General features: G+C 28.3%; 2 protein-coding genes and 1 long non-coding RNA gene across 6 annotated transcripts in view; 1 reads left to right on the plus strand and 2 right to left on the minus strand.

Annotated features, from left to right (window-relative positions):
- Positions 1-3823: 3823 nt before the first annotated feature.
- Positions 3824-37889, minus strand: LOC105848775 (uncharacterized). 3 transcript variants are annotated; one of them, XM_065791937.1, is made up of 7 exons: positions 37731-37889; positions 15680-15708; positions 15331-15563; positions 15070-15098; positions 8864-8903; positions 8567-8759; positions 3824-4096 (listed from the first exon to the last, which is right to left on the minus strand). In XM_065791937.1, the coding sequence occupies exons 3-7, from the start codon at positions 15551-15553 to the stop codon at positions 3880-3882; spliced, it is 702 nt and encodes a 233-aa protein (XP_065648009.1). In that variant the 5' UTR covers positions 15554-15563; positions 15680-15708; positions 37731-37889; the 3' UTR covers positions 3824-3879. The 3 variants fall into 3 exon arrangements, with proteins under 3 accessions (XP_065648009.1, XP_065648007.1, XP_065648008.1); XM_065791935.1 differs by lacking the exon at positions 37731-37889 and adding an exon at positions 23907-24059; XM_065791936.1 differs by lacking the exon at positions 37731-37889 and adding an exon at positions 23862-23883.
- Positions 37890-66247: 28358 nt separating this feature from the next.
- LOC136078160 (tetratricopeptide repeat protein 1-like) overlaps positions 66248-72089 on the minus strand; it is a 65407-nt gene continuing 59565 nt past the window's right edge. For both annotated transcript variants that reach the window (XM_065793244.1, XM_065793243.1), the window contains exons 7-9: positions 69660-69718; positions 68214-68268; positions 66248-66544 (exon numbers count right to left, since the gene is read on the minus strand). In XM_065793244.1, coding sequence (XP_065649316.1) covers positions 66429-66544; positions 68214-68268; positions 69660-69718 — 230 coding nt within the window. In that variant the 3' untranslated portion in view covers positions 66248-66428. The remainder of the gene's footprint in view (positions 66545-68213; positions 68269-69659; positions 69719-72089) is intronic.
- The window catches only part of LOC136078158 (uncharacterized), a 2937-nt gene continuing 2006 nt past the window's right edge, over positions 71159-72089 (plus strand). The window contains exons 1-2 of the long non-coding RNA XR_010637577.1: positions 71159-71187; positions 71545-72089. The exon at positions 71545-72089 is cut by the window's right edge and continues 581 nt beyond it. This is a non-coding gene — a long non-coding RNA (uncharacterized LOC136078158). The remainder of the gene's footprint in view (positions 71188-71544) is intronic.

The raw sequence follows: 72089 nt of genomic DNA on the forward strand, positions 1-72089 counted from the left end.
AATAATAGGGATAATTAAAAAGGAGTCGGACAACATCACTCTCCAAGATGACGTTGGCAGTGAAATGGTCACACATTTGGCTCTTGCATTTCAACGTTGAGAAATGCAAAGTAATGCATGTTGGGCGCGGATGTAACAAGTCAACGTACAAATACTCAATGTCAAACGTCGACGGCACCTGTCGTCCTCTCGAAGAAACCGCAGTCGAAAGAGACCTTGGTGTGATGGTCTCGAATGACCTTAACGTTAGACCGCAAATAGAGTCAGCCGCAAAAAATATTTCGCAGTCGCAGTTTTTATTTATGGCGCACTCTGTATCTCACTTACATTCGCCCCCATCTTGAGTTTGCTGTACAAGCCTGATCACCGCATTTAAAATCAGACATTGCTCTTCTCGAGCAAGTCCAACATCGAGCAACAAAAACAATATCGACTATTAAACACATGACCTATGAAGATCGACTCCAACGGCTCGGTTTAACAACTCTTGAAGAACGCCGCAAAAGAGCAGATCTTATCGAGCAATTCAAAATCACTCGTAAACTCGAGCTTTTTAGTTTTGATTTTCCGCAAAAAATTTCAAAAAGTAAAGATAAGTATATTCTAAGAGGCCATAACCATAAACTAGAACGTCAGATGGTAAAAAACTGCGAGGAGCGCAGTTTTTTACCATCTGACGTAACTTTTTTTCAAATGGAATTGTAACTTTTTTTCAAATGGAATTGTCGCCCCATGGAATGCGCTTTCGCAAGAAGCAGTGAACGCTCAATCCATCAACGCTTTCAAAAACAACATAAGAAAGTAACTTTATAGATACAATTGCTGCTTTGTCTGTAGCTTCTGTATCTCCATGTTCGTCAGCATAGGGGGGCCTGATGTAGCACCTCTTCATCAAATTATAAATAGATTATTATGTTTGTATTTGATCACTGAATAATAATAATAATAATAATAATAATAATAATAATAATAATAATAATAATAATATCAAAATTTGTGATATATATATGTTTTACACATAGTTAAAGTTGTCTGACTTAAAAGTAGTTTTTATGACTTAAAACGTTTTTGTATACATCGATACATAGTTAATGTAACAATATCAGTCTCTGTTCCAAAACAAAAAATTATGTTTCACATAGTAAATTGGGTTTTCTTACTCTTTTGCAGTTCATTCGCTTTTCTTTTTTTTTTTATCTCTCTAATATAATATGAGAGTACAGACAATATTTTTTATCTCTCTAATATAATATGAGAGTACAGACAATATTTTTTCTCTCTCTAATATAATATGAGAGTACAGACAATATTTTTTAATTCGCATTTTATATTTGCTTTTATTTTTAAAATATTTTAAATTTTTATAAATGATAGAGCTTTAAAATATATTTATTGATAATTATATTAACGGGTGATGCGGAAGTTATCGGACAAATCCTAATTTCATTATTTGAGCATAATAATTAGTTTTTGTAGTTTTATGCGTAGGTATAAACGTTCTATAAATTATAAACTTTATTATTTGAAACACAATTATTTAAAATGAGGTTAAATGCAGCTGAAAGAGAATCTTTTCGAAAGCAATTAAAAATGTTTTTTGTAAAAAAAACCTAATATAAAAAAAAAATAATCGTAAATCATTTTGAAAAGGAAGGATTTGCTCGAAGTACAATATATGATAACCTAAAAAGACTTGAAACTGTTCAATCGTTTTCTGATAGAAAGCACCCTGGTCGTCCGACATCCTGGACTAGGGAAAAAAAAACCGAATTAACGAGACTTGTCAACAATCGAAAAGAGGTCAGTCAGAGAAAAATAGGTAATAAATTCGGTGTAAATCAATCGACAATTGGTCGTCAGTTAAAAAAAATGAATATTAAATATAGAAAACGTGAAAAGACTCCAAAATACACTATAGAACAACAAATAAAGGCAAAGAAAAGAAGCAGGAAACTAGTTAACTAACTCTATAACACAAAATCGATTCTAGTCATCGATGACGAAAAATATTTTTGTTTTGCAGGAGACAACATGCCTGGAAATTCTAGATACTACACAAACAACAAAAAGACATGCCCAGAAAGTGTTCATTTTATAGGAAAAGAGAAATTTCCAAAAAAAATTATTAATGGGGATAGCCATAACTCACCGTGGTATCTCCGAGCCATTGTTTCGCTCTTCCAAAGCTGTAGCGATCAATTAATCAATCTATATTAATGAATGTTTAGAAAAACGACTTCTTCCATTTATTCACAAGTATCATGGAGACTTTAACTATTTATTTTGGCCAGAATTAGCAAGTTCTCATTATTCTAAAGATTCTCTAAATTGGATGGACTAGTATGTCTATTACGTTGATAAAGAATCCAATCCCCCAAATGTGCCTCAAGCACGACCAATTGAAAATTTTTCGGAACATTTGGCACAGAAGGTTTACGAGGGAGATTGGCAAGCTTCAACAGAGCAAGTTTTGATTGATGGCATTAAACTAAAACTACAAGAAATTGATTTAAACTTTTTACAGTCGCATATAAAAGGCGTCAGAGCAAAATTGAGATCAATTGCAGATGGTGGTGTTTTTTTATATAAAAAATAATATATTTTTATATAAAAAATATCTAATAGTAGTTTTTTTTTTTATTTATAAATAAGTTATTGACGTTTTTATTTTGTCCGATAACTTCCGCATCACTTGTTGTTTAATAACTTAATTGTTTTACTTTTTTTCCGTTGGTCCTGTCCTCACCACTACATAAAATAAGAGGCTACATAGAAACAAATTTATGGTTTTAGTAATCCCTGGCGTGGCAGTATAACTCTTACTAGTTTTAGGTTGATTGAGCAAGGAGTTGTCCCGAGAAAATCACCTAAACATGGTAAAAATGCATATTTTCTAGTTACAAAAGATCAAGAAATTGATATCTAAATATTAATTCAGAAAAAAGCTCGATATATTAGGAAACCCAATAATATTTGTTAGCATATCATCAGGAAACCTTATAATATTTGTTAGCATATCATCTAAAAATGATAACATTTTTTATCATTTTTAGGCAAAATGAAAATAAATTTTTATGAAAAGTGGCTTTTAATAAACAGCAGCAGTGATAAGAATTGTGACTCAGAACCAGGAGGTTTCATGCCGGCTTTAGCTCAATAACCGTCATTGGAAGGGAAGAGAACTTTCTGGATAAATAGTCTTCCGCTGTGTTCTGTGATAAGACCTTTAGGGCTTTTATAAGAAACTAAGCTAAGTAATAATAACTTAAAAAAAACTTTTAAGTCACTGGCAACTTAAAAGGAAGGTCGTCCTGACAAAATTTTCAATGTAGAATGTTGATAAATTAGAAAAACGATCGTTACTAATTACTTTTTTTTAATTTGTGCGTACGTACTTTTAAATTGAACCCTCCCCTCCCGTCCCATATGCTTTCGTACGCTATTTGAAGACCCTCTTCCCCGTACTTTATAAACGACACCTTAGAATGTCGTAATAAAGTTGTGTCTATGCGGTTGCGTGCGTAACATTTCTGAACTATTAACGTCAACGGTTGAACGGGCTATTTTTCGTTAGAAGTTAAACAATAGTTTTAGTAAAAAATAGTTTAGAGGGCACTCTGTTAATTGATAAGAACACATTGTCCATACTATAGGGTTTTTGAAACAGGTTTACGTATTTATAGAACTATATTTATTTACTTTAACAAAAATGCAAAGATTTATTATTATAAAAACAGAGTTAAAGTAAAACGATAGCTTTTATTAGAAGAAGCGTGTTTCTATGGGGAACCAATTTTTTAGCGATAAACAACGGTTTTACGAATAATTCCAAGTCTTGTCTTTAATAAAAAAAAAACATACAAGCTACACGATGATAGTTTATACAATGAAGTCAGAAAAAATTGAATCATGTAAGATATCGCATGAACAAGACTGCCCAATAGTAATGTAAATCTGGCCACTAGGATTAATGTTAGTGTCAACACTAATTGTTTTGGTCGCCAAATTTGTAATACATGCTCCTTCACCCATTAAACAGGAAGTAGAATAATCAGTATCTTGACAGGTAACGTGAAAATGGTTTTGAGGTGTATACCTAAATATAGAAAATATGTATATATTCTTGATATTATTAAAATGAGTATATATTTGTATATATCGGTTATATTTGGTAAGCTGCTCATTTCATTTAAATTTACTTTAAAAAAAGTTATTCTATCATAAATTTTTAAAACTTTGCTCTTCATGTTATAACTTATAAAATCAACTCGAGTTATAATAAAAATTTAATATTTAATATATAAAAGGTTTATTATTATGGCACATAAATTTTGAGAAAAACTAAATAAATAAAAAAGTATAAACAAAATGAGAACTCTATCTGCAAAACATCACTAGAATAAAAATTTTGAGTTGATTCCATTTCAACATTCTCAATACTGGTATCAATCATCTATTTAAATATTAGACCTATCTGTTGAAAGTTTCTTTATTATAAAAAAAGCCACAAAAAAATGAATTTATGTTGATGTGCAACTATGAGTAGTTCAGATTTTCGCTGTTTTCTCAAAATAAGTTTACTCAGTATAAATCGATGGACGTTTAAAGAATTGTTTTAGTTTGAAGGCGCCGCCAATTCTATACGGGTTAAAATTTTTAGCGTCATTTTTAAAAATAGTTTTATAAAATAAACCGACATTAAGTCCACATTTTTGCTTTGCAAACTTTCATTAGTAAACATTCTATTACCCGTTAAACACTAACTTTTGGAATTTATAAATGCATTTTATGTAACTAAGAATGTCTCCTATGATTGTAAATATTTTAATTGATAAACAAGCTTTGTTTAATTATAACTTATAATTAACAGGGACACCTTCCATGTGAAACATGGCACTGTTAATACTCTGATATTTTGCAGCTGTTGATGAAATCAGCCTCTCTGAGAGCAACCAAAGCGTTGGAGAAACCTTATTACCAGCTGGCCTCAGAACAATTAATCTGAGTTTTAGAGCTGTACCCTCATTAAGAGATTAAAGGAAGAGTTGCATAGCCACTATCAAGGAGGCACAAGCAAAAACCCATGAGAAGACAAGAAGATACAGCATTAATCATTCTAGACAGGAAACAATGTAACACATGTTTACATCAGTTGTTATTTTGATGTATAATCATATAAATGTTTTTTCACGTGACTTGGAGCCTAAAATATAGCATTCATAAAGCAAACTCTGGAGACTAAAATCTGCTGGTCTTGATCTAAATAGTTAATAACTGAAGAACAAGTTTATGAACAAATTTGGTACACGTCTTCGCCACCAAGTACAGTTGATGTGTTCGAGAATTAACTATGAAATTATGTCATCAAACTTTTAAAACTGGAAGATGCATCAGAAGTAGATAAAAAAAAGGTATAATTTTTTCAAACTAGTAATTTTCCTTTGGTTATTGACACCCATTTCTTGTAAATTTTCACATATTTTGATAATATTTTATCACCTCCTATAATATAGTTTTTAAAAGCACAGGACTCCCAGGTATTCACTATTTTTCAAAAAAGACACAATTCTCCCTTTCCTTGATAACACGTCATTCGTCCTATGGATTTAATGTTAAAGCTTGTTCCCATAGGACAAGAAAAATTATCGTAAATACTTCTATTTCGTTTTGATCTACTGCAAATTAAATACAAACAATGTTTTAGAAGTAATCCATGTTTTGTAAATTTTTTCTGAGCAATAAAAGAACTTTCTTAGAGAGACATTCAGTTAATTAACATATTTTTTTTTTTCTTGAATGAATCTTTGTGTCAAAATGTCGCTTTACTTGATGACACATTATGAGAACTTAGTACTAACAATGTATGAGAGTTAGGTTTCACTTAATCAAATGCAAAACTTCCGACATCATACTAAAAAGAATGGATTTTATCAGATCTAAATTATGCAGAACCTTAAATTACTCAAAAAGACATGAAAACTTTCATTCTTTCATTTAGTATCAGAATCACTGTTCTAATATCACTGCGTTAGGGTCTTTTTGATAACGTTGACATAATTCACAACAAAGTTTATTCACTAACAGCTCAACAAGAAGCCTAAATACAGTTTTACTTCATAACGGAAACTATTTTCCTTAAAAATTCAAACTTCCAGCTAATGCAGCATTCCGACATATTTGGCAGATGTTCCCAACGGTATCAGGTCAAAAAATTCAACGGTATCAGGTGCAAAAAATTTAGAAGGTATATTCTATGGCACAGATTGCGTAAACATTTAAAACACAAGAAATTGAGTGCGGGCAAAAGTTGAAATATTCAGCTCATTGAGTTTGCTTCTGTTAACATGTATGCAAAACAAATCCAAAATTTTTTATTGGGAAATCTAAGATTTGTATTTAAATAAGATAAGAAATTGTCAAAAAGAGATTTAAAAAAAAATGCTAAAAAAAATATAAAAACTTGCTGGTTGTAAAAGAATGCTCAAAGCAAGAACTATAAATGAATTTTTGCTTTGAGCATCATCAAATGCCAATTTTTTAAATTAGGAAATCAACTAAACTATTTGCTTTAAGGAAATTAGAAGAACTCCACCCTATTATTATTATTATTTATACTCAAAAATAAATAAACTGGGAGGGTTTTAAACTATTTGAAGAATGGGTCAGAAAACACACCAGAAAGTTTCCATTAGAAAGTCATAAGATAGAATTGGTTATTGATAACTTCACCTCTATAATAAATATTGAGAACAAACTTTTTTTAAGGCTTTATTTTTTAAGTTGTATTTTTAACCCACTTCTCAAAGTATATATATATACATATATATATACATACATATATATATATATATATATATATATATATATATACACATATATATACATATAAAACATAAGGAATATTAATTGAAATAATAAAAAAAAAGATTGCTGCCCCATGACAAAGCCTCAGTGGATGTAGCAGCTCACTTCCTTGTAGCAGCAGGCTATAAGATAGTCGATGATGTACTAAATCCAATTGTATTTACTTATATTATATGGATGCATTGTAACTATTACTATTTGGTGTTACATTACTTTTATTAGATGAATGTCTTTAATTATGTATAATATACTATGTGTTATTATTGTTACCATTATTTTCATTTTTATCTATTATTATATTATTGTCATTAACATCAGGTGTTTACTCCAGATACAATTTATTAATGACCTTGAATTGTAATAACTTTTGTATTCAGTTGTCTGTGACTGTTCGTTATGTAAACAAAGGTGAACTAATTGACGTTTTTTTGACATTCATTACATTTTAAATTGGATTATAAAATGCATTACTGGAGTTCTTAGAGAAAAATAATATTGACATTGACAACTGTCAATATTATTTTTCTATTATATATATATATATTATTTTTCTAATATATATACATATATATATATATATATATATATATATATATATATATATATATATATATATATATATATATATATATATATTGAAAACAATAGTTTTTCTTGCAGACTGTCTCTATCTGCAGGCTGTGTATTGTAATTGTACAATGTCTGGAAGAAAGTATGAGATTGGGACAGTAAAACGAAAAAAAGACCTGGATAAAGAGGCCTGGAAAAAGAGATGTAGCGTGCTCATCTGAAATGAAAACTTTTTTCCATTTTACAACAGCTCATAAGCAGAAAAGTAAAAGCCCAGAAATTCATAGTGAATTTGAAATCAAAGAAGTTCAAAATCATGAACTAGTTGGTCTTAAACCGGTCACAGCTGAAACAAATGTTGACACTAAACATGAACAAGAAAAAACTGTGGTAGACCTGCCAATTGTTTATGAAACTGATCTGGATTTATGGAAAACAGTTTTATTATACATCTAATCTCATTTTATCAGCACCGGTATTGAATATCAACATAAGGATAAAGGATTTTTGCAATCAAAACTCTCGGACAGTAGTTTAAAGTGAAAGCGGTATTGTACTCCTTCATTATGTACTCGATATCATAAATTAGTTGGTGAGAATTCTAAACGTACCTGGCTAAGCTACTCACCATCAAATAAACATGTTTGTTGTCTCAAGTGTAAGATTTTATTATCGGATATGAAAAATAGTTCTCTTTTTGCACAAAGGTTTAATCATTGAAAAAATGGACAACGTGATGTCAAGCTACATAAAAATAGTCAAAGTCATATATCGGCTTGTATAGCGTTTGCACAGCAACGTAGTGTGATTAGTTGTTTATTGATAAAGAACCAAAGAAAGCAATCTTAAATAAATCTAAGCATTGGTTATCTGATCTTTGGCGGACGGTGGATGTGGTAAGTTTTTGTCACTTTGCGGACGTAAAGAGAAATTTGGTTCATAACACAATGGTATATATATATATATATATATATATATATATATATATATATATATATATATATATATATATATATATATATATATATATATATATATATATTGCATATTTAGATAAGCAGTCTCTGTGGGTGGGTAAGTGTATCACAAGGAGCATTTAAGAACTATAAAGAAAAATAAAGAAAAAGTTTACCCTGTTGGTAGAGTGATCAGATGGACACATTCCCTACAAAGATTATAGTACATATAAGAAGGCGATTTTAAAGTCCTTTTATTGGTACAACAAGAAGGATTGCTGCAATAAGCAATTGTTGAACCACTTGGTAGATTAGATGGAATGCTATATGACCCATCACGTCTTGATCTTCTCTTTGGTTTATCGGCTACTACATCATACATGTTAAGGAAAAAAATTTAAATTTTATTACATAGCTATGATTTTTGAAAAATTAATGAATTAAGAAAAACAATCGATTGTTATCTAACTTACATTCTTTTAAAAGATCTTTTACAATTGCTCTTCTTTTTTTCTAAAATATTCAATTAAAATAAAATAATTAAAACATAATGCTTCACCTTTTTAAATCCCAACTAACCTAACTAACCAAAACCAACCAACTTAAACTTTTTAAATCCCAACACCAAACCAACCTATTAAAACTTGCAACGTTCACCGTGGATTTTAAAAGAAATTTTGGGCTTAGGATAAAGTCGGATGTTTTGGCTTATGTTACAAACTTGGTTTTGATTGTAAAAAACCCTTGTTCGACAAACAATCCTGATCCATTGTTGATCGTAAACATACGCTTTTAAAGTAAAGTTTTGTAAAATTTCTTTTTTAGAATGGATTTTCATATAAAATATATATATTTTCAACAGCTTAAAAAACAATAATGAGAAAAAAAAAAAATTTCTGTTTTTTTTGGATCCAGCCTTTAAAAGGTTTGGATTCAGCCTTTAAAAGGAACATACTCAGACAAAAAATGTATATTATCACTCTAATTTATTTAAAACAAATAGACAATTCTTAATTAGTTGATAAAAGTTAATTACGAAATATTTACGTGTGTCTATGTTTGGAAATGTATGAGATTTGCAAAGAACAAAAAATACCGGCTAAAAATATTCAATAACATGTAGGCTATTAAGTACTCCTATATTATATGTTTTAAGTAAAATTTTAAGTATTTTAAGCAACTAAACTAGAATTCCATTTTCTCCTCATTTTATCTTCTTCTTTATCAATTTTACTAGAAAACTAGCGATTATTAACATATCGGAAAGTTATTGGTTGACCATTTAAAGAGCTGCCACTAATTGCCCACTGTCCGATGAGCAAAACTCAAACAAACCGCTCAAAATGATCGAGGTTTCTTATGCAAGGTTTTTGGGCTTAGTTAAGACTGGATCATATATTCATACATTCATACATGCATACATAAATGCATACACGCACATACATACATACATGCATACATACATACATACATACATACATACATACATACATACATACATACATACATACACACACATACATACATACATACATACATACATACATACATACATACATACATACATACATACATACATACATACATACATACATACATACATACATACATACATACATACATACATACATACATACATACATACATACATACATACATACATACATACATACATACATACATACATACATACATACATACATACATACATACATACATACATACATACATACATACATACATACATACATACATACATTCATACATACATACATACATACATACATACATACATACATACATATATATATATATATATATATAAATATATATATATATATATATATATATATATATATATATATATATATATATATATATATATATATATATATATATAAATATATATATATATATATATATATATATATACTACTGTGATCAAAAAGTAAGGTGAATTTTTAATTTAAACTTCCCGCCTTATTCGAATCGTCCAATCTTTTTTATTTTTAAGTTGGTAGGAATGTCATTAACATTTGCGCCAAATTACATGTCAAACTCATAACTATTCTTTTTTGTTAAATTTTGTTTGCGGAATGATATTTCTGCTGCAGAAACGTATCGAATGTTGCAAAAGGCCTTTGGTGAAGAGACTATGTCTCAAAAAAATGTTTACAAGTGGTACAAAGACTTCAAAGAAGGCCGAGAACGTGTTGATGATTTGGAATGCTCCGGGCGACCATCGACTTCGATTGATGATCGCCACATCAACATAATCAAAGAATTGGAGCTTGCAAATCGTCGGTTAACCATTCGAGACCTTGTTGACATGGTTGGAATATCATTTGGGTCGGTGCAAGCGATTTTGAAGGATCATTTGGGCCTCAGAAGACTCAAATCACGTTTGGTGCCGAAATTTCTCAATTTCTTTGAAAAAGAGCGTCGCGTTAAAACGTGTGAAGCAATGCTTTCTGACTATCAAGACGTCTACAAACAAATTATTACTGGCGATGAGACTTGGGTCTACGCATACGACCCTGAAACAACCGACCAATCGAGTGAATACCGTGAAAAGGCGAGCCGAGACCAAAGCAACCACGTCAAAGTCGCTCAAAAATCAAGGTCATGTTGACTGTTTTCTTTGATTATTGTGGTGTCGTGCACTACGAATTCCTTCCAACTGGCCAAACTGTCAACAAGGAATATTATTTAAGCGTTATGCGACGTTTGCGTGAAGCTATTCGCAAAAAGAGACCGGAATTATGGGCCAATAACTCTTGGATTTTGCATCACGATAATGCGCCTTCGCACACAGCACTGGTTCTTCGTGAGTTTTTCGCCAAAAACTCTACCCATGTTGCTCCACAACCACCGTATTCGCCCGACTTAGCACCGTGTGACTTCTGGCTGTTCCCAAATCTCAAGAGACCACTCCGGGGAAATCGTTTTGAGTCCATTGAAGAGATCCAACGTAAATCGGCACGCGCATTGAAGGCTATCCCTACCGAGGACTTTTCGGTATGCTTCGAAAACTGGAAAAAACGTTGGCAAAAGTGCATCGAGGCCGGGGGGGGGGATTATTTTGAGGGGGACGATACAGATTTGGAAGAATAAATAAAGATTTTTCATTTTATAAAAAAATTCACCTTACTTTTTAATCACAGTAATATATATATATATATATATATATATATATATATATATATATATATATATATATATATATATATATATATATATATATATATATATGCATATATATATATATATGTATATATATATATATATGCATATATATATATATATATATATATATATATATATATATATATATATATATATATATATATATATATAATGGTAATTATTATATTAGAAATAATAACAAAAATAAAAAAGTATTAAAAAAAGTAAAAACATTAAAAGAAAAATTTAAGTTACAAAAAGAAACGTATTAAAATTTTTATTAAACGTGTTAAACACGTTTTGCGCTTGCTCGGAATGCACAGTGGGAGAGACAAACAAAAGGGTGGCCAAAATTGTTATATCAATATTTCTTAAATTTAAATAAAATGTATATAGCTTACAATGTATATTCAAAGTTTCACATAATTTTAATCTATAGTTTCCGAAAGCCTTAACTTTGTAGCATTAGCGCAAGTAAGATTTATCCCAGGGGAGGGGGTTTGGTCCAAACACCAAATTAAAACTATATAATTTAGATACTATATCAAAACTTACTTTAAAACTATTATAGTTTATCCTTAAAAGAAAAAAAAAATATGCCTTTAAAAAAATTTGAGTTGAGGGGGGGAGGGGGTGAGGAAGAAAGTTATTTCTGCCCTCGCCCTCACACCCTCCCAAAGTTACTTTAAAAGGTCAACTAAGTAAAGAAATAAGAACATTTTGAGAAAAAACGACATTAAATAAACTTTTTTTTTTTTTTTTAGTAATATTTTTGAAGTTATTTATAATTTTTAAATCAAAGTTTTCCTTTATTGTTATTTTTATTCTAATCATCATCAATTTCTACATCTATATTAACGTCTACTTCTTCTAGTACTAAAAGGTCTGAAACTTCTTTTGAAACAAAATAAGTTTTATTTTTAGATCTTGTACTTAAAGATTATGTGCTTATAATTGGATCTGATGAGTTCATTGCACGTGTAAATGCATCAAATAAATTTTCTTCTCTTGAGCACTTGCGAGCATGTTGTAGCCAATTTTTTTTAGTGATTTTATTGAGACAATCTAGTGCTTCTTTGCCCAAAGCTCCTACCTGAACAGGATGTTCAGATAGGAGCTTTAGGCAAACCTGAATTTAAAATAATTTCTTCTCCATGCGCCAATATTTTATGAACTGTTGCAGGAATTTTGAACCAGCTCACATAAATTTTTAAGAAAATTAAATATGTTTCCTCGCAATAGTTGCTGAATTCTTTAGGATGAACCGTATAGTTACTATTAATGGTTATTAAAATAGTACAAAACCTTATTATGAGTTCCTTGCTGATTCCCAGGATTTCACCTAAAATGTTAGGATTTTTGAAGCAAACGTTTCCTGTAGTACTGTTACCAGGTCCTTCTGCTCTTGACTTGTCGATTCTCAATCCCAAATGCCTTAACATTAAAAGGTGTATACGTTTTTTTGCTTCAGCATACATTTGTTTATATCCCTTGGTTACGCGCCAATCTTAAAATCAACACGATAGGCAATATGTAGTAAACATTCAAAAAATCGAATCCAACAGTGTAAAGGTGACAGACCATGTACAAGAGCATCTTTTCTTGCATTAAATTTTTTAGGTTTTTTATATCACTCATCTAATTAGATGTTGCTCCACAAATTGGACAGCATTACATAGATGACGTGTCTGTGATGAACGCCATAACTTTGCCATCTATCATACTCAAGATGAATGAAAAAAGCACAAAAACAATTTTGCCATTTGGCAAATCAACTCAAATAGGGTTCAAAAGTGATATTTCTTTTTCTATATCTTGTTTGATTTTAGGGGAAGTCTCATTATTTTCTTTTGTAAACTCCATGTAGATAGGTTGACAGAATCTTATACTTTGAGGTGTAAGATTTAGTCACATTAAATTTTTTGTGTTATTGTATAATGTTGTTATTAAATAAAAGTTTTAAGGTATTACATTCACGAATACTTACTACTGAAGAAATATACTCAAAAGCCTTTGAGAATTTTTTGTGACGGTATTAGAGCGACTAAAGTGCTTGATGATTTCCCTTCTTGATAAATTTGAATTTATTTGATCGCATTTGCTTCGGATTCCATTTCTTAAAGTACTTTTTTACGACAGAAATGAGTAGTTTTCTTTCAGTAATAACAACAAAGAAATAAGCTGTTTTTATCTTTACTAAATCAAAATCTTATTACAAAAGTTTACTTAAATTGATATTGGATAACGGCCCACAAATGATCCTAAAAATTTATAATTTAAAAACAACTTAATTATTATAAATTAAGAGTTATTATAATCATAAACTACATAGTCGTAATCAAATCTTCTGTAGCTTTCCACAATAGAATTAAGAATAGTATTTAGTTATAACAATACATTAAGTAATAAACATATGTATTAAACGAGAACGCTTAGCAAAAAATCGCAATGATTGGAGTATGGAAAAAATACCCTTAAAAGTTTTACCCCCTAGCCCAAATGTGAGGGCAATGAGTCATTAAAATATTTTAATTTATTATCTAAAACTTAATTCAAATTCATCTATAAATTTCAAGTTTCTCAAAATTATCTTTTATTGTTCATATGTTATGACAATTCTGGATCCAACACTCATAAAAGATGCAGAAAAAAAAACATTTTGAAAAGACCTAGCGTCACTACAAAACAATTAATTCATAAAAGAGCAAAAGGATGCAGCTACATTTTTCACTAAACTTTTCTTGAGCAAATTTAGCATCAATAAATGCTGAGACCATCTTGTAAAGAATTGTAAATCAGTTTTCCTGATCCCCTAAAGTTAAAGTACCCAAATATTTTGCAATATTTTGGCCCTACTTTCACGACTACATTCGATACATTTTTTTTTAACTTAAATTATTTAAGACTAACTTTAATTGACTTTCAATCAATGTTTATTGATGCCTGAGAAAATATAACAATTTTTTCTACATAAATCGGTCGGAACATTATCCACAAAATTTCTCTTGGATCGCCGTTTTTACAAAAAGTTTTATTTGTAGCTAAATATCTCGTTATTGGTTTTTTTAAAAAATTTGATATTTCTACATTTTCATTTTGAATGTCCTAGTAAATGAACCCACTATATAAAAAATTGTAAAAAAGCTTAAAAAATTTAAATTTTGGCCACCCTACGTCCCACTGTGGAATGTGATCACTAATTAAGCTACAGAAGCAAAGGAAAATCTTCTAATTTAAAAAAAAATAATATATTTTGTTTTTCGCTAAACCTAGTCAACTAATGAGGAAAGTTATGTTTAAATCAGTTTGGCGCCAATTTTTAAAAGAACCAGGAATTTTTGTATTTATTAAAAAAGGAGATTCGCAGTTCTTACAATTCTTTGAGAATTGGAGGAATTGGCGGTGTTGAATTTGGAATTAACCTAACTCTACTTTTTTAAACAATATGTTAAAATATATAAAATATATTTAAAAAATATGTGAAAATACTTACTTTTTTTAAAGAATTCGTTCTCGGTGTTGCTAAATTAAACAAAATGCAGAATATATATATATATATATATATATATATATATATATATATATATATATATATATATATATATATATATATATATATATATATATATATATATATATATATAAACCTGAAGATATTTATAGTACTAATTTATGACAATAATTATGAAAATATTTATAGCACTAATTTATGACAATTTATTAAAACTTTATAAAATTTATTAAAACTACTTACTAAAGCAGGAGATTGGGTTTGAAACCAAAAGGCTATTTAATTGAGATGACACATTTTTTAAACCATCGTTGTAAGTTCGGTAACAAAGGTTGTCAGGAAAAAATTTATCAACTTTAGCATCGCCAGTAAAAGTAGAATTTATGTATGTCATTGTCATTTCGCAATCACAAAAAAAGAAGCCAAACATTATGGTAAAAGTGAAACACACAAGTCGTCGCCACATTTTTTTAATACTAAATATTTCAAAAATTTTTTTATTTATAAACTATTTTTCAAATGTTATTTTGAATTTTTAAACAATATGTTAAAATATATAAAATATATTTAAAAAATATGTGAAAATACTTACTTTTTTTAAAGAATTCGTTCTCGGTGTTGCTAAATTAAACAAAATATATAAAATATATAAAAGATATCACCTGAAGGATAATATAAGTTTGAAAAAAAAATGTAAAGAACAATTTAGTTCATTGTAGTTCATTCACCGTAGATTTCCCTAATTCCGAACAAAATCGTACTTAAAGCAACAAGTATACTTATTATAAAGATATTGTTAATTTTTAAATTTAAAAAGTCAAGTTTTTTTCGGAATTAGGAACACGTGTTCCTAATTCCGAATGTACATATTAAATCCCGAAAAATGGCATTCAATTTGAAAAAGTAAATAATTTATACTAGTTAGACCTCTAGCTTAGAGTTAGGTATAAAGATTTTTAAAATTTAAAATTACTTTTATTTTAATGTAAGGGTATAACATTGTGTTGGTGCAGAGTGTTGGTGCAGAGCTTCCATTATTTTTTTAAAATCAGTTTAAAAAAAACCTACACAGTTACTGCCTATTTCTGTCAGTTAACCGTCGTTAGTCAGAAAAAATCTTAATTATTAGTAGGGTAGGGTGGGGTAATCTGAGCCTATTTTTACCTATTTCTGACTTTGAGTTAAAATAAAACAATGTTTAGGTATCGGATTTCTGACAAAAGATGTCACACGAATTCAATTGTTTCGTGATAATTGATAATACAAGGAATACACGACCAGTTAGAACACTTTTCACATGCAACCCATTTGCTGCTTGTAGTTTCGTCCCAAAAGGCTTCTGCAGGAAATACAAAGACGATTGATTTGGTAGGGATTACAGCCGGCGGCAGGAAGACACTCAATATTTTGAGTAGACATCTTTGTTGTTTTGTTATATTTCTGAGACCGTTATGGGATTTTTTCTTAAATTTTAAAAGGTTTTTTTCTTCTTTTTTTTTAAACTTTTGATTTTTGAGAATTGCTGAGTCCAATTTTTTTTCTTTAATAACTTTTCTGGCTTCTTTTTCATCTAGTTTTCATTTTTTAGCAGCTTGTGTTTCTTCGTCCTGAGCCATAGCAGATAGTTTAGTCATGTTATAACTTGTTGTTCTTTTAATTATTTTTCCCTTTTCTTTACTACTGGAAAGAGGCTTTAATCTATCTTATTAATATCAAAAGATGCTTTTTAATATCAAAAGATGCTTGTTTGACGGCGTTTCGGATGCTATCTAACTCTTTGAGCAATACTTCTTTTGTTGAAAGTCTATTCATAGAGTTTTTTGAGTTTACTTTATTAGTTTTATCGAGTGAAACTTGTGAATCCGGTAGACTTTTCAGAAAAACAAGTCTCAATTTTGTCATTTGTTACATGTTGAAAAATAGCGCTGATTGCAGTTTTATTTGGAGTTATTTTTGAACGATTGAGTGAAAATATGCCTGCATTTTCAAAACCTCTAAGTGCATTTTCCGCTTTAAAGCATTTATTTGCAATAAGGTCTTTTAGCGTGGCTGGAAACTGCTTAGACTTACTTAAACTTAAATAAGAATTTCTTATTTACCAAATAAACTTCTACAATTCGCTTCCATTCCGCCTTATTAGTTTTAAAAACTCCAACATCTAGTGGTTGCAAAAAAATGACTAGTGTGAGCTGGCAAACGGAATAAAATTATGTTATTTGATTCAAATAATCTTTTTAATTCAAAATTAATGTGAGATGCATGGCCGTCTAAAAATAGAATTTTAAATCCTTGAAGTTTGTTTGCGTGAACTAAAAAAATTGAACAAAACCATTCTATGAAATTTTCGCTTTCCATCCAACCTGATTTGCTGGTAGAATAATAAACATCAGAAGCACCACCTTGAACCCAAGCTTTCATCAAATTTCGACCTTTGTAAACAACTTGATGAGGTAGGAAATTTCCAAAAGCATCGCAACAGGTTAAAATTGTAGTCATATGTTTTTCATTTGTTGGGAAATTTTGTTTTTGATTTTTTATTCCTTTTTGACAAACAATGTTGACTTTACCTTGATCAAATTTCAATCCACTTTCATCACAGTTGAACACATGAAACGGCTTTTCATTTAAATTATGCTCTCGATAAACAGCGTCAACTTGGCTGAACCATTCATTAACTATTAATGGTTGTGAAGACACCGCTCTTACAGCTTGCATGCTAGTACCTTTTCTTTCACAGATATTTTTCGCATACTTTTTAATGAATTTATTGTACCACTTTTAAGTAGGTTTACCGTTCTTGAATAAATAAGTTTTTTTAGATTCCTTTAAATAGTTTTCGACCACAGTTAAAATATCATTTCTTTTTAAGCTGTTACTCATAAACTGTACAAGTTAAACTATAAGCCTCTCCGTTACTTGGCTTATTGCTCTGGGCCTACCAACACTAGCAGTTCCATTTATTCCTTTTAGTCTGTAAAAAATAGTTGTTTTAGGAATGTTATAACATAAAGCGGCTTCTGAATGTGACATCTTCTTATTATTGATAGCCTCAATACAGAGTTTAATTTTTCTTTTGCGATTTTCATTTTTTTCAAACTTTGACATTTTTTCATTAACAAACGTTAAGATAAACAAGACGTTTAGAAACTCAATAAAAAAGTTAAAAGCGTTTATGAGTTTCTAAGTTAATGACGTTAAAGTACTATCGTTAAATATTGTTATTAATTACTGGCGCGTAAAAACGCTAACTTATGCAAAAAAAAGTGCACTCCAAAATCTGTTCGGAATTTGCGAGACGTTTTAATTAAGCAAAAAAGTACTGTTTTTAAGATATCTTATAAAGTATTGCTAATTTTCGACTTTTTTTTTCAGATAAATAATCACCATCAAATTCTACATCGAACAGTACACAATTTAAGTTGTCTTTTTTTTTTCTTAAGTCGGTTTTATATTGTTGGTTTTTCAAGGTTTAAAAAGTGTTTTGCTTGCAATTAAAAAATTTAATGGTATTAATATATATTTTGAAAATATTTTTTCATGATACAATTTTAAACATAAACCATTTTGATATAAACGAAATTTTTACATTCGAAAATAGATTAAAAATACCGAAGATTTCCCTAATTCCGAACAGTCCCTAATTCCGAATAGCTTTATTTCACTTATTGTTACATCTTTTATTTTTGTGGGATTTTTAAAAGGAAAACTGATTAATAAATTGGAAGACTAAGGTAATGAGAATATGTCAGAAAATACTGATTTAACAATTATTAAAAACCTTATTAATTAATTTAATAAATCAATTATTAAAAACCTATTTTTAAATGCAAAAAGTTTTGTTTATACTAAATGTCATGTCTTTTTATTAAAATTGTTTGTTTACATTTAATTTTATATGATATGAGAAAATACTAGTTCTTCAAATAAAGTACAATGTTTGATACGCTTCAAAACTTTTCTTTTTATTCAAATTTAACTAAAAATGGTAGAGACGAAACAAAACAAAGTTGTATGTTTGAATGCAGTCTTAACTCATTGGGTATACCTCTAGTAACATCACTATGATCTTCAGATAAAACATATTACCCTTTGGTAAACGAGAAAACTTTCTTAAACTATTATTTATATAAAAAACAGAGGATTTTTTGTTAACAAGAAAAAGCGTTACAAAAAAACCTAAACCCGGCCCGGTCAAAAAATATAAAAGCCGGCCAGCATAAAAAAGTTTTTTTCTTTTAATCTTAGGTGGGATAGACAACAGTTATATAAAATATAAAAGAATTAATAATATTTGTTTTTTAAAATTTTTTTACAAAAAAAACAATAAAACAAAGTATTAAGACAAAATAAAGCAGCAGCTTCATCATTTATTATCAAACGCATTGGCTACATGAAGCTGTGATATGAAAAGGCTAAAACGGTGACAGGCATTATGACATTAAAAGTTGCACGGGGTTTAACACAAAACAGGATATCACATATATCTTCGCACATGCGTTGTACAAGCGCACATGCATGTGCAAGCGCACATGTCTAAGTCAAGTGAACTTTTAAGTTTACTGGTAGTTAATTTTGCTTCCAAGAGTTGTATGTCCATATTTCAATAAAAAAAAAGAAAAGAAAAAAAAGATTATTACGCAGCTAAAATTTAAATATAAACACTCAGTTCAATGATTTGCAACAACATCTATAATATAAACACTCAGGTCAATGATTTGCTACAATATCTATAATATAAACATTCAGGTCAATGATTCCCTGATTTCGTAATGCTGTAAAGATGTAAAGGGGCTGAGCGCCTTTATTTTAATTTATCTCACAGGGCTGAGCGCCCTGTGAGATAAATTAAAATAAAGGCTAAATGCATTTACAATTACTATGTTATTTCTTTAAAAGCATTTATTTATTACTATTATTGTAATGAATACAAACTCTTACCCGTGAATCTTTATATCTTTCTGAGCAGTTTTATGCACCATAATTAAAATTAATCAAAAAATATAAGATAAATACAGAAGCAAATTTGTCGTTGAAAATTTATTTTGTCACAAATTGACGCCATTACGCAAAATTTAGTTTAGCTTTTGACATTTTGACACTCATTGACATAACTGAGACAATAAGTGAAGCACTTGACAAAAAAAAATTAAATCATTACGGTGTAGGAGGAGTGTACGATGTAGGAGGAGTGATCCTTAAATACTTTTAGTTGTACCTCCATATGAGTCCTCAGTTTGTAAGCATTGATAATATTTCATCTAGTACTAGGTTTACATCTATCTGTGCTCCACAAGGGTCAATTTTGGGTCCTCTTCTTTTCCTCATTAGTATAAATGATTTGAACACATGAGTAAAATTTTCCAAAACATATCATTTTGTTGACAATATCAATCTTCTTATTGTTAGTAAATTTTTTAAAAATTTGATAAAAACTATAATCATGACCTTGCACGTTTGGTTCAATGGCTACGATCAAATAAAATTTCCTTAAATACTAAAAAGTCTAAAATAGTTATCTTTGAATATCAAAACAAAAAAATTACAAAGAAACTTAGTTTCAGAATAAGCGGTCAAAAAATAAATACTATAGATAAGAAAAAATATTTAGGCATTATATAAGATGAAAATCTCTTGTTTCACCTACAATTAATAGTGATATGCAAACTAGGTCAAGCCAACTGAATGTTTTTTAAAATAAAATATTTTTTCAACTATGAAACATTGATCAATATTTGGCATACCATCATTTAATTCCCACACAAGGTTTTTTAGGGTATGGTTAAAATTTTGTTTTAAAAATTTTTTAAATATTTTCTTCATCTATTGAAAAATATAATATTCGGTACTCCCATTACATTGGCGATGGCAATACTGAATCCTTTAAAAAAATTAAAGAATCAGAGCCATATGGTGTGGATTTGGATAAAATCTGAATGTGTTGGCCATGTTTAAAAGAGACTTGGCACACGGCTCCGCAAACTTCGTGTTAGCATAAAAGGTAAAACCTTATCAGATGGCAAAGGACTTAGCGGGAAGGGAAGATTAACTGATAATATTGTTAACAAAATGCAGAACTATTTTGGCATGGCTATTCGCCAAAACTCTCTTTCAAGTTGGAATGGTAACAAAAGTACTGCTTTGTATATGATGAAAAAAGGAATACTGGCAGTATTGTGGCACTGTACAGGTATTAAAGATCCTGGAGTTCGTCACCAGTTTTGTCCCCGCTACTAATGATAGTTGGTGTAATTACTGGAAAAATATCAAGCGGTACAAACCATCAGTTAATTTACCAATTGCAGTGAAAACTGCAATCTATCCAATTTTTAAGGATTTACGTAGTGATGATCTTTTGAGTCGCTCTCTAGATGGATCCACTCAAAACCCAAATGAGGCTCTGAATCAAATTGTGTGGAAAAGATGTCCAAAAGATACTTTTGTTTCAAAAACCACTGTAGAAATTGGAGTTGCATCTGCAATAATACGTTTTAATGATGGTATATCTGGACTTGTACGACTTTTTGATAAAATAAAATTGTCTTTTGGAACAAAAACAGTTATAGGTTCAATCAAAAAAGACACACTTCGGATTCAAAATATAAATAAAAAATCAACCAAAAAGAGTATGGAAAGAAGAAAATTGATTAGAGCAAAGAGAAAAGGATATTTGGACAAAGAAAAAGAACTAGAAGGAGAGGAATCATACCAACTTAGAAACTTTTGAGATTTTTTTTTTTATGTATTATTTTCTTGGTTTTTTAAAATCTTGTTGTAGGTTAACGAAAACATAGATTTTGGAAGATCTATTTGAGCTTTCATCTTGAAATTTTCAACACTTGTTTAAATTATAGAGTACTAATGCCTAAAGCAGAATAAACCTATATACTCAAGTACTTAATGAGAAACCAGTCACTGAGCATTGAAATATTTATCTAAGAAATTCAAAATTAAAAGAATATTCGCCATTTTGAAACGGTTGATCAATTTGTAAAAACTTTGCTTTAGGCACTAGATAATTATATATTCTTTTACTGTAGCAAATTTCATACTGATACTTGTTATAGATCTCTTAATACCCATGTTTTTCTTTTTAGCTTATTTTTAAAATTTTTGCTGACTCATCAAAAAATAATTAATTTTTTGAAGATTTTTTTTTTTGTAATATTTATTTTTATGATGACTGTTGTGTGTGTTAATTTCAGTTTCAAACAATAAATATTAAACATTCTAGTTTTTTCACCAGCTTACCACCTTAACTCTACCTTTAAAAAAACAAGTAAATATGGTATTCAATATACTAAGCACCAATTAATTCACTCCTGGAACTCTCTCCCGATTTTGGTGGGGGTAGGTCATTCTAAAATTTCTAGAAATACTTTCATTATCAATATCAAAAAATGTATCCTCTATAAAAAAATTTTCTTGACTGTTTTTCTAAATTATAACTGTTTTTAGTCTTCCCTTAGCTTTAAACCTATTCAGCCATCTCTTCTTCTACTCCTTATTCTTCCACATAAGAAAATATTTATTTTATATATGTGTGTGTATTTGTATATGTGTGTCTTTATATATATAAGCTTGTGAGTGACTGAATTTATAAATGTAGGTATAGCCTCTTCTTTATAGCTCTCCCCGAACTTCTATGCCCTTATTTTGTTGTTGTTTTGGTATTATTAATATTTTCATAAACTTATTATTTCTTTGTTGTTAATATTATCATTGCTATTATTGTTAAATTATTATTATTATAATTAAATATTATTATTAGGTATAATATTATTAATGTTTTTATTATTGATAATATTACCATAACTTATTTATAATAATTGCTTTATACCATCGCAGGTCCTTACACCTCATCAGTTTTTAACTGTTTGTAATTGCTCCTCACTATTGTATATATATGCAGTTATTAAAGTTCAAATATATTAAATGATTGATTGCTTTAGTTCGATTAGTTAAAATTTTTTTTGTAATAATCTAAAAATATATATATATATATTTTTAGATTATTACTAAAGCCGTATCGATATTTTTCAATGATCAAAAGTCTAAGGTCGCAATATATTTTATAAAGAAGTTCTTAGATAAAATTTACATGACGCTGTAAACATGGTGTTATGAAATAATTATATATATATATATATATATATATATATATATATATATATATATATATATATATATATATATATATATATATATATATATATATATATATATACATATATATATATATATATACATATATATATATATATATATATATATATATATATATATATATATCTTCGTTTTTTTCTTTTTCTAAAAAAGTTGCGTCGATTTAGATAAGCAAAAAAGGTGAGCAAGTGCTCACATAAATATGCTATTGTGTGTGTATATATATATATATATATATATATATATATATATATATATATATATATATATATATATATATATATATATATATATATATATATATATATATATATATATATATATATATATATATATATATAAAATATATATATATATATATATATATATATATTATATATATATATATATATATATATATATATATTTATATATATATATAATTATTTCATAACATATACTAATAAATTTACAATAAAAAATATTTTACATATTTGCTTATTTTTATTTTTATCTTATTTAAATAATTAATAAATTTGAAATAAACAATTTTATTTTCAAACAGAAATTTAGTGTTCTATTAAAATTTGAAAAATGTCTCTATTTGTAATAGAAAAATGTAAGTTTATTACACAATGTCTTTGATTGTTTCAGCTCTTTAATTGTTAATTAAATACCTTTCTGGTTGTCAATTTCAAAACTCTTCAATTGTCCGACAACTAATCTGACGATCATCCAAAATAAAAAAAACAGTTCAACAGCGTAAAATGATTTAATATCTTATGCATTTCCTAACTTGTACAATTTCTTTAATCTTTACATTTGTGTAATACTTGTTTAATTGTCGGAAGCAATATTGTGTAGTAAAAAATATTGCGCAGCGTTTAATTTTTAATTAAAAAAGTTAGATAGTATCGCGGAAAATATTTATTTTATAAAATTATCAAAAATGTTTTTCTCGTTGTATTTATTTATTTTTCTTGTTGTATTTGTTTATTCTTGATGTATATGTTTATTTGAAATGTTAAAATTGTTATCTACAAAAATGTTTTTCTTGTTGTATTGTTGTATCCTGAATAAGAAATTTGTTTCAAAAAGTTTTAAAATTAGATAAGACCAAATTATTTGACAAATTTGGTTTGCAAACCTCAATGCAACTTAATGGCTTGTTTTTCGACAATTATGGAGATTATTCCATCAATAATAGAAGTTTTGGAATTTTTCGGAAGTATGAGCGAAATTAGGAAATTATAACTTTTAGTAAAGCAAGTAACGCAAATTTTAAAAATCAGTAACTGTATTATAATAATCTAAGGCGTTTGCTTTTTAATGCGGTTATAACTGATGACCAAGTTTGACTCATAATTCATCAATGTTTAAGTTCAAAAAGACGAGAGTTGGTTTCAAGTCACGAGGGAAGTCACGAGGGAAGCTAGAAAGATATTTTTCCAAGTAGATATTTTTAACTTTAATATTGTAATATTGGCTGCTAAATGGTGTTTAGTAGCGTAAGGTTTATGTAATTTTAAAAAGTTTCATAACTTTTAAACAATAGAATTACGTAATACTTTGATACAAGAAAACTTTGTTGAATAAAAAAAATTGAATCAAAACAATTTAAGTAAAAATACAAAAAGTATATTAAATATAAATAGTATTGAAAATTATTTCCCTATTATCAAAAGGAATCCTTTAAAATACTGCCCCATGGTTTGAGTGTACTTAACCACGATAGTGATTAGGTGCAGAGCCGTGCGTTGACTTGCTTTACATTTGCGAGATTTTAACCTTTCGATTAATTTGCGGCTCGTGGGGAAAAAAGTTAAACGTGTTTTTTCTTCATTTGTAAAATTCTTAATTAGCAAAAAAAAATATATTTTATCGTTCAAAAATTATGACCACGACGAGTTGACATTCCCAAATTGAGGGCGTTTTAACCCTTACATGGTCGCCATTTTTAAACGATGAAATTTTTTTGATAAATTGCAATCAATTTTATTCATTTTTATAAAATCTATTTCGGGGATTTTGGGACCCTAATGTTCTAGCTATTATTGAATTGCCATAATTTTTTATTCTACATACTTTATTATACATATTTTATTGAGTAAAATTGCTCAAATTTTTATTCTCGTAAAGCTGAGCAATTTACTCCAAAAATGCTGAGTAATTGCTCAGCTTTACGTGAATAAAAATTTGAGCAAAATAGCTCAAATTTTTATTTACGTAAAGTTGAGCAATTACTCGAAAAACGCTGAGTAAAAGCAATTGCTTTTTTTTATTCACACGGCCTAATGAAAATATTATTTGTAATAGGTGCGTTATATACACCTAGATTTTTTCTGGATTATAAATTCAATACAATAATTTATTTCAGTGTTATTCATAGTCATTTCGCATGTTTACATTTTAGGCATCAGCACCACAAAATAAAGTTAGAAACATTACCAAGATTAAAAACTATGCATTAAATCAAAGATTATTTAAATAGACCAAAAAATCCATTTCCTGTAATAAAAAACATAAAGGTTTTTATATATCTATACTGAATTCTTTCCAGATATCAATATTTGTTTACTAATATAAAAATATATATATGCACGGCCGGTGCGAGTAGGTGGGGGTGCATTATCTATAATCAATTATTGAAACCGTCTGTTATTAGCCACTATATAGCATACCCGGAGGCTTCAATAATTGAAAAACTTCAATTAATGATTTAATACTTTAAATAAACCAACAAGAGTTGCAACTGCGTCAACAAGAGTTGCAACTGCGTCAACAAGAGTAGCTGCGTCAGCTTCTTTAATAGATAACGTTATAATATTATCTATTAAAGAAGCTGACGCAGTTGTTATAACAGCTCATATTTTTAATGAATCTCTTAAAAATATGTAGTATAAAAAATGACGTTTCTGACCATTTCCTTGACTTTTTTTAAGTAGATATTGACTCTGAAATATTACCACAACATAACAAAATCTTCGTCAAATGTATTAAGGATCATTTAGGAATCAATTATCCTTAATTAGTTGGGAAAATATTGACTTTAAATGTGATGAAAACGTCTATGACACATTTTACAAATCTTTTTTGATATCTATGGTGCAAATTTTTCGAAAAAGTAAATTTAAATAAGAGTTTAAAGTCACCATGGTTAATAAGGATATCAAAAGTCCTCAAAATTAAACAAAAACTGTATATAAAACATAGCAAAAAAATTGACAAAGCTTTATACAAAATTTACGCCAAATAGTTCGAAATTCAGAAAAAAACTGCCAAAAAAAAAGAACGGTATTTTTTAAATTTATTAGAGGAGCATAATTAAATTCATCGACACGTGCGCACGAATTGAATTAATGCTTAGACCATTAAATTTTTTTTTTTACAATGTAAGTTTTGCTGTTTAAAAATATTACAATAATCAAATATATTTTACAATTTTTACATGAGTAACAACAGGACTTCTAGAAGATCATGAGAATCTTTTCATGAAGTCCTTTGCAATATCTGGTTACTTTTTGATAAAAATACAATGTCTGAAGTGTATTATTACTTCACTAATTCACTTATTTTATTAAATTGTGAAGTAATAATACACTAAAAGTGTATTATTACTTCACAATTTAATAAAATGTTGAAACCAAGTAACATACAAAGCAAAAAATAATAATAAAAAATGATTAAAAATAAATCAAGATATTTTCAATTAAAAGTATAATTATTTTAAGTTTCTGTTTGAATCAAGCAAAAGTCAGTTTGGTAGAAAAATCAAAGGACCTCGGTAAGAAACAAAAAAATGGTCTTTGCTTTTAATGGCAAAAAGGGGCAATAAAATTGTTATTAATTCGAAGATTATATTTGCTTTTAGATTTCATACAACCAGATTTTGTAATACATTTGACGACAAATTTTCTCTACATTTAAACATGAAGCATAAAATATTAAAACATTCATTTCTTTAAAAAGTTGTTTCGTATGAAAAAACGATTTTTAAATGAAGGTAACGAGATTTTAGTTTTGTTCTATGAGTACTTCCCCATATAATATATGCGTAGTTTATATAAAGTTTATAAAATGGTAGACGCGGTTTTTTCTTAAATTGTTAAAGCCAAAAGTTTATGCGTATGTGACACGACACTCTGTGGCAAAAAACTAGAAAAAACTAGAAATAAGATTTTAATTAAATTTTTTAAGGAATTTCTTTTTTCTTACATATATTTCGCTGTTCATACAATTAAAAAAATAAAATAAAAGTACAAAGAAACGTTTTCATAAAATAAAATAAAATTATTAATCGTAATATAACAATATAACAATACATAAACTTGGTATCTGAAAGAAGATCCAAAAGATCTTGTCGTCAGAACCATATAAAATATATCAAACGTGTATATATAATATAATAAAAATACAATTGATTTAATAATTATTAACAATGTAGAATAAACAAAAACAGAAAATAATTTTACATTTCAAAAATATTTATATATATTGTCAGTAGAAAGAATAAAGTTTTTTAATTTAGTTTTAAAAACAGAAAACGAAATTGACAAATCAAAATTTGGAACAACAATTTTGTTCCATAAATACGGTGCTCGATAGTTTATGCAAAATTGATAAAACTTTGTTTGACAAAGGGTTCAGTTATTAAATTTTTATTTCGTACAGTATATTTGTTTATAGCTTTATGGGTAAAAATATCTTTAAAAATGAACAATGGTTGTTTACTTTTACAACGAAACATAAAACATAAAATATTATAGACATTGAGTTCGTAAACGTTAAGTGCTTTAACGTTTTTAAACAAAATATTAGAATGAGAAAAACGATTTTCAAAACATATTAAACGCATTGCGTGTTTCTGACGATGGTAGAGATTTCGTAACTTACTTTTAGAGGTACTTCCCCAAACAATATTGGGATAATTTATATAGCTATGTATAAATGAGTAGTAGAGTTGAATTAAATTTTGTTTATTTAGATAGTATCTGACCTTATATAGAATTCCAATACTTTTGGCCAATTTAGTAGAAATAAAGTCGATATGATACTTCCATGTAATATTTTCATCAATGTAAATGCCTAAAAATCTTGTGACCGACTCCTTTTTTATTTCAATTTTATCAATGAAAAGTTTAGGTAAATTATTTGGTAAAAAACGCTTTTTTGCGAGGGAGTGGAAAAGGATCCATTTTGTTTTGTCAATGTTTAAAGTTAACTTGTTGCACTTAAACCAGTTGGAGGTGTGATTGAGTTCTTTATTCATATTTGAAAAAAGCTCATAAATGTCACTGTTTGACAGAAATAAATTAGTATCGTCCGCAAAAATGATACTCATAAGGTTAGAAGCTTTATTTAAATCATTTATATAGACTAAAAACAAAAGGGGGCCTAGAATAGAACCCTGTGGAACACCACATTTTATGTCAATTAATTTTTCATTTTGAAAATAATCTCCATAGAAAACAAATTGTTTTCTATTTGTCAACAAATTTTTTATACCATTTTATTAATTTGCCATTAATTCCATAAAATTTGAGTTTCTTAAGTAGAATTTTGTGATCGACCGTGTCGAATGCTTTTGATAGGTCAATGAAAATACCTAGTGTATATTGTGATCTAGCAAATGAATTGGAAATTTCACGAATGAACTGTGTAATGGCTTGTTCAGTTGAACAATTTTTTTTAAAACCGAATTGATTTTTATATAGAAGTTTATTTAGATTAAGGTAATTGTATGTTCTATTGTATATAATTCTTTCTAAAATTTTCGAGAAGGTTGAAAGAACTGAGATAGGGCGATAATTACTAATATTTGATTTTTTTCCGTCTTTGTAAATTGGAGTATTTTTAGCTATTTTTAATTGGTCGGGGAATAAACCTTGCTGTATAGATGCCCTGAACACTTTATAAAGAATACATTTTAAATTTTCAAAGCAATCTATGATTATGTTGCCATTTATTTCGTCCACACCTGTAGCTTTGTTTCTTTTAAGAGATTTGTAAGCTCTCTCAAACTCATCAAAAGATAAGTCAGAATATAAATTATCTATAAAAGACGATTTATATTAACAGACAGGGACTAAAAGAACATGGATGGCCATCATAATCTTTTCACAGAACCGCTCTTTGGACTGTTAACAAGTTTAAAGTAAATAAAATTTGTTATAAAAATTATATAAAGCTCCGTCAAAATATGAAAAAATAAGCATCTTCGTTATATAAGCATCTCCGTTATATAAGCATCTCCGTTATATGTTTAGAGTAAAAGGCAATAAGTAGAATAATTTCCTATAAATATAAATTTAGTTAAACAAAAAAAAAATTATATAAGAAATTAAGTTGAACAGAAAGATTTATCAAAAAGGTTTGTATATTAAATTTCAAAGCTAATCATTTGATTTCAAAATTTCTCTTTTTATATGAAACTTTAATGAACTTACTGACTTCACCGTATTAAAGCTGTTTCATATCTTAGGCCCCTCGGTATGTTATGCTGTACTCTTTATATTTCGTTAATTTACAAGACAGTGTATATGTGAGCCTCTCATTAGATCTTAGAGAACTGTTATTCTTTAGATTTATTTAAAATATTGTTTCAAACTTGTTTGATGTAAGATTTTTAAAATGCTTATACATGAAGATAGTATGTTGAAATCTGTTTATCTCATATACATTCAACATTTTCATTTCCCTCCTTAATGGCTTTGCATGCTCAAATCTATTTTTTCGGTATATAATTCTGCTAGCATGTTTTTGCTCATTAAATATCTTTTTAAATTTAGCAGGTTGTGTGCTAGCCCACGCAGTCTTATCATAATTAATGTTGCTATGAATTAAACTAAAGTGTATTAATTTAAGACTTAGAGTGTTTATGAATTGACTAGCTCTGTAGATTATGCCAATTGTTTTGTTTATTTTTTACTCGATATATTTTATGTGAGGAAGCCAAGATAAGTTTTTATCTACAAAAACTCCAAGGTATTTTAAAAATTCCTTCTTTTTGATTTGTTTATCATTTATAAAGAGAGCTGGTAATTTAAGTGGCAGATTTTCTCTTGTGTTTTTTTGTAAAATAATGTATATTGAGTTTTATCTGTGTTTATTGAGAGTTTTGAATTTAATTTTGCAGATACATTACAAAAGTATAAATTCATATAAATTAGAAATAGGAGAGGCCCGACTATTGAACCTTGTAGAACTCCACACAAAATGTTTAATACACCGAAATCCGGATTGATTACATACTGTTTTCGGTTAGTAAGGTAACTTTTAACCCAACTAAATGTTTTGTTTGTTACACCATAGTAATTTAACTTTTTTAAAAATATGGAGTGATCTACCGTTGGTTCTTTTGTCAACTAACTCAATAATTGCATGCTCAGTTGAAGTATTTTTTCTGGAAACTAAACTGTTTGGGGCAAAAGAATTTGTTTTTTGCAAAATGGCCATAAAAATTGCAAAATGGTCTATCATACATAACGCGTTCAAATATTTTTGAGAAAACGGATAATACGGATATAGGTCTATAATTTAACTTTATCTACTTTTAATGTATCAGGAAATATGACATTTATTGAAAGTTTAAGAATATAAAACAAAAGTTTGCTGATATTTTTTTTAGTTTGAAACTACAATATTAGCTGACATTCCATCCAAACCCAATATTTATTTATTTTTAAAGATGAGAAAGCATTCTCGATTTCTTATACTATTAGTTTGCTGTCTAATAATAAACTATTGCTTGAGAGCGAACAATGCCGAGCTTCTTCCTATAATATTCTTGAAATACTAGAGTTGTCCAGATGTTTCTACAATTTTCCTAAACACTCTAAAACGTTCTAAAAATTTCTAGAATTTTCGAGAAACTCTCATAACTTTCTAGAACACTTTTAGACGTTCTAAAAGTAGCTGTATAAGTATAAAAGTACAGCTGTCTCAAACCAAGATTTCAATTCGTGTTATTGCAGGCTGAAAGAATAACGATTCGTAGTTGAAGAAAAGTTATTTGATATATCACCAAGAGGTTGTTTGCATCCAACTTATTCATTCTGCTTCGTGTGCGGACAATTCATAAAGACAAAGAGCAAAAAAGTATTGCGTGGAAGCAAATCGTACAATGTGCGAGACCTACAAGGCATACTTCGGCGTACCGGTCGGGGACCAAGACAAATCTTGGGCACCAAATTTCATATGCGAATATTTCAAAAAAACACTCAAAGGTAAACAAAACAGTTATTTCTCGCTTAGATAAGTTTGAATTTATTTTCATAAGATTTCAATGCTTTAGATCTAACTCATTTCAAGGAGTTATAATTTACAAAGTTTTGTTATAAGTCGTGTACTGTAGGGAATTATGTTTCATCTTGAAATCGTTCCATATTTTGAAATTTACTGTTCTTTATTATAATTCTTATGTATTATTATGTGCTTTGTTACAGGTTAGTATAGAGGAGAGAGACAAGCCATGAAGTTTGTTATCCCGTGAATTTGGCGAGAGCTGACAGACCACTCAAGCAACTGTTACTTTTGTATGGTAAACCCAAAAAATCAGATCGTTTTTCTGGACATACCTTCTTCCATCACCCTAGTACCACACAGCTCAATTTGTCTGTTCCAACTCTTCCTAGGCGGTATCGGCCATATTCAGAAGACATCAGCAAGTCAGATATCGAGGTAGATACTGGAGATATGGACTACAATGTCACATATCAAGTTGGGGATAGAAAGTTGTACTTCCCTAACCAGAAAGACGTGAACTATTTAATGGGCTTACGAAATTGAATGTTGAGCTTCTGATATCGAGGCTCAAACAGAGGAACTTGGTTGATGATAACTTACAATTTACGGATCAGAGGAAGCGGCATCAAAGATTCTCCAACTTCTTAATTTAGCGTTATGGATTCTCCAACTTCTTAATTTAGCGTTAACTTCTTAATTTAGCATAACTTCTTAATTTAGCGTTTCTTAATTAAGCGTTATTTCTGTGTTTCTGCGACGATTATTTCTGTGTTTCTGTGTTTTGTGTTTTTTCTGTGTTTCTTCTGTTTTTTTTTGTGTTATTTCTGTATTTCTGTATTTCTGTGTTTCTGTGTTCTGTGTTATTTCTGTGTTTCTGCCGGTCTATTCCAGGCTATAGGTATGTAATCCTATAATGTAATCCTATTAAATGGCGCTTATTCATAGACAGTTCATCCCGGAGCCTCCAAGCCGTGTTGCTTCACAATGGAAACAACTACCCGTCTCTCCCGATGGCCTACTCTGTGCATCTTAAAGTGGACTACACCTGTGTCAAAATGTTGCTGAATGCATTAAGTATAACGACTCCGGATGAGAGGTCATTGGTGACTTCAAAATGGTATTGTTCCTCATGGGTCTTCAAGGGGTTTTACAAAATTTCCTTGTTTTCTCTGTCTCTGGGACAGCCGTGAAACTAAGGTGCATTATTGCCTAAAGGACTGGCTACAACGGACCGAGTTTTCTGTTGGGAAGAGCAATTTTAAGTGGGAGCTGCTAATAGAACCTCATAAAGTGTTTATGCCTCTGCTGCACATAAAGTTAGGCCTCATTAAGCAATTTTTCATTGCTCTTGACAAGGAGTCAACAGCATTTCAATACCTTCAAGATCTTTCTCCAAAGCTGTCCGAGGCTAAAGTCAGGGCTGGTATATTAGTTGGATCATAGATCAAGAAGATCATAGAATGTGAGGACTTTGCAAAGTTGTTGAACAGGACAGAGAGAGCGGCTTGGAGCAGTCTCGGTGCAGTTATTCAGGGCTTCCCAGGTAATCATAAAGCTGAAAACTATGAGGAGTTGGTGCAGATTCTCATAAAAAATTACGCCAAAATGGGATGCAGAATGTCTATAAAAGTCCAAATTCTTAATTTGCATCTTAACAAATTTAAGGAGAACATAGGCGATTGAAAACGCTTGCATTACTCCGAGGAGCAAGGCAAGCGTTTTCATTAAATTATATTGGACTTTAAACGTCATTGCCAAGTACAGTATAACAAAAATATTTTTATTTCTTTTTTTTCAATTTTATTTAGGTGCCCCAAGAAGTCCTTACGGTCTTATCACAGAGCACCGCGGATGAGCATTTAATTGGAAGTCCACGCTTACTTCCTAACCGATGTCGCAAAACTTACTCAGAGGTGGTGTTAAACAACAGATTCTTTGCTTCTGAAGCAACATCATGGGGGACTACATTTTGGAGCTACTTGAGAGAATGATTCACGGTACAACCGTAAATCTAGAAAATCTAAACATTTCTGAACCTTGTTGAGTGGTTTCCGACTGTGTTTGTCTATGCCTTGTGAAATTTTTGTTTTAACTTGATTATAATGACAAAAATAAAAAAAAATTGTTCTATTTTCACAAAAAAGCGAGTTTTCTTCGTGTTGTTGTAGTGTAAGCAAAGTTTGTGCTTGATGAAGTCATTTTTTTGCATACTTTAGACATTTAGACTTTAGCAATTGAAATGTAACACTTAAAATCCAGGAACAAAAGTTGTGTTACATAGTGTAACTTTTTCAGTATCATATAAATTTACAATAAAAAAGTAAATTTAACATGAAAACTGAAAGGGCATAATACTAACAAAAGGTGTCTTCCTTATTCCCTAATTTTTACAGCCGATATACTGTGTCGACATTTAATATTAAGACATTTTTAAGCCATATTAAGCACAAAAAAATTTTTTGTATGGTTTTTGAATTTTTTTACGCTTAAAAGCAAATCCGTATTTTTTAATCGATTAGCTTGAATTGTATTTTTGTTAGCTTGATTTGTCAACACACAACTTATAAAGTTAGGAAAAGCTATTCTTCTGTTAATTCTCAAAGATTTGTTAATTTTAACATAGCAAAAATCATTAATTAAAGGTGATGGTGCTAAGCCAACGCATATCTTCCATGCTTGGATTATAATAGCCTTTTGATACTTTTGATCTAACGATAACAGATTTCATTTTTTTAGGATCGATCTTGTGTGTATCTTGTTGGGACCAATAATTGGTAGAGCTTTCTTTGTAGACATTTGAGTTGCATAATTTTTTTTGATTTACTATTTTCCCAAATTTCAACATCATAAGTTAAATGACTTTTAATTAAAGTATTGTATAAAACAACTTAAGATTTACAAGGCAACAGTTTGTTAAACTTTCTAAGATGCCTTTACTTATCTTTTTTGAAGTTTGTACTATACGAAGATGCTAATTCATTTTGTCGCCCCAAAGAATACCAAGAATGCTAACGCTTTTTTTAAATAATTTTTTCAACATTGGGTAACCTTTACTCTTGTAACTTTACTTCTAAATTTTTTGCGCTACCAAATATTATTATTTTTTATTATTACTAGAGTCTTTGAAGGAAGAGCTGCAAAGCTTTGATGATTTTAAGACTGGGCTTGTTGGTTCTGGAGTTGTCTCTAGAACACCCAGACTTATCTTAAGAAAGTCTCCACCCCCATCAATTCTAATCTTAACAAGAGGCTGATCAGAAACATTTCGTGCAGATAACACAAACTGCAGTAGGCTGGCAACATCCTTGCAATGTACAACTTCTCTGATTGTATCACAATTGGAAAATTTTACTTTTGAAACAATGAAGTAGTCATTGAGCAACTTTCCTTGTTCTGAAAATTTTTTAGCAAAGTAAGGCTCAACAACTTTTTGAGGGCTGATAACCCTGTATTAAGCTAAACTTTCACCAAGCTTTCAGCGGAAAGTGGCTCCTTGAAAAGTTGAGCTGGTGCTGCTTTTCCTAAAACAAAATTAAATATTTTTTAAAAATTGAATGGATTTATGAATATTGGTTTTCTTAGACATAAACAAGAAAATAATAGTTTCTAAATTAATCAAATGGACATACCAAATTTGAGTGGTAACTTAGGACCTCCACTTTCTTGGCTAAGTCGCACAGTACCATTGGGTTATGAATCATGTGTTTTCAACACAGAAAAAGCCACAACCTCTGCACTTTTGGTGTCTTCTTTTGCTAGCCTTATTAGGTTGACCCGTCTTGTTGCAGGGGTACAATGATGTGATAATCCTATTGTCAGACAATGTGAACATCTCTTTTAAACTGTGGGAGGACTTCTCTCTGGGACAACATTGCTGGTCATTGGTAATGGTGTTTTTCCATTGGTTTTTGCAATTTTGCAAATGATGCAGTTGCAATCAGGTGAATTTCGTGTGGGTTGTTTCACAAGGGTGGAAGAAAAGTCATAGAGGTTAGGAAAAGGCTTTGTAGCCTTTCCTTCATCAATTTTATGAAGATGGAAACGACAGTTTGTGCACATCCCATGTGGAAGTCTATCATCATTTAAGTCCAAAAGTTCTGGTGAATGTTTTGTCAGTCTGCTTATCAGAAAGGGTGTCAGTGATCGGTCACTTTTTGACATGCAAAGAATGCAAACATATTTTTGGTACTCAGTGTGAGATTTTGCTTTGTTTGGCATTTCAAAACTTTAATTTCTTCACATAAATTTTTTTCAAAATAACTAAAAACACAAAAAATTCAAGTTTAACCGTAACAGAAAACAACAACAATTTTGACAAATTTTAAGCTGTACGGCTGTGGCAAATAACAAAAAAACACTCAATTTTTATCAAGTGCAATTTTAATGCTTATCTGTTTCAAAATAAACCTTAAGAAATGCAGTATTTGGTTGTTAAATTTATTTTTTTTCAACCAATGATGATTTCATTTTTTTCTGTTTTAAGCAAGTATTTAAATGCAAATTTCTCTCACGGACGCCAATCCTGGATTTTAAAAATACTTGGAATGATATCACATTGGTATGTACTACCACCCCTCAAAAGGATTTTTTCGGGTGTTTTCATCAATGATACACCCTAAAATTTTCTAACAGTGTTCTGCCAAGTGAATTTCACTAGCAAATTCAGTTCATTTTTGACATCCAACTTAAAGTTAAATTATTTAGTGTGCGGCAAAGGCAATATGGTTTCATAACAGAATTAGTCATATATAAATTAAAAAATAGAAAAAAACGCACCACTTTTTAAACGTTTGAGCAGGAGAGGCATGAAACTCAAATTTTCTGTAAGTGGATTTAAGTAGGCATAAAGTAACCGTAATAAATAAATAAAAACCGTAATAAATAAAATAAAAAGCGTAACAAAGTACCGTGTTACAGTACTTTATTAGATTTGTTCTTAAATTATGCAATAACTTATGTCGACTTTACTTTATTAAAGATTAATGTAAATTTATTTTTGTATCTAGAAACATAGAAATAAAATCTTTTTGAAATAATAAAATAATTAATAATAAAATAATTAATAATAAAATTATTAATAATTTTACATTTGCTAAAATTGATTAACAGAAAACAACAAAAGATTCATCGCAAACTGTGCAATCTTATTCGTCACTAAACTTGTTCAAAGGTACTTGAGTAAACTTATGAAACAAAATGATTAGTTTTATGACTGTCTCAAAAAGATAAGTAAAATGAACAAATATATTTATTTTTTAACAAAAAATTAACAAATTAGATATTGTTCGAAATGCTAATATATTAGATTCGAAAGGGAGTAACTCCGGGATTTTTTTTTTTTAATACGCAAGTAAATAAAGTGCCAAAAATAATTCGAAAATACCTAAGATAGTTTGCATATTTAAGGTTGTTACACGACCTGGTTACACGTTGGTAAGGTTGTTACACGACCTGGTTACACGTTGGTAAGGTTGTTACACGACCTGGTACAGTGCTTAAATTCAAAAATATTCAACTAAATGATTTTGAATAAGTTTTGAGCGAGTTTGTGGACCATGATGGTGTCCTTTCTCATTTAATTGCAATTAAGTTTGCTTGTCACTTCCTATACGTGTGAGCGCTCTTTTTCTTGTCTTCTCAGGCTAAAGACTTATTTGCGTTCAACAATGTCTAATAAACTACATTTTATACTCATTAAAAAGACTAATTATTTCTTATTACAGATTTTCAACATCTACCAAATAGTTTAAGCCCCATCCGGGAAAATTGAAACTCTACGCTTATGGTCTTGTTCTTTCAAGATAACTAATATCCCTATTGATTTCTTGTATTTTTATTAAATCAAAAGTATGCTAATTTTGTTAATACTTTAGGTCCATGAAAATTATCAACAATATTTTTTTTTTCCATAAAAAGTTCAAATGCTGCTTTCTTAGCAATGTTCCGTTTGTTTTTAAGCTATGTAAGGCCTCGATTTTTCTGCTTGAGCTTCTTTCAAAAATAAAATGTTGTTTAAAATTTTATATGAAAATTATAATCAAGAATTAACGAACATGGAATCAGAAACATAATTACATATTTGTATTATACAATAATATCTTCAAAAAACCATGATCTAATTTTAGAATTTATTTTTTAAAGACATGCAGAATATTAAAAAAAAAGATTCTATTTCAAATATTCGTTTGTATTATCACAAAACATATTTTTATCCATATTTGTATTAGATTTTGTAACCAGAAATAAAGAATACTTACTCCAATACTCAAAAAATTTATATCTTCAATAATATTGGTCCATGTCATTTGGATTACTATTTTTAGTCCGTGCATCAAGTTTTAAAGGGTAGTTTAAAAAAGTATCTGTTAAACATTCATAGTCAGCTTTGCGGAAAATTGAAACTCAATGTAAATCTTCTTTTATACTTTCATTTACTAGATTTAAACTTACATTAGGCCCATCAAAAAAAACTTGGAGGACTTTACAACAATCCTAAGAGCATTAAAAACTATTATATTAAGTAAAAACAGCGCCAGCTGACGCTTTACATAATAACTCCAATAAGATGTTTTTACTTCACTGTGTTGTTTCAAAGACAAACCTGTATTTGACTGTTTAAAAAAAAATTTGTTCTAAAAATTATCACTTAATGTGGTCTAATAAGAGTTCAATTGTACCTTGTTCAATTTTTTAAGAATGCATGCTAAACAAACTGAAATAGAATAAGGAAACCATATTTTCTTTAACAAAAGAAGCATCACCATGAAATAGAGTGTAAATGCATTTTGTTTTTTGATAAGCAAAATATAAAGCACTGTTAAAAAACATGGAACAAAACACTTTTTGATTCTAATGAGTTGTACGAAAGTCAAAAAAAACTATATAAAACTCAAAAAAAAAACTCAAAAAAACATGTTTTATAAGAGTTAAAACATAATTATTGTATTGTCAATTTTGTGTTGTTTTTGTTCACCAAAACAAACGTGTGTTTGACGGGCTTTTCCTTTTTTATGTTTTTTCCCTAAAACAAGAAATGACAATTGAAAAACCGGACTAGATTTAAGGAGACATAAACCCCTAAGTATATAGGGTAAAAAAAAAGAAAAATGTTTTATATATATATATATATATATATATATATATATATATATATATATATATATATATATATATATATATAAATTAAATTATTATTGTTCAAAAATTATTATATTATAAATTATTATTACTACTATTACTCTGTACTTTAAGAACATTGAGCGCATATTTGTAGAATACACTAACATAATTTATATCTAGTATATATATATATATATATATATATATATATATATATATATATATATATATATATATATATATATATATATATATATATATATATATATATATAAACATATATATATATATATATATATATATATATATATATATATATATATATATATATATGTATATATATATATATATAAACTTTGACTAAAGTAAAAGTGATAAGCATCCCGGTGGGAATAGCTAGCTATAATCGAAACGATAAAGACAGTGATTTGGCCACGATGATCGCTAGCTTTTTTAAGTTAGCGAAAAGCCATCGATGTTTGTAAAGATAAAAATAGTGAATTTGGCTACAAGGACAGCTAGATAAAATAGCTGTTTAAAAAATTTTGATATGTAGCTATCCACCAGCTATAGATTTGTAGATATTTTGTACAAAACTACAATATGAAGCTAGCGACACATTGCAACAAAATCGCAATGCTTAAAGTTAAATTGTTCTCATAATTATAATAGACTCAATACTAAAAATTGAATTTTTAAAGAAGTTAAAGTCGTTAGAAAAAAATAATATAAGAAAAAAAAATTGCCTAAAAATCGCTATAAAGCAAGCTAGATGTCGCTAGTTGCTGGCTTATTTTCCACCGGGATGTAGCATTTAATATTTTATTCATTTATTTAAAAATTAAAGTGATACTTTCTGGATTTTTGTCAGACAAATTGTTTAACCATGTCATCAAATGAGAGTTGTCTGGTCGTCTTACTTTTAATACACATCAAAGAAATGTCGAGCCGCTCTTGATTAATTCTAGTACGGCATTAATTTTTTACACGCTTTAATTGCGAGAACTTTCTTTCTCCAGTACAATTTTCTATCATTCGGTTGAGGTTAATTCTAAAAGCTACTGCATTATTCGAAAAAGTTTATACCAAACTATTATTGAGCAAAATGCGGTACATCAACAACTCCTTGCTTGCTTTTTTATCATCAGAACTCATTTGTGTGACTGCGTAAGACTGAAATTGAACGATTTCCTCTCTCAAGCTGACTTCAATGTCATTGGAGTTATGTGCTGCTAAGGTATCATAACATTTTATCACTTCTATACGATTCAATGTTTGCAAATTGTTCATGAACCCAAGTTTGCTGGCCACATCTGAATAGCAGCCGTGGCGCAGTGGTAGCACACTTGCCTTAGAAACAAAGGATCCGTGGTTCAAACCCCACCTCTGGGCAAGTTTTGCGACATCGGTTAGGAAGGAGGCATGAACTTCCAATCACGGTTTTATCATAGAACACCGCTCATCTTTAGTGCTCTGTGATAAGACCGTGAGGACTTCTTGGAGCACCTAAATAAAATAAAAATTAAAAAATAAAAATTGCGTGGCAGATCTGTGAGCCAATGGTGCTTTTAAATGATTGATAGTAGCAATCAGCACATTAACTGATGCTTTCTTGAACTGATGCTTTCTTTTTCTGACTCTTTTGACTTCTTTTTTACATTCTTCACATTTGGACAACTCTTTCCGTATTTCTCAAATTTATCCAATTCTGTTGAACATCTCAACAATTGAACATACTTAGAAAATGAATATATTAAACCAACAGCTTTATTTAAATTTAAATGGTACCTTGTAAAGCTAGATTTGTTTTATTTAAATCTTTGCTGTATCGTGTTCTAAAAGACAGTTAAAGTACAAGTTTCCAATTCATCAAGACGTTTTGCTAGTCAAGGCGCCACTTGTCCAGTTTCAATTTTTGTTCATCCATCAGTTGCAATTGTATCTAGAGCATATTGAATATTCTTGTAACCCTTCAACAAAGCACTTTTTGTATCAGCATGTGGTGACTAGCGTGTGATTAAGGAACTAGTGTCTCGTCTTTCACTAGCGCTTTTGTCAGGATTGTCCATCGATGAGTGGAGGCACTAAAGAATGTGTAGATCCATTGCACAATATCAAAAAAACCAATTGCTGCACTACAACAACCAACATCATTTTTGCCAACAAAAGTTAATGAATGAGCAAAGCAAGGTGTGTAAATAGCACATTCACAAACAGATAAAGTATGAGCCTTTTGTAACATCCATTGTAACATCCATTTTGTAACATACCATTGTAACATCCAGACAAATTCAATGCATTATCATACGTCTGACCACAATAGTTGTCAATGTCAATCTTATTTTTCTCTAAGAACTCCAGTAATGCATTTTATAATCCAATTTCAAATTTAATGATTGTCAAAAAACGCTCAATTGGATCACCTTTGTTTACATATTGAACTGTCACAGACAACGTGCGATAAGTCAGGTGTTGAATAAATTGACACACTGTAGCACTTTGCTTTTTGCGTTTCATCAACAATAAGCAAAAGTAATTTTTGACCCATCAACTTAATGAGTTCATCACAAACAGTAGAAGATAAGTATAAAATTTTGTTGCAATCTGGGTTGCCATGCTTATTATTATGTGCAAGCAAAAAAGAATCATGTATAGGTAATACCTCGAGGATGCCCATAAAGTTACCATTGTGTACTTAACCAAATTTCTCTTCATGTTCACGAATTGGCGAACCCCGCTCAGCTAAAAAACTTTACCACAAACATTGTCCGCCGAAAAACAGATAACCAATACTTAGATTCATTTAAGATTGCTTTCTTCTGTTCCTTATCAACACAACCAATCACACCACATCACTGTGTAAATGCTAAACAAGTCGTTATATGACTTTGACTATTTTCATGTAGTTCGACGTTGTCCATTTTTTCAATAACTAAACCCTTGCGTAATAGGAGAATTATTTTTCATATCCGATAATAAAGGCTTACACTTGAAACAATAAACATGCCCATTTAATGGTGAGTAGCAAAGCCAGGTACGTTCAGAATTCTCACCTGTTAATTGTTGAACAGAAATTTTGCTTTTCTGCTTCTGAACTGTTGTACAAAGGAAAAGTTTCCATTTTAGATGAGCATGCTACATCTCTCTTTTCTCTGACCTCTTTATCCAGTGCTTTTTTTTGTTATATAGTCCCAGTCTCATACTTTCTTTCAGACATTGTACAATTATAATTCACAGCCATCAGACAGAGACAGTCTACAAGAAAATTTATTGTTCTCAATCAAAATGTATATATATATATATATATATATATATATATATATATATATATATATATATATATATATATACATATATATATATATATATATATACATATATATATATATATATATATATATATATATTTATGTACATATATATATATATATATATATATATATATATATATATATATATATATATATATATATATATATATATATATATATATATATATATATACATATATATATATATATATATATATATATATATATATATATATATATATATTTATGTACATATATATATATATATATATATATATATATATATATATGTACATAAATATATATATATATATATATATATTTATAATACTACTCCATTTTATTAGAATACTTTGATTTTGACTGTACTTTTACTATTGCATCTCTTGATCAACAATCTGTTAACTCTGCATCTACTGTTGTTTCGAAAATCTAGAGTTTGATACGATTAAAATACGATTCCAACTCGTCCCCTTTGTGATATTTGTTTTAGAGGAGACTCAAGTAAGATTATATTTCATCGTGATTCATGGAATGGATTTATGTTTAAAACAAATTTAAAAAACGATAGGAAGAAAGTTATAAAAGGTGACACGATTCTATATAGTTCAAAACTTTGTATCTCCATGGTGAAGTACAGAGACCTACAAGTATTAAAATATTATACATCCAATACTGAATTTTATGATTCATTGTCTTACAATCAAGAGCTTGCTGACACATTTCATGAAATTATAAAAATTTGCATTTCCTCACCAAAAATCGTTACTATCTCTGAATGACTCCACTTTATATACTCGTGTTCCTTTACAGCGTTACGGAGAGGGTACAGTCCACAATAAGTGAATGCATCTACAATAAGTCCTCTTTTCACAACCATCTCTTCCCATATTCTGTTAGACATCTGAAAAAATTAATTTCAAGGTAAAGAGGCTGATAATCCCTCATAAAGTTGGTCACCGACCATTTTTGTTTTATTACTTTATTATAGTGTTCGTCCACTGGTTGCTGACGATGAGTGCTGATTGGAGATAGACATACTAACTTAATGTTATTAAGAATACTATTAAATTAGCTAATCAATTAGCTAATTGAATATTATTCTAGCTAATCAATTAGCTAATTGAATACTAATCAATTAACTATTAGCATTCGGACCGCGAGCGGACGTGTTTTTTTAGCTAATTGAATACTAATCAATTAACTATTAGCATTCACCGCGAGCGGACGTGTTTTTTTTTTTTACTTACTGGTTATCAAAAAAAAAAAAATTCAAAATGGCTACTAAAAATTTTACATCTGCACAGTTAAAAGATATTTTGGAAGTTCATGAAAATGCTATTATGAAGATGTTCAATGATAGAATTGAAAAATTTGAAAACAAATTAAATTCAGTAGTTGACGAAACAAGGAACTAAAAAAGGAATTACGCGAACTTAATAAAGCTGTTGAATTTGTGAGTAATAATTATGATAAAATAGTCGCTGATCATCAAACATCAAAAACATCATTGATAAATGAAAAAGAAAATTCTAAAATGATTAACAAATTGGCAGAACTTAAAGACAGAAGTCGACGCAACAACTTAAGATTCTGCGGGATTGAAGAAATTGAAAATGAAAGTTGGGAAGACAGTGAAAATAAAGTAAGGGAGTTTTTAAATAATAAAATTAAACTACAAGGAAACTTTGAAATTGAAAAGGCGCAATTCAAAAGGTTTACATAAATGAAGATTATAGTGATCATACGCTGGAATTGCAGAAAAAACTCCTGAATGAGGCAAAAGATTTAAGGGCGAAGGGTAAGTACGCTTAAGTTGTATATAATAAATTAATCATACGGGATTTATAAAAGAAATTCTTTGATCTCATTTCGAATATGAAAAAACAAAAATTAAATGGATTCTAATAAAATCTTAAATTTTGAGTCTAGTTTTTATTATTTTTTTCGAACTAATGATTTCTTATTAGACGAGAAATCTGATCCTGATCTTAATTATTTTACTGATTCTGATGCTTTGCAAAATAAATGCAACTACTTTTATACCCATGAAATCAAAGGATTTCTTGATCAAAATAATATTAACACAATTCACATTAATATTCGAAGTTTAAAAAAAAATTTGAAATCTTTAGTAATTTTATTGAAGAAACTAGTAATCTTTTTAATATAATCTGCTTAACAGAAACATGGTGCAGTTCGGATGACGTAAATTCTTTTACCAATTTTGAACTGCCGTGTTTTAATGTAATATCATTGGCACAAAAAACAAATAAGCGTGGCGGAGGCGTTCTTATTTATGTTAAAAATAACTTACAATATTCTACCCGGCATGACATGAGCATCACTGATGCTGATAAAGAGGTTTTAACGATTGAAATTTTAACCAATAAATTAAAAAATAAAATTCTAAGTTGCTGTTATCGCCCACCTTCAGGTGAAACTAAAAGTTTTAATTCGTTTTTATGTAATGACGTTATTAAAAAAAGTAATCGCGAAAATAAATTTATCTACTTATTGGGTGATCTGAATTTAGATTGTTTTCAATACCACGTCAATAATAACATTAAAAAGTTTTATAATGGCATTCTCGAAAATGGTGCGATTCCTTTGATTAGCAAACCGACAAGAATTACTCAATCAAGTGTTTCTTTAATTGATAATATTTTAAACACTGATGTTTTTAACGTATCCTTAAAAAAAGGCATAATTAAAAATGACATATCTGATCATTTTCCTGTTTTCTTTTCTATAAATATAGATAATAAATTACTTCCTAATGAAAAACGAGTTTTCAAAAAGCGAATTTTTACAAATAAAAACCTTAAATCTTTTAAAGAACAATTATCTTTAATTGATTGGAATTTTATTAACGCCTCTGATAATACAAACTTAGTTTAAAACTCCTTTTTTAAAACTTTCTATGATATTTACGACACTAATTTCCCTGAAGTTAATTTAAATCTCAAAGCTAAAAGTATTAAATCGCCTTGGATTACAAAGGGTTTGCGTAAGTCTTCAAAAATTAAACAAAAATTATATATTAATTACTTAAAATGTAAAACAAATGAAAATAAAATTATATATAAAAAATTACGATAAGCTTTTTGAAAGCCTCAAAAAAAAAACAAAGAAAAAAATATTATTTAAATTTACTAGATAAATATAAATTAAATTTTAGGCGCACTTGGTTTATAATAAGAGAAATTACTGGCAGCAAAAAAATTACATTTCACCCTTTGCCAAACATGGTTAAACATAATAATGAATTTTTATATGGTAAAAGACAAATTACGGAAGAGTTTAATAAATGTTTTGTGTCTGTAGGACCAAATCTTGCAAAAAACATTCCTATAGCAAACAGCTTAATGATTGATCTATGTTTCCCCCTAAACTCTTACTTGAACTCTTTTGAATTATCTTTTGAAGAGTTTGAAATTGCATTTAAAATGTTGAAATCTAACAAAGCAGTAGGCCCTGATGGTATTAACGGCAACATTATTATAAGTTCATTTGATGTTTTAAAAGATGTACTCTTTAAGATTTTTTCGATATCAATTAAACAGGGATATTTTCCACAAGCTCTAAAATTAGCAAAAGTCATACCAATATTAAAAGGTGGTGACGTTGAGAATATAAGTAACTATCGTCGAATTTCACTACTTTCTGTATTCTCTAAAGTTTTAGAAAGAATTTTGTACAATAAAATTTATAATCATCTTACTATAAATGATTTATTATACAGCAATCAATATGGATTCCAAAAAAACAATTCCACTAAACATGCCATTTTACAATTTACAAGAAATATATCTGACTCATTTGAAAATTCTCAATTTACTTTAGGTGTTTTCATTGACTTGGCAAAAGCTTTTGATACTATTGATCACAAAATTCTTTTTAAAAAGTTGAAGTGGTACGGAATTACTGGAAATATATTAATTTGGCTAAAAAGTTACCTAAATAATCGGAAATAATTTGTTTATGCGGATGATAACGTATCATCTAATTTGTTAAATATTTCATGTGGAGTTCTTCAAGGATCCAATATTAGGACCCCTCCTATTTCTAATATATATTAATGATCTACCAAAAGCTTCTAACCTAATGACAATTATGTTTGCTGATGATTCTAACTTATTTCTTTCTCATAAAAAACATTTTTACACTTTTTAGCAACATGAACATTGAACTAGCCAAATTTCCGAATGGTTTAGATTAAACAAACTATCATTAAATATTGATAAAACTAAATGAATTCTTTTTCATCCTTATGGTAAAAAGCACCAGCTGCCTAGCAACTTACCCTTTCTTTTTATCGATAACATAATTATTAAAAGAGTTCTAGTGACAAGTTTTTTAGATGTATATATCTATGAAAATCTTAATTGGAAAAGCCACATTGCTAACTTGTGCAATAAAATTTCAAAGAGTATAGGCATTTTATACAAAATAAGAAACTTTCTAGATAAACATACCTTAATTCAGTTATATTATTCGCTAATTCATTGCCATATTAATTATGCAAACATTGCTTGGGGTAGCACTAATAAAAGTAAACTTAAACCTCTCTATCGGCAACAGAAACATGCAGCACACCTTATAAATTTCAAGGACCGTTTTGCTTACGCCAAGCCTCTTTTATATGATATGAAAGCACTCATTATATATGAGTTAAATGTTTTTAATATTCTTTGTATTATGTATAAATGCAAGACCCACCTATCACCCGTTTCTTTTCGTAACTTGTATTTACAAAGAGATAGAAATAAATATACTTTAAGGAACGATAGTTTTATTCGACAACCATTTTCTCAAACTAATTTTGGAAAATTTTTTATTTCATTTCGCGGACCATTTTTATGGAATAGTATAGTTCTAAATACTTCTAAAGATTTTTCTCAAGAATGTAATTTTGATTCTTTTAAACAAAATCTTAAAAATCTCATTTTTTCAACTGATAATATACTAATCTACTTTTAAATTTTAAAATTTTTTTGAAAATCCCTTATCTATATTAGTATATGTATATATTTAATGTATATTCTTTTTTATTTATTTTTTTGTTTGTTTTTATATCCACAAGCAATTAGCGGTTTCTCTGTGACAAGACCTGATGGTCTTCTTTGAGTTATCCGCGTTCTTTATATTTATTTTTAATATTTATTTCTAAACGATATCTTGACTTGTTAACTTTTATTATTGTAACAAAGTTTTGTTCATTTAAATTGTAATAAATATTGTAAAAAAGAAAAAAAAACAAAAAAAAAAAAAAAAAAGAATACAAATATCAACAGCTTTTAAAGAAGTGTAACTTTTATATCCATCAAAATAAAGTAAATATTTTTCATATCAATCTATTGTCGGTGATTATTGAAATCCTTTAAATAATCAATAAAAATATCTTGATAAATGTAACCCAATTTATTACATTTTTAAGAGGCTACTGTTGGAAACTTGGAGGGAGTATCTCCTTTAAAATCAAAAAAGGTTGAAGACTGTCACCTATGGTATTTATAGTAACTATTGAGGTTGTAAAAGTACCTCGCTCAACTGTAGAACTATTTCATCATTCTGTACCAAAATTGCACCACAATGTACTTGAACAAAAACCTAATTAAAGTATCAACCACAAACGTCAGTGAGATGGTTTTAACAACTTTATGAAATTCTAACTTTGGTAGTTAATCTCAAATGTAGTTTCAATTAATTTCAAAAAACTTTTAATAATGCCACTTTGAACAAGAGTGACACAATAATTTTAATTAATAACATTAAACCTTATTTTATTTAAAATCTTATTTAAAAAATACAAAAACCAATCAAATTGGGTGGCAATTATAGTCAATCAATAATTAGAAAGTTTTAACTTATAAATAATAAATATTATACATCATCTTAGTATTGTGACCAAAACAACTTTCTTTTTCTTGTAATATCAAAAGTGGCGAAATTGCCCTGGTCTACCCTATTTATTGGAGTAAGTTTAAAAAAAGCAAGTAAAAAACTACTTGCTACAAACCAATAAAAATTATATTATAATTTATGTCACAGCAAGTAGCCAAAATAATAACGAATAATAGTAATACAAATAATAACAATAATAATTATAACAACAATAAAGTAAATTGATTTATAAACTTATAATAAAATGAAACTTTTGCTTGTTTAAAGAAGGATTTTACTATTTAGTTCTTGTCTATACTCTACAAAACCAACTTCTAACCAATTTCTAGCGCAGAAATAAATGGTAAAATGCTTTTACCAGTTGACGTTCTCAAACTTAGAAAAGAACTTAGATAGCAAAATGGGCCATCCATATATTACGTACGCACCGAGGTGGAGGGGTGTCCCAAGTTGAATAATTTGCGTATGGGGAGAGGAGGGGGAGCAGGGGCCAACAAATGTATGTACGCAAACGCAAAGGTGTTGACGGATTGATGTGGCAGTTCGCGTTCACTTTCCCATTATTAAAAGATGAATGCCACTCTCATGTTCATGGCCTGTTTAGGTTATAAAGGTTGAACAGCGCAAATAAAAAAAAATTGATCATGTTCACGTGCGTGAATGGAATTAGGGGAGGGGTTAGACCACCGAGCACATAAAACTTATAAGAAAAAAGAGGGGGGGGGTAAGACCTCCGTGTGGGAGGGGAGTTATTATTATATATAAATTAAATATATGCAAATATTTACTTTGTTTTTAATTTTTTTTTTTTTTAATATAAAACGTTAAACTTTTGTTACATTTTAATATAAATATTTTTAAACAAACTAATTAAACTCATTAATAGTCATATTTTGACTTCAAAACATATTTTTAAAGCAGAGTTGCTGATAACCCGTATTAAAATAGGTCCCCAGTCACGGCTTACGGTTGCACGATGAATAGACCTTCAGTATAGACAGCCTTGTCATGACCATTGGGTCATGACAAGGTTGTCAATGATCCATATTCACTCCAATGTTACAAAAACATTTGTACAAATTGAGAAAAAAAAAGGAAAATTAGGCACAACTACATAATTTAAAACGTATCAATCAGACTGTGTCCCAACCAGAATTTGTGGAATGATTAAGGCTCATAAACCCAACAAAGATTCAGTGGCGGATTGAGGTTTAGTGTCGTAGGGGCGGGGGGGGGGGGTACGAATGAGTAGGGGACAACAAGGGTTGTCAACGGCATATTATCCCTAGAAATATTTTTTTTCGAGAATCGCACTTGCAATAAATATACTTTATCGATGTTTTTATGTGTCTTTTAGCATAACTATTAAGTACGTCTAAGACACTAAACAATTTAAAATTTGAGTTTGCTAAGTTTACTTTGGTCGAAAATTATCGTTAAAAAAAAAAAAGAAACATTTAGTATTATTGCAATGGTTTGGTTATTTAAGAACATATATATACTATACATATAACTGAAGGCAAGAATCAAGAAAGAAATTAACTCTCCTGCTAGTTTATAAAAAAATTTTCTGCGAGATTTTATTTCCAGTTGGTATAGAACGTTCGTTAGAAGTCTTAAGATTATCATAAAAACTTGTAACGTTTATACAGATGACTTACGGACGTTTGTGTCCGCTGTGTTGAAACAAAACGATTTATTGATAATGCAAAGTCAATGCTCTCAGTAGGCTCACATTCAATTAAAATTAATATCAATCCAAAAAGACATTGTTTTGTCATTGTTAATATAATTTTGTTAATATAACAGATATAATTTGTGACCTTTAGTCTACTGAAACTTTTCTTATCATAAGCAGATGCAAAATGAAAGAGTCAAGTTTTGTAAAGTAAAGACAAGTTAGGAAAAGATTATGTCGTCTATTTTCTTATTAAGATAGGATGTCCACCTTTCATTAATAATTCAGTCGTCATTGCTGAAGATATCGATGCATACGTATCTTTGAAAGTAGGGCCGGTGTGAGTAGATTTCAAGTGGGGAGGGGTTGCTTTACGGGTTTTTGCCAAAAACATTTCAACAAATAAAAACATTTAAATCGCTCCACAATGTTAAATTAATTATAAAAGATTTTTTTTTAAACAAAATGCCTCTGTTTTGTTTTCTTCTATAAATAATAAAAAGTTTGAAAAAAATTAGTATCTTGTAAAATATAAGATATTAATTAGTTGTGCACTCTTACATCAGTTCAAAACGAGTAAGACGTATATACGATTTATTTATCAGTTATTTATCAGTTCAGTACGAAAAAGACTCATTTTTACATAAGCACAAGACGAGTAAGAAGTATTTTTTTTTTAGAATAACTTTATTTACAATAAAAATGGAAACAAATATTAAAAATATAGAAAAAATTATCACAAACAAACTAGAAGAACAAAAAAAAGTATACAAGCAGAAACAGAGAGATTACTTGAAGATCATGAAAAAAACTTGACTTCAATAATAAGTTCGAACTTCAAAATAATAACAGCAAGATCAGACAAAATGGAAGCTGAAATAAACAATAACAAGTTAAATATCCGAAGAATTGAAAATAAAGTTGACGAAATAAAAGTCAGCTCAAATTTCCAAGAAGAAAAAGCTAGGGATGAATTTATTCTTATTAAAACAAAATATGATAATGAAATTTTGATGTTGAAAAAAAAAATCTATTGACTTAAAGAATCGCTCAAAACGTAACAAATTACGTATCGATGGCATCAAAGAAACCTCTGAAGAAAACTGGAGTGATTGTGAGAAGGCTGTAAAAGACATTTTTAAAACAAAACTAAATATATTAGGTGAAGTAGTTGTGGAATGAACCCACCGAGTCGGTGCAGTTAAAGATAATAAAACACCAAGATCAATCTTTTTAAAGCTTTTGAATTATCAAGATAAAAACAAAATACTAAGCTCAGTAAATAAAATTAAAGGAACTGGCATTTATATTAACGAAGATTATGCAAAAGAAACGATGTTAGAAAAAAAAGAAGCTTTGGGAAAAAGTTAAACGGTTACGCATCGAAGGTAAATTATAAAGTAATAAAGACAGATATATCGGATCATTTTCCTATTTTCTTCTCCTTGACACAAGATATAAAACCTATTAATAGTTGTAAAATTAAAGCTTATAAAAGAAAAATCAACAAATTTGCTATTTAACTATTTAAAGACTCGCTGTCGGCAGAAGAGTGGGGCAAGGTATACCATGAATGCTATCTTGGGCACATTAACTCTGCCTATAATAACGTTGAAAAAATTTTCCTAAAAAACTATAATATGCACTTCCCAATCAAAGTAAAATTAATAGAAGAAAAATATTTAAAATGTCCCTGGATCACCAAAGGTATTAAAAAATACTCAAAAAAAAAACTTTATATTAAATACTTAAAAAATAGAAATGAGGCGAAAACCTAAATGTTTACAAACAGTATAAAAACTGAGTAGGGCAATAATAATACACTTTCAGAAAAATTTAACAGTTTTTTTCGTCAACAGAGGCCAAAATCTAGCTTCAAAAGTCTAATGTCCAAACAACTCATTTGAAACTTATCTAACTAGTGTCAACAACGAATTAATATTTAAAGAACTAAAAATTGATGAACTCGAAAATGCAATAAACTCTCTTAAAATAAACAAGTCTTCAGGTATAGATGACATTTGAAAATATATTGTTGTTAATGTCTTTTCGGAGATACGCAAATCTAATTTTGAAATATTTAAATCATCAATTAAAACTGGAGCTGTACCAGGAAAATTAAAAGAAGCTGAAATTGTACCTATTTTTTAAACCGGTGAAACATTTCTAATAAACAGTTACAGACCAATCTCAATACTTCCAACCTTTTCTAAAATACTTGAACGAATAATATACTCAAGACATCCAAGAAAAAAAGTTACTCAAGACATCCAAGAAAAAAAGTTATGCGAATTAGAAAAAAAATTAAAAACAAAAACAGTATAGGTGAAGAGGAAAAGAATAAATTACGACAGCTAAAAGGTAGACTCAGAAGGAATAATCTTCGCATCGACGAGCTTCCCAAAAACGATCAAGAAACCTGGGATGAAACTGAAAAAAAAATATTAATTTTATTTGAAAACGAATTAAATATTAAGAACGTTGGTATCGAGAGGGCTCACAGAGTTGGAAAAAAAAGAAGAAAATAAAACTAGAACAATTGTTGTTAAAATAATACATTACAAAGACAAAATAAAAGTACTGCGTTCATCTAATTGACTTCAGGAATATACATCAACGAAGACTTCTCTTTTGAAACTATTGGCCATAAAGAAAAAACTTTTAGAAGAAATGAAGATACATAGAAAAAATGGTAAATATTCTTCTATAAAATTTGATAAACTTATAGTTAGAGAATTTAGGAAAAATAAAACGAGTGCTTAATTGCTTTATCATTTATATTCATTATTTTTTTTTTTCTTTTCATTATTTTTTTTTTTTTTTTTTTTCAGAAAAATAGTAATTTAACAGTTTATAAAAAATACTTATGAATGAAGATAATGTTACACTTAACTCAGAATTTAATTCGTTACTAAATAGAAATAGGATATTTCTATTTTCTAGCATTCTGATCCAGATAATAATTTTTTTTAGTAATAACAAAGTATTTCAAAATTTTGCATTTAAATATTATAAGTTTTTCAAAAAATTTTGAATTATTTAAACAATTTTTATGCGAGGTTAAATTTAATTTTAAAATTATTAGTCTCAGCGAGACATGGTGTACTGATGAATTTATCGAGACAAATACAAATTTTCAGCTACCAAATTATAAAGTGATTTATCAATTTAGAGGATCTGGGAAGGAAGGAGGGTGTGTGTGAATTTAAAAGTAATTCTTTATTACACAAGCTAAAAAAAGATTTGTGCTCAACTACTAATGATTGTGAATCACTGTGTGTGGAAATAATAAATAAAACCACAAAAAACATTATCATCCACGTTTTATACAGACCACCTTCCGGCTCAATAAAACAATTCGAAAATCATATCAAAAACATAATTAAAAATAAATTAAGCAAAAATAAAAGCATTTATTTTGTAGGTGATTTTAACCTTGACCTGAACATGAGTCATTTAAATACAAATATAAATAATTTCTTTTACGCCATATATCAGAAAGGCTGTATTCCACTAATTAATAAACCCACAAAAATAAGTAGAGAAAGCGCAACAATCAAATTTCAGATCACTTCCCTGTATTTCTTATCTCACAAAAATGTGATAATACGGCTTTTTCTGTAGTTACAAAATGTGTGAAAAAAAAAACATTAAATCCATGGATAACGCCTGGAATTATAAAGTCGTCAAAAAAAAAAAAGCAACGACTATATAATAAGTTTTTTTTTAAAAAAAACTTTCAATAATGAAACTAATTACAAAAATTATTAACGTGTTTTTGAGATGGTTATTAAAAAGTCAAAGAAATATTACTATACCGAGCATTTAATAAAATATAAAAATGATCCAAAAAATACTTGGAACATAATTAAGGAAGTAATTGGCACGAAACAAACTGACGGAAATAGTCTTCCTATAAGCCTAAAAATTGAAAATAGAACTATTACAAATAAATCTTTAATTGCTGAAACACTTAATCAATATTTTGTCAGTGTAGGTTCCACTTTAGCGTCGAAAATAGAAACTACTGAAGTAAACTTTGAGTCAGACTTTACTCCTAATAAGACCTCTAAGATGGATAATTATGAAATTACTGAAAAGGAACTCTTAGATGCAGTATATTATTTAAAACAAAACAAAAGTGTGGGGTATGATAATATTAGTAGTAATGTAATTAAAAAATCGATAAAATACTTAACAACCCCTCTTTTACATATTTTTAATCTATCATTAAAACTAGGTATTTATCCTGAGAGACTTAAAATTGCGAGGGTCATACCTATTTTCAAATCAAGAGACATTTCTAATTCTGAAATCTATAGGCCAATTTTAATTCTTCCTTGCTTCTCGAAAATCTTAGAATTAATTATGTATAACCGAATTTTAACTTTTCTAAATATAAATAATATTATATATAAAAAACAGGTTGGATTTCAGCAAGGGTATTCAACCTACCATGCTATTATTAATATTGTTCACGATATATTTAAAGCATTTGACGAAAGTAAGTTTATCCTCGGAGTTTTTATAGATCTTAGCAAAGCCTTTGATACAGTAGACCATAGCATTCTTATAAAAAAACTTGAGAGTTATGGAATTAAAAGCACATATAATAGAATGGCTCAAAAGCTATCTAAACAATAGAAAACAATACATAGTACACGAAGAAGGAAAAATTGATTACTTGTGTTCCCCAAGGCTCAATTCTGGGTCCACTTTTATTTCTTATTTATGTAAATAATTTCCATAAGTTTTCAAACATTTTAAATTCAGTTTTATTTGCAGATGACACGAATTTATTTTATTCTAATGAAGATGTCAAAAAATTCCTTGTTTAATATTTAAAATATTAAACAAGGAATTTTTTAAATCTAGCGGAATGGTTTAATGCAATCAAATTGTCCTTAAATTTAAATAAAACTAAGTATACTTTTTTCATTGACTTCACGATAGAGAAAATGTTCCATTAAAACTTCCTGATCTCTATATTGGCAACTCTAAAATAATTAGAGAGTCATCATTAAAGTTTTTAGAAGTGATACTTGACGAAAACTTGACATGGAGAGAACACGTAAGAACGTTAGCAGATAAAATTTCAAAAAATGTTGGCATTCTATACAAAGCTAACCCAGCAAGCACACAACGTTGAAACAACGTTGAAATAACGTTGATCAACGTCGATCAACGTTATTTCAACGTTGTTTCAACGTTGTGTGCTTGCTGGGTAAGCAATTATTAAACCAAAACTGCTTACAAATCTTATATTTCTCGCTCATACATTTTTATATAAACCATGCAAATACTGCATGGTGCAGCTTTAATGTAAGTAAAGTTAAAAAATTTCTTAGTGGGCAAAAACACGTTGTCAGAATTATTTCAGGTGCAGGTCGATTCACACATTCTAAAGAACTATATAAAAATCATCACATATTTAATATTTTTCAGTTAAACCTTTATCAAATTTTTATATTTATGTACAAACTTCATAAAAAGTAACTCCTATAAATTATAAATATTATAGGCTATAATATTTAATACACTTTTCAATAAAATTAATCACGAATACCCTCCAAGATTTTCATATCACAATTATGAGCAACCTAAAATGCACTACTTGGTTACGAAATTTCCTATTGCCATCAGAGGTCCTAAATTATGAAACACTCTATTAAATAACCAGCTGAAAAATTGTTCTTCACTTTTTCTATTCAAACAAAAACTTAAACAAAAACTTCTTAACGATGTTAATGAATTAAATTCTTTTTAAGATTTTTTTTTATTTATTTTTTTTTTATTTTTTTTATTTTTTTATTTTTATTTTTTTTTTTTTTTTAATTTTTTTATTTTTTAACAACTATCTTATTAACTGGTCTTTAGATTAAACTTTCCTTAAATTATCCTTTTAACTTATTTTTAGTTTTTAGGTGTAATTATTATTATTTTTAAATCTTTTTTTACGATTTTCTTTATATTATGTTTGTATTTATTTTTTATATGGTACAAAGTAATTTTATGTTTACATTTTAATGATTGTACACGCTTGCTGATGAAAGCACGTCGAGGCGTAGTGATAAGGCAAATATTGTCTTCTTTTAGCCCCGGTCATGTAGATTTTATTTTTATAAAACGGTATTGTATTCATTTTTTTAATGACGAAATAAATAAAGTAAATAATCTACAATAGATTATATGAATACTTAATTCAAAACAAATTCTTAAATGAAAAACAATTTGGTTTTCCTTCACAACATTCAACAGAACATGCAATATCAGATTTAGTTAGTAATATAAGTGATTCTTTTAATAAAAAGCAACTTGTACTAAAAACTTTTATAGACCTATCCAAAGCGTTTGAAACAATTAATCATGGTATCTTACTAAAAAAAAAGGAAAAATACGGAATTAAAAATACTACCCTTGATTGGTTTAAAAGTTATCTGTGCAACAGACAACAATTTGCTATTTCGAACGATAATAAATATTCAAATTCGCTAAAAGTAAAATGCAGAGTTCTCCAAGGTTCCATTCTTGGTCCTCTTTTATTTTTAATTTATATTAACAATTTTTCACAATTACTAAAAAATTTTGATGCAATAATGTTTGCTGATGACACTAATGTATTTCATTTATCAGCATCAAATGAAAATCACTTTAAATCTGTGAACGATGACCTTGAGAGTCTAAACATTTGGTTTAAAGTAAATAAATTATCTTTAAATACGGACAAAACAAAATACATTTTGTTTCATTCCAACCAGCAAAAAAATAAAATACCAAGCATGCTACCATTACTAAAAATTGATAACATAAAAATCGAGAGAACTGAAACTATTGAATTTCTTGGGATAATTGTTGACAAAATGATTTCTTAGAAAGCCCATATAAAAACATTAAATACAAAAATATAAAAAAAGTATCGGCATACTTTACAAAGTCAAACCTATACTTTCCCAGGAGAAACTAAAAGTTCTCTACTTTTCTTATGTGCAAAGTTATCTAACATATGCTAATATTGTCTGGGGAAGTACAAATAAGTCTAAACTAAATTCCCTATATATACATCAGAAACACACATCAAGATTGATTTAAAATAAAAATAAATTCACTCATGCCGATCCTTTACTTAAAAACTTGAATGCGCTAAATATGGGGTCATCCATATATGATGTCGGTGTTTTTTCTCAATTTTTCGACTCCCCCTACCCACTTTGTCAAACTCTGTCAATATTTGGCAAACCCTCCGTTATATATGATGTCAGTTTTTGTGTACTCGCCCCCTAAAAACAATAAAAGTGCTTAAAAACCATTAATTTTTTTTCTGACTAAATTATACATTTATATAATAGTAGATCTCATCAAATTATATTATATAATAGTCGATATCTCATTAAATAATCAACTAAGCAAATAGTATTATATATTTTTAATATAATCTTCCATGGGTTGTTGAAGTGATCATCGATTGAAACAATAGGTAGTGAATGCTCTCCGCGCTCTAAAAGGATATTGTATTCTTGAGGTACAATCAAATTTGTTGTGTCAACTACATTTTCATCTAACCATTCAGCAGTTTCCAAAACTCTTCTGCAAGGCAATGACTGGCAAAAATTCTGTCTGACGCTTGGCAGCGATACGAACATGTTGGACCCTTTTGATTAGAGGGAGTGTTATAGCAGAAGAATGGATAGAAGCGTGTTTTTTCAACATTGCTTGAGAGGCAAAGTAAATATTGCATATTTTACAGATTTTATCTGCTAGGCTAGGCTGAATTGATGGACAAAACGCATCATACGGCATAATTGGAAATCCTTTGGCAGTACGAGGAAGAATACTTTCAATGTTTGATGCGATGAGCATAAAGACGGATGATGAAAACAATTCTTTTGCTCCTTCTGAGACATCTACTGCTTTGAGCCCGTCTCTCGTTTGGTTGACAGGGACAGGTGGCGGAAGAAATCTTGCTCTAATTAGAGTAAAGTAAGAGCTTCTAATAGTCCGACAACAAGAACGATTTTCACATTTCACAATTTGAGTAAAATATTGACTTGTACAAAGATGATCGGCAATCCAACGTTGATCTTGTAATAAAAGGCTCGTTGACTCTAGCTCTGATTTGTCTGGATCAATATACTCTGCAATATACTTGTCAATTAGCGTCAAACTTTCCAGCACTCCCTCCCCCCTATATTTACTGACATCATTTATGGATGACCCCTATCTATCAAATTAACATCTATCAAAATATTTTATTTATGCTCAAATATAAGCTTGGACTTGTCCCAATTCATTTTACTAATAACTTTTTTCAAACCAACGCCAACATATATATCACACGACGAACAGGAAACTTCATATTGCCCATAAAAAAAACAACATTTAATACTTTTATAAATAGGGGCCATGGTATACAATTTTCAATTGTATACCGTGGCCCCTATTTATACAACAAAATACCTCAAAATATAAAACTTACTAAATTGTATAATCTTATTGCACTGAAGAAAAAACTAAAAAATCTCATAATTAACAAAACCAATTTTATCAATATGCATTAAAATATAAAGATAAATAAATAAAAAAAAAGGAAATAAAAGTATTAAAAAAAAAAGAATAAATATAATTAGCAACTATACATAGTAAAATATTACTGAACAGTAGACCTCAAAAAGTTAACGTGTGTTTTTCATAAATTTACTTTTTAGATTTTTAGTTTATTTTGTATTTTAAAGGTTCTCAATGAAAAGACTTTTCTTAGTCTTCTGCGAGTTTCCTTACAACTACATAGGGGCATTCCACGTCAAGTGGAACCACCCATCTGACTTCAACGACTCGGATTTTGATGAAAATTGGCTCACATGTTGGGCATATAGACAGAAGAAAAACATGTAAATTTTTTTGACTTGGGTCAATTATTTTTTGAGATATGACCTTTCAAAGTTTTGACCTTTTCACTTGACCTTGGTTATTTAAAACGTCATAACTTTTTTGCTATTATACTTAGGAAGTTGATTTTGGTGGCAAACAGAAGCTCTTGCATAGACGAACAACTTTGTGTCTATACAAAACAGTGATAAGTTCAATAAAAAAAAAGTTATTGGTCATTTGGTTATTTGACCTTTGACCCTGGTCGATGGCAAAGGTCAAAAGTCATGATTTTTTTTTTTACAGATTGCTTTTTTTATTGTGGATGTCCCATGAAAAAATCTTTTTGGGATTCCCATAAACAGCTTTGGAAATAATATTAAAGTATAAGTAGGTTCTAAAAATTTAATATTTAAATACCTTAAAATTATACAGTATTTTAAGGTAATTTATTGAATGTAGGCCCTAGGTTATATAATATCTACCATATACCTATATACTATGATTTGGTAATACTTGGCACATACTCAACTATATATTTACATATATATATATATATATATATATATATATATATATATATATATATATATATATATATATATATATATATATATATATATATATATATATATATATATATACAGTTGAAAAGTAACAAAAATGCTTTATTTAGCAGTTTTAGCTACATAGCAGTACAGTACTGAATGCAGTATAATATTTACACCATTACCATTGCAATACATATTTGCTAATAATAAATTAAAAAAGCTATAATAGTTAACGATGACGCAAGTTAAGTGTTTTGGTTGCTCCTTCAGACTCTTTAGAAGTAATGAAGTATGACCAACCAGTTGTAGTTTTGGTTTCGACTGCTAGCAAAAGATCATTCAAATAAACGGTAAAAATATATGGAGGATCTCTGAAGGAGAAAAGTTGACTTGGACCATGAGGGTCAAGAAAGTTCATGGTTACTTCTCTTTTTTCTGGATTGCTTTCCAACACACAACCTATCCACCAATGTTCATCATACTCTACAACCATGTAACCAGTAATTGAACTGAAGTTGAGCTGGCAAACATTCTGGGATGTAATTTTTTCAATTCTAGACACAGAACTGGAACTATAATCTTGTACTTGAAGTTCATTTGTGGATAATGGTTTAAAGCAATGAAGTTTTTGGTTACCAGAAATCGTTTTAGCATTCAAAAATCTTTCCTTTAATATTTTGGATTCAATTTGCCAATCATTTGCAGTGAGGTATTCAAAGGAAATTCCATGGATATTTTCTTTAGCAAAAGTATATAATTGATAAGTGGTCATTATTTGGTCATGGTATGGACGTTGTAAGCTTGCTTTTGCTGCTTCACGTTTAACAGTTCCTCCAACTCCATCACAAGGGCCCCTCTTTGTGATAGCACAGATTTATGAAATTCTTGCAGTTTTTGTATTGTGCTGCACAGCCATCACTAAAATATGTTAATTTTAATACCTCAAATTTCACTTTTAAAAAATTAATTAGTTTATGCTGAAAAAGATGAACCGCAATTGTGTCATGAGTATTAAATTCCAACAGCAGCACATAACTTGCATGACATAAATTTCCTTCATATTTATAATAAAAAACAAAAGGATATAAAGTTGCTTGATTATTTGTCCAATGATATCCCTGTGCTGCATCTTGTATAATAAATGCATAATTTTCTAAAAAATCACCGATAACCAGAAATTCTCCATCTGATAAATTGTTTTTCTTCCAGTCTAAATATTTTGCCTGCTCTTGAGCAATAAAATCATGCCTAGTAAGTGTTTTCAAACTCCCTAAATATTTTTAAATAAATTCATCAGTGGACTGCATAAAGGTTTGAAGCTGGGACCTATTTGTTGTAGTCCACTGTTTATACTCAATTTCTTCAACTCCTTTAATTTCAAAGCATTGCAACAGCCGTTCCTTTAGCATAGCAACTTCAGGGCAATTTTTACACTCGCCTAGAGGACATGCTGGCAAGGAAGGATTGCATTGGATTTTTGCCAAAGCATGTTTGTAGTTCTTAATAGGGGTTTCTAGTTCATCTTCTAGTTGTAAATCATCCATATGTGATCCGACTATCATGAGTTTAACTTTTTGATGAATGGTACATACACACACACAGTGAGTACCACTTGCTCCTGCAAAGACACATTCTTTTGGATGTAGCTCTGCAAACTTTGAAAACTTAATTCTGATATTTGGATACTTTTCTGAAAATAATTTATAAACTTCCTTCAAATTACTTAAAACTAATCTTTTCTGAATATGTTTTCTTTCCCCATTTTCCATAACAGATAGAAAATCTTTTTTTCCAGGCATTACACGGCTAACAGTGTCAGAGTAATAAAACTCTTTTACCATATCTTTCACATGTACAGGTAGTGATTTCCCTTTTTTTGGGGTGGATAAAACACCTTTGGTTATTAAAACTTATTTTGCTTGAGATACAAGTCGATGCGAACAATTAAATTCTCTCATCACTTTTCGATTACTCCATTGAGCAACAAATATTGTCAAAATCATGATCTTTTCACTCTTACTTTGTGTTGATTTATACTTATCCTGAAGCACTTTAGCAATTTCATCAGCACATGTGTTGGAAACTTTTTTTTTAGTTGCTTCGTATTCATCATCCTCTAAAGTATCAATTGCATCTGAATTAGTAGATAAAAGGTCTAACTTCCTTTTTACAAGTTTTTTAAGCTTTTTCTTTTTCTCCGGAATATAACTTTTAACAGTTTGTAACTTGCGTTTATCCAAGGGTGACTCACCCAATAATGACAAGGATTTATTAAAAATAGAAATTTCTACTTCCTGGCACTAATTATTTTCATCTCCCTTGTCACAAATATCTTGAGATCTGGAACTGCCTTGAGAATCTGACGCTGCTTTACAATTTGCAGAACTTTTATCATCACATAATTCTATTTCGGAAGGTAAGCCAGTGATCCTCTTTCGGCAAGTATCACATAATTTTGCTCCAGCCATAAGTTTTGAGGGATACGTAGCTACTTGCCGACTAGTAGCTACCCTCAAGGTTTTATATTGTTTTTTCTTATGGTTTTGGAAAGGATCATAACAATAGTGTTGTCTCTTCTTTAACTCTTTTACTTGTGCTTGAAATGCCATTTTTAATCTAAATTTAATTTGAAAGTTGCTAAAAACTAATTCCTAAGTTGTCTTTTGATGACTAATTCAATCGAAATGAATTGATTATTTTAATATAAATATAATTATATACTGACTTAGTATGTATTTATAGTACTAGTAATTAATTTACAACCTAGAAAATAAAAGAAAAAAAAGGAAATAGTTAATAATATATATTTCCAATAGGCTATATACAGAAAATGACCTCAAAATATCGCATTTGTAAGGCCGATAAATATTAAATTTTTAGAACCTACTTATACTTTAATATTATTTCCAAAGCTGTTTATGGGAATCCCAAAAAGATTTTTTCATGAGACATCCACAATAAAAAAAGCAATCTGTAAAAAAAAAATTATGACTTTTGATCTTTGCCATCGACCAGGGTCAAAGGTCAAATGACCAAATGACCAATAACTTTTTTTTTATTGAACTTATCACTGTTTTGTATAGACACAAAGTTGTTCGTTTATGCAAGAGCTTCTGTTTGCCACCAAAATCAACTTCCTAAGTATAATAGCAAAAAAGTTATGACGTTTTAAATAACCCAGGTCAAGTGAAAAGGTCAAAATTTTGAAAGGTCATATCTCAAAAAATAATTGACCCAAGTCAAAAAAATTTACATGTTTTTCTTCTGTCTATATGCCCAACATGTGAGCCAATTTTCATCAAAATCCGAGTCGGTGATGTCGAATTTGACCAAAAAGCGGTTCCACTTGACGTGGAATGCCCCCATAGTATTATTATAATATTTTAATATGTATTTTCAATGACAACCACAAGCAAGTCCCTAGTAGCCCCGTGGTGCGACGGAATTGTGTATATTTTTTAAATTGCCAGCACTTTATATTATAAACCACGAATTTTTACATTCATTATTTTAACTCAATGTCAAACGCGCACGCATAAAATAGCATTGTTAACGCTCTTTAGATATTGTAAATATGTGTGGTGGACATTTATATAAACTGGAGACATGTAAATATTATTTGTTTTTGAAATATATAATAATGATTGTTGTAAAAAAAAAAAAAAAAAAAAAATATAGTTAGCAACTATGCATATAAAATATTACTGAAAAGTAGACCTCAAAAAGTTAATGTTATTTTTCATTTCTTTTATATTTATTTATTCTTGGTCTGCAAAGCGGGTTATGATGCATCATACTCACTAATATCTCACTAAAGAGCATGCTCTTTAGTGAGTTAAACTCGTCTTCGCGGGCATTGGTAGTGTGACTTCTGTATGCCAATTAGCCGGAGGATGATAAACTACAATACCTTTTCTGCTATAAATGCAGGCAAATTTATGAAACAGGTATGTAAACGATGGTTTGTTGTTACCCAGTTTTCTATTTCCATTTAAATAAACGCATAATTTTGTAATGAGAAACTTATATTTTTGGGGGCGCCAGTTAACTGACTTTGGGAGCGGGAGGAGGAGGGTTTCTTCCCCTCCCCGCGCTCGTTCATCCCCCTCCCCACCTTCCCACGCCTTATGCTGAATCCGCCACTACAAAGATTATGCAATGCGTCATGTTTATATTAACAACCAACACACCGGAAGATGAATAACATTAAAAAAATTTACTTGATAGATTATCTTTGTAAATTTTTTGTAAACTCACTATTTAATAAATTAAGAATATATATATTTTTTTATACTATTAAATTTTTATATTTGGTTAAAAAAGTCATAAAAATGACCACATAAAGTGAATTTTTGTGAATGATGTTTTTAGAAAAATGAGACCGTTTCGAAATTATTTTATACACGGGATTTGACCGTAGGTGTTTAACGATTTTACTTGTTTTTAAAATAAAGCGAGTTCAATTTTTCGAAAAATTTAATGAGGATTCCAAATTTGCAGTCTCAAAAAGATCCAAAAATGTTTTCCTTTGATTATTTTAAATTCAAATTAAAAATTATGACCTTTTTAATTAAGAGAAAAATAATCAAAGTACGACAAACAAAAACGAACAATTATATATAATAATAATATTTAATTAAATTTTATAGTTAAACTCTATTTAGTATGCTGATTTTTAAGACGGAAAACTATTAAAGTATGTTAAATTTTAAAAAAACTGAGTTTAAAAAAAATTATCGAGCCAAATATCAATTAAACGGATTGGAGGTTAAAATCGAGCCAAATATCAATTAAACGGATTGGAGGTTAAAAACGAGCCAAATATCAATTAAACGGATTGGAGGTTAAAATCGAGCCAAATATCAATTAGACGGATTGAAGGTTAAAAAGTTCTTTTACAATACCCAAATAAAAATGGATTTTTAAAAAAATCTGTAATAACTATATTACTAATATTACGAATAATAACACAAAATGTTTGGTTAAGTGAGAAGCTTCTCCAATATTATTTCAGAAGCTATTCTTATGAATAGCTTTTAAATGTTTGGTAATGTTTCTTCAAAATGTTTGGTAAAGTAATTACTTTACCAAACGTTTTGTAAACGCAAACTTATTTTTAAAATGAAAAAGACATTACGACGCCAGTATTTGAACTTTTTTCGTAGGTGTATTTTTTGCTTTTAATGTTATTCTTTTCAGGGTTTTTTTTATTATAACGATTTTCTATATTATACCTGATGGTACTGATCATTGCAGATCAATGAAACATCAAAAAATATATAAATAAAAAGTTATATACATTTTATATGCAGTTTATATGCATACATATGCATACACAGTTTATATGCAGTCGTATTTACTGAATTCTATCCCTCAGCTTGATTTGGACTAAGCTAAACTCTGTATGAACTCAATATCAACTTTATTAAAGCTAAACTTGATCCTAGAACATAATTTTTCTGCTTGCCAATGATTGTTATACACAACACCTTTCAAAATTCCCTAAAGATTTTTGAAATGGAGACATTTCGGCTAGTTTGCAGGGTTATTTCAAAATATCGCAGTTTTTCTAGTTTAAATACGTGATATCTAGATTAAATACGTGACTGCTTTTGCAAAGTAAGATGCTAGTACATACACGCCATCTGAATTATACTTATCTGACATATACTAATTGTTGTTAGGGCTACGCGCAGTTAACAATAACAATAGACTTAACTAACTGTACTTAGCACTACCAACTTCACTTAGCTTATCTTTTGGAATTTTTTCTATTTTAGTTTAGTTTTTGCGATTGTTTTTAAAGCTTTACTGTATTGCAGAGTACAGTTGAATTTTTGAGCGGGCTGTCGTTGAGAAATCTTATGGCTAGTGATCGAGCGAAACAGAAGTAAAGTTTTAGACTTCAATTTTTTGTGTTTTCCACCTATTTTCGACTGTTAATTTTTTTAAAAAGTATAATTTAAGCTTTTCTTATATAATTTATTACTTTTTTAAAAATCTTTTTTTAACCAAAGCATCAAGCAAAACAAAACTACCACTAAAATACATAAAACGCGACGGGGCAGCGTTTTAAAACAGCTGAAATAAATGTGTCAAGTATTTACATTCCAAAAATGTTTCTTTTATTCGAAAGTAAAAAGTCTCCTTGATTACAGCATTAAAATATTCAATAAATGACTAAAAACTTCTTATTTTATCTTTCCGTAAACAGTAAAAACGTTAAAACCGAAGTTTTCATATTAGTTTTCCCTGAAAGCAATTTACTTCCATAATCTCTTTATAGTCGTTTGAATAAATTACTAAAAAGAAACGTTTCAGCTTTTATATAACTTCTGCTCCATAGTATTAAGCTAAAACTTGAAACTCGTAGATAATAAAATCACCGAATATTTGTAAACAAAATAAAACAACAAGCTTCGTGATTAAAAAAATAATAATAAATAAACCAATCAAGACGCGCACACACAAAAAAAACGGCCTTTTTTTGAAAACGAAAGGGCCTAAACGCTATATTTCTATTCGGATCCCTCCTTAACTACGCTGAGTAGTCAAAATTAATTTCATTAGAAAATTTTTTTTAAAAATGAAATTTTACGTTTGCTGTTTTTTTATACATGTATTACGTTAGAATTGATTACACGTATTTTGACTGGTTTTGATTTTCTCTGCAAAACACGAATTTTTTGAGGTATTTTGTGAAAAATTTTAAAATTTTAGTGCAAATTCTCGAAATATTTTGTGAAAATTCTCAAAAATAACTATTTTTCTAAATTAGATAAAAATTTAAAATCTTACAAAAAGTATCGAAACTGAAATTTCGGTATCGGTTCAAATTGAAATTTTGGCCGAAATCGTTACCAAAACAGAATTTCGGTCAATCACTACTTATGGCCAAACACAAATTTGAACCTTTTGTCAAATTTTTTAGTATTTCCTCCATTTCTTTGATTTCAAGGTTTACTCTTAACGCGTTTAATTATCCTATTTACTTTTAACTTTTAAGCATATTTTCTATTTTAAATTGGTCATAAATGCACTATTTACCAAACATGTTTGTAATTTTGATAAAACTCATACACATGTTTTCTAAATTCTTCCCATTTTTAATTTATTTAATCAATTCATTTTTTTTTTTAAATAAAAATACGCAAAACATTTAGCTAGAACAAAAATAAATTTTATAAAACTTTTAATTTTTATTTTACTGATTATTTCATGGAATGTTTTTTTAAACACATTCCCATTTTTAAGTTGCCACCTGTTACATTAGTTATATACTTTACATAGATCGATTTTAAAAAAACTTTACCTGAAAAATTTGTTGACAGAATTTAATAAGCAAATTTGAATAATTGCGAAATATTGTTATAACTTCAATAACTCTTATAATACACGTTTATTTAAAAAAAAATAATAATTATTGTTCGTGACGAGTTCATTCATTTGCAACCACTGGTTGTTAGAAGCAGGAACAAATCCATAAACATTGTTAAATATTAGTGAATCTCGTTTACAAAACTTCATCTATTTTTGAAAATTAATCGAATATCCACCCGTCTTCGGATCCTGGTTTACTTTAAAATTGTTTGTTGACAATCCAAAAGGTTTTAAACACATGTTACCCAAATCTTTAAGCTTACCTAAAATAATATTATGTAATTGCAATAAAAATACGCGTGTTTAAAATAAGTTTAGTTTTAGCTTATGAATATGGATTATTAGGAAATAGTTATGCAGTGGTGATGTAGAGACTAGAGCAGCTACTTCTGAGAAATCTGTCCTTATATTAAACTCTAACATGTCCTTGGTTGTACCATGCTTACCTTGTTTTTTTTTAAAGCAGCATTTGTTGTCAAAATAAGTGTTTGGATTAGCGTTGAAAGAGGTGGAAAAGAAAAAAAAACAACAACTTATTATTCTCTATCGAGAAATTTTTTCAAGTGAAATATTCACAAAGATGCATTAAATCATGATAATAAAGATTCCATACCAACAAAATATAAAACGTCATCAAAAAATTTTGAAAGCTAGCCAATCAACATTTTAGGAAACAACGAAATCTACAAAATATTTAACAAAAACACAAGCTAAACCTATTCTGGTAGGCCAAACATCAAAGTCGTCATAAACTTACACAACAAAAAAGATTATATAAATATAAAAAGACGAAAAAAATCTTGATATATTTAACTGTCCAATAACAAGCAATGCTTAAAAATAACGTAACGTTTTATACTGCAACTTAGATCCGTATGAAGCATTATTGATTTCATACTAATATAAAGCATGCAGGGGTTTCGAATATCGACTAAGATAAATGTTTAGGAATCTAGATATGAAAGAAATCTATTCAAGGGAAAAAAAAAACTGTTTTTTTTTTAATATTAATTATTTGTGCCTCAGACGATTTCGGACTGGTATGTTACAATCTACAAATTATGTAACCTTTTTTTATCTATTAATATTTTATAGTAAATTATAGACATTATAGTAATTATAAATATTATAGTAAAAAATTTTTTTAATGTTAATATTATAGTTTTAAGTTTATTTACATTTACATAATTTTATATTTTTATTCTTTTAAAATAAAAAGCATTAAAAATTTAATTTTAAATTAAAAGTTTATTTATGATTTTCAAATAATTCAGTAGCTGAATAATTTTTCAGAATGTTGCTAAGGAGGTTGCTAGGGAAATTTTCCAACAACCTGTATAGCAACTAAATTTCTATAAAATAAGCTAAATTAAAATATATTTATGTTTTTAGGTATTTATTTCATTGAAATTATGCAGTAAATTATTAACTTTATTTGATTTCTGTGGTCAATCAGTTATTAATAATTATTTTAAGAGTTTTTTGATCAAACTTATTAATAACAATCGATTAGATAAGTAAAATCTAAATAGAAGTCATTGAATAAAATAAAAGTAAAATCAGCTTCAATCTATATTGTTCAAATATAATAACAATATATATTGAAGCTAAGCCATAAGTTTATGACTACTTCTAATGAATACATCTAATAATCCCATATATACTCAGCAGGTGGTAGACCTCATATTGTTGTGTTTTACCAACATTTCATTATAATGTTAACTTTATTCTTTATCGTGCTAGTAGGTTATTAAAGAAAAAGTTGAATGTTGAATAAACTTTGTTGACATGGAAGGGTTCGGCATTATCATTTAGCATCTTTAAATCTAATAAACATCTCAACATCATTAACTGATTTTTAAATTTTGTAAATAATGGCATAAATTTTAAGAAAAAAAAAATCAATGAAAAAAAAAAATCATTAAAACTTACTGAACATTTCCTCTTTTAGTTTTTCATTCCGCTCATTGATTTGTCCAGGTAGTCTCTGTAAAATATGTCAGAAATCATAAAAAAAAAACAATTGTTAGTTACCTGGTGAGTATTCTCTACAAAGATAATTGTTTTTTATTTATAACATTCAGTAATGCAAAAAGCAAAAATAAAAATAAATCTTTTAATTTTAAGTTCTTTTCTGCCATTTTATTTTTCATAACAGCTATTTATTGTAACATGGTATTATAATCAGTAAAATATAAATGATTCATGAAGTCAGTCATCTCTTTCCTATATACCATGTTTATTGTCAAAAGTATTCATACTAAAACTACCTTAACAAAATTGCATCATTAATAAAATTGCAAGATATCATTAAGAACTGCATGATATTAATAATTGCATATCATTAATAAGATTCTAGTTTCACAACACAGTATGGAAGTTTTGATTTAATAAAAAATACATGTGCTGTTTTAGATCAACTTTTGCATATGGCTGCACAAATTTAATAAACCATATCAAAATGATATTTTAAAATATTTTTCATGAAAAGCAAAACAAAAATGTTTTTTTAAAGTTTTGAGTTGTATTTGTAAAAACTCTAAATGGCCGTTGCTTCCTCAACAGAATTTCCCACAGAACTAGGACCAAAACTTCAAAGACATGATGTGGAATGATTAGCAATCTGTGGAAGAACAAACAAATTAAAGTTTCTGCTTCAAGAGTGAGATAATAATTAAAAGAAGGTAACTAATATGGAAGGAGGACTTGCCAAAAAACAAAGTTTCACCAAAACTTCAAAAAATATTCTAAAAAGCAGGATACAGAGCAGTATTTAAATCAAAAGTATAAAAAAAAATTTTTTTAAAGGCTTTTTTTATTATTTGATAGACTGCCTGCCCCAACCAAACCTTAAGTTGATGTTGCTACACTTCCTTGTAGTAGAAGGCTATAAGATAGTGAATGTAGCAGCACTCCTTTGTAGCAGCAGGCTATAAGATAGTAGATGTAGCAACACTTTGCGCATGTTTTACAGAAGAAAAAAAATAAAAACATTCAGAATGTTTATATATATATATATGTTTATATATATATATATATATATATATATATATATATATATATATATATATATATATACACACACACGTATATATAAACATATATATATATATATATATATTATATATATATATATATATATATATATATATATAAACATATATATAAACATGAATGTTAATATATGTGTATATATATATATATATATGTATAAATATTTATATATACATATATATATATAAATATATATATATATATATATATATATATATATATATATATATATATATATATATATATATATATATATATATATATATATATAAATAAAACAAGAATTTATAAAAAGGAAATTTTGATATAAATTATTAAACTTACCATTGCAGCTGATCCAGCTATCTGGCAACTTTTGTCATATGAAAGAATTTCATTATAATCTGCAACATAAAGACTATATAAATACTATATAAATATAAATATATATATATATATATATATATATATATATATATATATGTATATATATATATATATATATATATATATATATATATATATATACTATATAAATACTATATAAATACTATATTTACATATATATATATTAGTGATTTTGTTAGAAGAAGTTAGAAATAAAACGTCTGGTAAAATAGTTTTTTTAGTACAATCTAAACATGAATGCTGTAATTTATCTAATCTTCTAAATATGAATACTGTAATTCAATAGTGTTAGTGTCGTTTCACTTTCTTTTTTAATAAAGAACTTTCTAGGCTTTTCTAAAAGCGTTTCTTTACTCCACGCGGTCTTTCAAGCAAGGTCTTCCAGCCTATTAGAGCTGATAAATTTTTAGTTTCAAGTGGAACTGATGTTGTTCATTGTTTAAAAACTAAAATTTGTTTGTTGTTTGTTGTTTTTATTTTTCTGTTTTTTTTTTTAAAAGAAGTTAAAACTAAAATGACTAATAAAAAATTTTTTTTTAGTACAATGTTTCTTTTTTAGTAAAGTGTTTCAGTTTTGTCTTCAGTCTTTTTAGATCATTTTAAGCAAGTATTGTTTCATTTTTATAGAGCAGTTAGAAGGAGCTGAAGGCCTTTTTAGTAAGTATATAGTGTATAGTAGTTTAGTTATAGTTTATATTAGTAACATAGTTATATTAGTTTATTTATAGTTTATATTAGTTTATATAGTATATAGTAGTTTATTTATAGTTTATATTAGTTCAAGTTTATTTATCGTTTATATTAGTAAGTTTATTTATAGATTATAGATTAGGATTAATGAGAATACAAATTTTTTTTTAGACAGGCTAGCTGACAGCGACTTAAGTAAGTTTTATCATTTAGATTTTATTTGAGTACAAATGTAGCATTAGCAATGTTATTGTATATAATTTTATCTCAATTTTTATTTTTAGACAGACAGGTAGAACTCAGTAAGGACTTAGATTCTGTAGATTTAAAAACTTCTTTTGAATATTCTTTTAAAGCATTGAATATGTTTTAAATATTTTAATAAATTTTGTCATTTAGGTGTGGTAGCATCATCAGTTGGTGCAAGTGGTAGTAATGTCTTTTATTTTATTTTACAGCAAATAGTAATGTTTTTTAATTTATTTTAAAAAGAATCAATAAATATTGTTTATTTAAACATAATCATCAGGATAAAATAGATAAGATAGATAAAATAGCTTTTTTATTTAATATTTTTTTATTTAGTTATAATTTCAGTTGCACCAGCCACAACAGGTAACTTCGTACATTTATTTTAATATACTTGAATTACATTTGTTACTTAACTTTTCAAGCAATAAATATTGTTTATTTCAACATTATCGTCAAGATTGTATAAATAAACTTTTTATTTGATAATTTATTTTAGTTGCTTCTGGATCAACTTTAAATAATGGTAACTCATTAATTCATATTTTATTATTGATAAATGCAGATAAAAAAATGTAAGTTGGAAATTTTTGTAGATTTAAAAGCAGTAAGCTTTTTTCTAAAGGTTCTTTCTATTTTTGGATTAAATCCACTATCACTACATTTGTTCTATGTTTATATAATGTACTTTAGTAATTTTTGTCATTTGAAAAAAAATATATCTATGTTAAATTACACCAGGTTGTCGAAAATAGTTATAGTTTAATGATAATGTTGTAGACTGTTAGAGCAGATTATAGATCTTTGATCTATTTAATCTATTTAATAACCTACTACCAAAGAGAAAATTTACTATCAGTTATTTGTTTGTTTTTCTGTTTAGTTGACAACAATGAAGAGAGAGGTAGTATGTTTAAAAGAATTTTTATTTTTTTATAAAGTAACTAAAATGTTTTTTAAAATATTGTTGTTGACTTAAAAGTAAAACAGTAGGTTTTTATATTTTTATACAATAAGCCCAAGAACTTATAGTTCTTGGGCTTAACTAAGGTAATACTTAAAATTATATTGTCAATAATAGAGAAGAAATTTAAAATTCTCAGTAAGACAGCTTCTTATTATTTTACATCAAGTTAGTTTAATTAAAATTTATTTTCTTTAGTTGATCAAGAAAGAGCTAATAAAGGTATTAGTTACATTAGCTTAGTGAATTTATTTTTAAAAAGTTAAGTAGATATTTTAACGTCTATACATTTAAGTGCATTTATTGTTTAGACACAGAATTGAAGACTGAAATAAGTCAGTGTTTTTGCTATTAAAATAATTGTTAATAGGAATTTGTTTATTTGTACTGTAACTGGAATTTTAAAACTTTAAGTACTAAAGCTTTATTTTCTTTTTTCTTTTAGGAGAGTTGGAAAAAAAACT

Source organism: Hydra vulgaris, chromosome 03 (genome assembly GCF_038396675.1).
Source record: "Hydra vulgaris chromosome 03, alternate assembly HydraT2T_AEP".
Classification (NCBI taxonomy): domain Eukaryota; kingdom Metazoa; phylum Cnidaria; class Hydrozoa; order Anthoathecata; family Hydridae; genus Hydra; species Hydra vulgaris.

Coding starts and splice junctions, on each gene's coding strand:
- LOC105848775 (XM_065791937.1), bottom strand. CDS start 15,553: ATGTGGCGACGACTTGTGTGTTTCACTTTTACCATAATGTTTGGCTTC. Junction 15,099..15,330: donor AAACCCAATCTCCTGCTTTA/GTAAGTAGTTTT, acceptor TGTTTAATTTAG/CAACACCGAGAACGAATTCT. Junction 4,097..8,566: donor CTGATCACTCTACCAACAGG/GTAAACTTTTTC, acceptor TTCTATATTTAG/GTATACACCTCAAAACCATT.